This window comes from Thermobia domestica, chromosome 12 (assembly GCF_964235325.1).
Source record: "Thermobia domestica chromosome 12, izTheDome1.hap1.1, whole genome shotgun sequence".
NCBI lineage: Eukaryota > Metazoa > Arthropoda > Insecta > Zygentoma > Lepismatidae > Thermobia > Thermobia domestica.
In genome coordinates this window covers 22152734-22224822 of record NC_137465.1, presented here as the reverse complement: position 1 = coordinate 22224822, position 72089 = coordinate 22152734, and the positions used below count along the sequence as shown (strand labels likewise).

The 72089-nt window shown below is 35.1% G+C and overlaps 1 protein-coding gene across 2 annotated transcripts; it reads left to right on the top strand.

The window, feature by feature from the left end:
- Positions 1-19995: 19995 nt before the first annotated feature.
- On the top strand, positions 19996-63568 carry LOC145666359 (uncharacterized). Of its 2 annotated transcripts, none has more exons than XM_081733512.1 (3): positions 19996-20097; positions 34783-35326; positions 58996-63568. In XM_081733512.1, exons 2-3 carry the CDS (start codon positions 34848-34850, stop codon positions 60260-60262), a joined length of 1746 nt encoding a protein of 581 aa, XP_081589638.1. In that variant the 5' UTR covers positions 19996-20097; positions 34783-34847; the 3' UTR covers positions 60263-63568. The 2 variants fall into 2 exon arrangements, with proteins under 2 accessions (XP_081589638.1, XP_081589639.1); XM_081733513.1 differs by lacking the exon at positions 58996-63568 and adding an exon at positions 43227-44937.
- The last annotated feature ends 8521 nt before the right edge of the window (positions 63569-72089 follow it).

The window sequence follows — 72089 nt, the reverse complement described above, 5'->3', positions numbered from 1 at the left end:
TGCTTTGCACGAGACGAGACGAGACAGCCTGAAGTCTCGTCTCGTCTCGTCTCGTGGCAACAGTACAGATCTGTAAACTACGCGATGCCTATTAGATATTCATATTTGCCTCTACTTTTCCTTATACAACCAACATTTTATTCTATTTGAAAGCATTTAATAATCATTATCTACAAAAAGTCTGGTCGTGTTTGTTCATTATTGCCTCACAAGATTTACGGCTGTTGCAATAGCACTATACTACAAAATTACCACAGATCTTTATACTTAAACAATGTCTCAAAATTACAATTAGACTATTCACTGATTACTAAGAACTTATTATACGTTCAAGCTCGGAGAATGCTATCCTAAGCCTAGCCTTTTGCAGGTATTTCTCAGTTTTTCTATTTGAAACATCTTTCCAAAACATGAATAATATTTCCTGAAAAAGTTTACATCGGATAGAACGCGACCTCAGTCTTAACTCCGAAAAATTAACTGTAATTAGAAATTAATAATATGGGCCAACTGCTTGTCAAGACATCGATGGTTTGAATTTCAACATGGTTGTTTAGTACTAATGTTAATCGATCAGCTCAATTCTTTCTTTCGTATCCCTGCTTTGTTCTTTAATTCTAGTGTAGATTATTTTTTTCAGTTATGCCTACTTAGGTTTGTACGTCACCTTATACATGTCTGTATGTACTTCCCCTTATGCAGTAACTTTCAAAATCCGTTAGATGCTTTTCTACATTTTTGATGCATTAAGTGATATGCGGATTTTTTCCACACATCTTCGGTAATTTGTCTAACAATCCAGGGCAGAATGGAAAAGAAACACGAGAATTAAAATCATTTAATATATTACACTCTCTCAAGTGTATATAAGGTGGAACAAACATATAGATTACGTGTATCAGTGAAAGGATTCATAACTTTAGAACGGAATTTGAAAGCTATTTCATTATAAGGAATTTATGAGGTGGTGATGGGTTGTTATCAAACATGCACAGACATGACTGGCAGGAATATCAACGCTAGAATTAAAGAACAGGACAGGGATATTTTAACACAAATATGTATTAAATATATGTGCATGATTTCTTTGATATGTCAAAGGTTTCCTTTTTTTTGCCAGCCCTTCGAAACAGTCTTGTATTACTAAGAATTGAACTTTCTGAGTATGAGAATATTCTCCAATTTTACTGTAACAGCCATTCGCGCAGAAAGCTACATCCCTGTTTTCTTTTTCATGATTAAAGATTCTAAATAATAGCCTTCTTAAGATGAAAATACAACAATGACATTAAAAAGAAACAAAACTACAAAATCGAAAAAACGGTGTCCCAAAACATTAAAAGGAAGGTAGCACTCCTTTAGTTATACACTGCTGCTGAAATTTACAATAAATTAATGTGATCTATAGACAACGGAAATGGTGGAATACTTATCTTCGCAACGGGTGGAAAAAAAACATACAGCTAATATAACTTCCTTATTTAGTACAATGATAACTGAACTGCTAACACTGATTGCATTTTTGATAGATGTTAAAAATAAAAGTTACATCCAGTGCAATGGCCTTTACCTTGGCGAAACGAGATTTTTTTCTTAATTTATTCCAAAAAAAACATGATTGTAGCACCTGTTAGGAACAGCTTTAATTATTATTATTTATAACAATAGTAATAATAAGTTGCAATCGAGAAGTATTAAACAAAGTTATTTTGCCAATACAATCTATTTTCTTTTTTCTTTTTTAAACTCACGTGAAGAGTTTATTAACCTATGTAATAATAGATAATTAAAATGTGCTATATGAATGATGTGCATCGTAAAATAATATGAATTGATGTTGTGTGTAATGTCCGAGATATTTTAATCTTGGTAAATTCTATTAAGAAATTCCACCTTGGGTCTAAATTCCCTTTATTCAAATTAAGGCTCAATTAAGTGGGATTTACATCTTAAAAAGAAAGGCCCGAAAACCCATCTTTCAGCTGTATTTTTGCTCTGGTAAAGAAACTCGTTGTATTCAATCGAATGGTAAATATTTTGTTTTTTGATAGCCTAGAGAGTCGATGCCGTCTCCCTGGTGTCCCTAACATGTTCTTTTATCCTCCTCCTACATGGTGGTTTTGATCATATCTATGCATAAGTCATGCAGGAGCATTTTACACAGTAAATGCTAGGTGCGGCAAGTATATCAGTGCAAATTATATATATTTTTCTAAATGTGATAAGGCAGACTCAAAACTGGCTTCCCATTTCGGCTGAGAAATTTGTTACTGAATTTTTGCCCACCTTCCTCAGTTTGATACTCCAGGGCAGAAAGATAAGAAAATCCGTAATTTTTTATTGATTTATTTTCGTTTGTTCCTTGCTATTTTTCGGAATTAGAAGTGAATTCCCAAGCCTTCATTTGCATAAAAGAAATTTAGACCCACGATGGAATTTGTTAAAAGAATTTATTACTAATCAAAATATCTCGTAAATTAATCATACCTTTAGTTTATAACATATTATTTTACGATGCACATCATTCATATAGCACATTTTAATTATCTATTCACGTTAATTGTCAAAGAATGTAAGACCATTGGCAAAATAACTTTATTTAATATTTCTTAATTACAACTTTTATCGGATATTTGGTCTTGTCTGAAAAATTTGTGCAGTTCAAACATCCGAATTTTTAGCGTCGCTATCCACTGTTGAAGAGGTCCAAATCCTAAATATCAAAGGCGCAAAATAGAGGTTCACTTTAATCGAGCTGAAAGGATTAAATAAAATTTATCCATTATCAAAGTTCATTTTCCATTTTTTTACTTGCCTATCTTGTATCAAGAAAAAATAATCAAGCTACTGGCAACATTACAATGACTTAGCTACTACAATGATTTTAAATCTGACGCCTCATTTGTTTTACTACAAAACATGTGCTCCAAACTGTGAATTATGAGAATGCAGCAATAAAAATTCTTTTTTGTTTTCACGTTTCGCATAAACAATATGTATGATAGTATGATATATGTATTCATAATGTTCTTACAAAAAGTTCTGATAGTGAGAAAATATTAATTCCAGCAAATTCGACGGAATATTTTCATTTTACAGGAAAAAAAAATCTCAGTGGGACGAAATCTAAAATCAACCTCTTTCCGTCGAACTGGACAGAGGAAACAGAACTATCCGGAAATTTCAAGCATTAAGAAAAATAGAAAGGAATAATACGACGCAAGGTAAGTATGTTTATTACTTAGTTGTGAACATTTCCAAACGTTCGTAGACATATATTTCGTCACAGTAACAAGCCTACTATTAGTGATCCACTTCTGAATAAACATAGCCTAACACCAGGGGCGGATCAAGGGGTGGGACGATTGCCCCCTCCAGAAGAAGAAACTTTCTTATTATATATATATATATATATATATATATATATATATATATATATATATATATATATATATATATATATAACCCATCTCAAAGTTTGGAGCCCTTAAAAGTAGCAGTATGACAACCCATCGCCTCTCCCAGAAGTCGGTCCTGGATCCGCCCCTGCCTAACACCCATAAAAAATAATCCAAAATTTTATTTCAATGCAAATTTAAGCATTTAATTCTTAAATAAAGCACTATGCTTTAAAACCATAAGCAGCTACAAAGACATTTAGCTACTGACGTTGCCGTTAAACTAAAAACAATTTATACAAGCATTTACCTCAGAGCCATAGATATCGTACTCTTCTACCTCAGGCGGTAAGTTGTCCCCTACATCGTCACTCTGCAAACCCTGTGACAAATCTCCTAAAACTGGCTGGCAGTTTGTCACAGCCTCAAAATCGAAGCTCTGGGAATGAGGCTTTAAATTTGAAATGCTCCTCCTGGGAACAATGTGGTCCCGAAGAAAATGTAAATAATCGTAGTACCACAGATTCGGTTGCGGAACCTTAAATAATAAAAGAAATGCATTATAATAGTACTTACTTAAGAAATACTTACAATGAATCCAGAGACTAATTAAGTTTCATAGTGTGTTTCGAAAGTGGAACTTATTAACATGCCTTTGCACACAATCCGTATTTTAGCCTCAATTCTGCTTCAAACAATATTGATAGGTATTGAAAGTTAGATGTAGACACGGAGAAACTGCTTTTGTATTAAAAGAGAGTTAACATTAATATTACCAGTTGGTATCCTTCAGCAGACGCTAAGGTCAAGGGAAACCTTACGCGCACTGCAACGCTCAAGTGACTCTTTCTTATAGATAACCAATCCCACCCCGAGCGGACCTAAGGGTCGAATAACTTCGCCATACTCTTATGAAGGAAAAGATGCAAAGTTAGTTTGTAGTGAGCAGCTAGCACACATTTGAACAAAGGCTTTTCGTACTTAACATAAAAGTTTGAGGCACTATATAAATCAGAACGCAGTTAATCGGTATACATTAAGAAAATGAACACTGTAGAACAAATGAGAGTATTACTTTTATTTACACTATCACACCTTATCTATCTATCTATCTATCTATCTATCTATATCTATATATATATAGGGTTGGCAAAAACCACGTTTTTTATTGAAAAAACAAAAAAACGAGTTTTTTGGTTTAAACCAGGTTTTTTTTCTTTAAACCAGGTTCTTTTGGTTTAAATAATTTGCTCTACATATTCATATCATATATGGACAGAAATAAGTTTTTTTCGTCTTGATGTTATTATGCAACAACCCGGTCATGCTGGAAGGGGTCACATAAGCTTAAAGCGGAATAAAAACTGCTTTTCGAGTTACATTCGAGAGAAATTGTCCTCCATTTGAACTCGAAACCAGGACTAATTGGCCACTAATTCGTGTCGTAATCAAATATGGCGGCTGCCAGGGAGTAAACAAATTTGTTTTCACTTTCTCTCATCTGGTGTCGCTTAAATCGAAATCTTACGAATTTTCTTGCCGAAATAGAGCGTGCTCTAAACACGAGAAATCTCATAGGATCGTTCAGAACATGGGAAATGACATGCGATCTGACGCCATACACGTTGAGATTTTGACTCTAGGACAAATCGTAAGAGATTTCCTAGGATCTATCGTATAGTGTATAGCACGCCTTACTTGACAATCTCATCGAAGAAAAAAAGGGTACAGACATATCACTTCGAATTGTTTGAACAAGATACTTCAGATATACGAGTACATTTCATATCGGAGTCCGTAAAATTTGTGTTTTGCAACGCAATTACAAATACTATGCCATTTATTTTAAATTAAATGCAATTTTTGAGTTGCGTTGACGGAAACATTTAGGGAATGAAGATCAGGCGATCACAAAGAATACAGTGGAAAGTGAACTAAAACAAGATGATAATCGATAAAAGTGAAAATGGTGAATATGATATATCTGACCTTCACCAAGTATGGTGAAAAAAATTATTTGTTTGTTTATTCGCTAACAGCTGAGAGCATTTATAGATCCATATGTGACTTTGTAAAACGCAATCATTACATTTGAATTCACGAACGACGACGTTCTAAACGGTACGAGGATAAGGTTGCCAGTAACAACTGTAGAAATGATAATATAGTTAAACTAAACAACAGTGAAAATAGTGTGGACATTAGAAATAGTCAAAACTAAACATTTTACGTCACTCACTTCTAAATACAGATTTCAAGTTAACCTTAAAAGGAATTACTGATATTTGTCGTTATACTAATCATAGTTTGGGGGAAAGCAAGCACCCTCGATGGGGATACTTAATTTTTTAGGGGAACAAAGTGATTGGGTAGGATAATCCCCCTTATCATCCGGTAATTCGCACCATGGGCACAAAATAACTGGTATATTTCCTAATCTTTATCATTAGGGCACAATGACAATGTCTTTATATCTATCGTAATAAATAGAAGTGTGTTTTTAATATTTATAGATAACGATTCGAACGAGATATGATCGCATACTCACTCCATTGTTTCTGAATGAGAATGCTCTCCTATATTGTTTAATGAAAGGTTTATGAAAAAGAGTTTCGGACAGCTAATGATATGATAAGTGTTTTATATAGTGTCAATCTTAATTGACACAAACAGTTTACGTGTTTCATTTCTGGTGATCAATAATGAATACTAGTTGTATAATGAACTTTACGAATTTATTTCACCTTATTAAAAAATGTGATTTTTTTGAGTTAATTCTACATTATGTCTAATTCACTATAACATGTAGCATATGTCACAGGAAAGTACAAATGTGTAGTAAATTTTGACTATTGCACTCGCTTTTGGTCAAAGAACATGATTATTTGGTAATGGCAACCATAATTTCGAATACATACAGACATAGTGATTTTGGAAAGGCCCTGAGACTCTTAAAACAGCACAAATGCATAAGAATGCACCGAAAAATGCAAAAAGAAAAAAGTATCTGAGAACAATTCTGCGGAAAGATAATCAAACTTATTTGATAAGAACAATATAATTGACATTTAGACTTAATTTTACAAATTACAAATCAAGCAAAATATAAAATGTTTATTTTAAATTGGTTTAATGTTGATGAATACATTATTAATATTAGTAAAATGAATTCTACTTAAATCATAGGGATAGTTCGAAATGTAGTTTTCATTGATATGTTAACAGAATTGCGATTTGTCCATTAAAAGTGATATTACTCAATTTTAGTGGATATTAACATTAAAAAATCAATATACGATTTACCCTTAAGCCTTTCAGAGTCGTAACTTTTGTTACTATAGCGTAGTATGGTCTTTGACCGCTTATGTAAGTTCTGTAACAGATATTTAAGGCTATTTTATTTCACAAGTCAATGATGGGCTAATGAACAGGTCGATGCGTTTTGAAAACGGATGGTCAACTTGCCGACGCAAGTGGGGGCGGAGGGCCGTGACTTTTTTATTACTGAGAATTGAAAAACTTTTTCAGATATCAGATTGAAGCTATCCATATGGTTGTGTGTTCCTTTGGATATTTCGCAATTTTTATGAGATCCGTAATAGAAAACAGAACCGGGCTCAAGGGGCCTTCGAATTCCGAGGGAGTTACTTTTTAAATACGGTGTTTCCCGACTTTTCCGTTTCAAATTTATGATACGAACATATGAGTGGTACCGTTGGAAGAGTCTAGTTATATTGAAGAAAGTGACGTTCGCAGCATGACTAGGCAAGTTAGTAATAATGCAATAAATTTTTATTGGTATATTATATGTTTATATACATGTATAGAAGGCCTAAATTCACAATTTCAACAATTTATTCGCAATTTGCTTTCAAGATACAAGGATGAAATTTTGCGCACATATTATGTACATAACAAAGTATTCTTTTCTTAAAAAAATCAAATCCCTACGTGAAACCAGGAACCAGCCAGAGGAGCAAAATGTTCTGAAGAAATTTTCTAAAAGTATTCCAGGTTTTCCCCGAATTTTCCGGTTCAAGTGTATGTTACGCAAATGTAAATGTCATCGTTGGAATAGGCTCGTTATACTGAAAAAACGGAATTTGAACCACAACTCTAGGTCAAATAGTAAAGATACAGTATATTCCTGAAATATTTTTATATATTCAAAAAACGGGACAATTTTAGATTTTCAAAAAATTTTCAAAATTTTAATTTTCAAGAGAAAAGATCAAAAATCTGGACACCTATTATGCACACAGCAACGTATTATTATTAAAAAAGGTCCCTACATGAAAACAGGCTCGGGCAAGAGGGAAAAAAACAAAGCTGGGGGAAAATTTCGGAAAAACTTTTTTTAAGACATCTCCCAGTTTTATGCAATTTTCCCGTTTCTAGTGCATAATATGTATATGCGAGTGGTGAAGTTGGAATGTATGTTCAATTCTCCAAAATGAAGATGAATCATGATCCTAAGGAGGCCATAGCTGTTTGAGTGAAAGTCTAAAATTTACCTCAAAAAGTTGAAAGCGTAAAAGGGTTAAATCAATTTTATTCTTTATTTGCCACTTTCACCAGATTATTCAAAAATTTTCATTATTCCAGATAAATTCTTCACAACTTGTCACGAGAAAAGATGTTGAATAACTAAGAATTAATATTTTAATAGTTGCTCCAAGATCCAACTGAAATATTCTTGTATTCATTGTCCTATCTCCATTAGCGATAATATATCATCAAAGTATAAGAAAATTCCCCAAATATCTTATTCCAGTAACCCTCGTTCCACGTAACTAAAGGACAACCTTTACCCTTAAACGCTAATTTAATTTGGAAGTAAGCTTTCCCTAGGTCGAGCTTTGTGTAGATCAAATCTTTTGTACTTTCTATTAATCGTTAATCATTACATATTAACAAACCTAATTATCATCTCCTAAATCATTATATATTTAGAAGTCAGATGCATGCTGTTTTTAGTATTCATTTCTTACTTAATTATTTGCCCTCTTTTCAAGGTACATATCTAACAACACGCCTAATATTACTGCCACAGAAAGTTATCGACGACGAGAAATTCAAGTAATTAGGTACGTTTCTCATTTTAAGGTTTAAGGCTATGCAATATTAAGTAATGTAACCTTACGAAGTGCAAGGAGGGGCTTATTGAACCCAGTTGTTCGTATTTCTTGAAAGAATACCTGTCGTAAGTCTTCATTAAAACAACGGGAATTTTATTTATTGACTATTATTACTATGAAAAATCAACATCATTAATGTGCATTATTATTTAGTAACTTGCAAGTTCGAAATTATTTAAAAAGAGTGGCCTCAACGAACCCCTTCTTGGACTTCCATGTGATATATTTCCTACAAGTATATATCCTGATGTTAGATTTGCTTCGTTTGTATTTAACAAGGATTGTGTTCTTATCTTGGGTAAAAGCAAAGTAAGTTCTGAATGCTTATTGTATATTTATTTCTTTTTAGATGCCTTTATATGAGTATGATATACTGTGGGTTCGAGATGTCCAACATGGACTAGTAGCGACAAAAAAATTCTTGGATTTTCTATTGAAAATACAGAAAAAAGAGGTACACTAAAATACAACCACTAACATAACAAAATATAACATTACGATATAAATAGAAAAGAACAATCTCTTATAAACCACCAGATATTACATTGTAGTGGCAATAATCGAACAATTACCAGGGTAGTTTAAAAATAGTAAAAAATAAAAAATCTAACCTAACCTAACCTAACCCTAACCTAACCCAACCTAACCATAACCTAACCTAACCCTAACCTAACCTAATCTAACAAAACCTGACCTAACGCTAACCTAAACCTAACCCTAACCTAACCTTAACCTTAACCTAACCTAACCTAATCTAGAGAGGCTATTACTTCACGTATTCTGCAATTTCTATTCCCTGTAAATGTGCCTCTTTCATTTACAGTCCTAGCTAGTTCAAATTATGTGTAACCATCGGTTGATAATACGTTGTACCATTCACCTGTGCAGGTACTACTTGCACGAATCTTTGCGGGTTCTGTTCTTGTGAGTTCTGACTTTAATGACAGCACGTATGGTGACAATGATTATCTCTCTGCCAGTTTCCTTGCTGACCTCGACCTCTGTTACCTCGCCAATATCCGTTCCGATTTCCTCAACTATTAGAAAATCCATTGCTGCCTCTATTGCCTCGAAAATTATTTTGGCCTCTTCCGTTGCCATTGTTGTTCCAAAACCTATTGTTATTATTTCGGTAATTGTTCTCTCTATATTGTCTGTTATTTCTAAAATTTTGATTTTTTGTTAGCTTACTGTTCCTATTTTCACGTTTTTCCATTATCCTGGGTTTTCGCTGATAATGCAATTTGGAGTTGATCGATTTTCTTCTGTAATTCGGCAAGCTGCGTCAAACTCTGCGGTTCTTGCTTTATTTTGTTTTCGACTTTACTCTTTCGAACAACTACACGGTCTAATTCTGAATCGCTCTCATCGTCTTCAACTTGCTCACGAATTTTCTTTACTAAGTCTTTTATCGTGACTTTACCCGTTTCACGTTTCACTCCTTTCTCAATTTTACACTTATTACGTTCTATCTTCTGTAAATCGTCAACAAATTTATGTAAGCTTGAGTAGGCCACAGTCCCTAAATTTTCCATATAGTAAGGCTAAAGACCACTCACTATTATACCAATTTTTTTTGTCCGACATATTCGAGTCTAACCTCTCTCATAAGACTAGCATATCATAAACGTAATTTATGATTGCTTCGTCTTGTTGCAACCGTTCTCGTATTCTATCTTCTATATCAAGCGTTACATTTGATCTTGTAAATTCTTCTACTATTTCAGCCTGTAAATCTTCGTACGAAATTTCGGCTACATTTTTACGCTTAAGAAACAGTTTTATCCACTGTCTCCCAACTTCTTTGAATATATTCGGAAGTAATTCTTTTTTCTTGTTTTCGGCGACGCCTGCCATCTGACATGCGTCGTCGAATTCATCGAAAAAAGAAACAATATCCCCATCATTTTTTAAATCAAATTTCGGCAGCTTATTGATATTGGCATAGAATGTAACATTCGAAGCCATGTTTACGTTCTCGGTATTCTTGTCTTTATTAATCAAGTTTTCGTCTATATTTAAAAGTGATGGATAGTCCTCCGAAAAAGACTTCACCACCGGGCTATTCAGGAAATTAAATACTGGGTCTTTACCTATTACTATTTTTGGACTTGCGGGCTCGACGGCTGTTTCCTGACTACTTATCTGTCCTCGTCTTTCAGGTGTCCTCACACTAAACAAATCGTTAAATTCTATTCGAATGCCTTAACTTGCTTTCTGTGCCCTCGTTAACACTGTGCTTTAAGACATCTAACAATATATTTAACACTTATAATAACTTAAACTTAACTTAATAACGTAGTGAGGGGGGGTGGTGAGGGTTAATCTGTTAACTAAAACACTATGTGAGTCGTTTTTAAGCCTGTCGGGATTCGAACCAAAAATTCGCATCGTACCAATGGTGAACGTAGGATTGAACTTGACAGTTCTTTACCATACTACTATTTACTTAAATTTATTTAACCGCGCTGGGACTCGAACCAAGAGTATCGCTAATATAACAAGAATGGGTTATTGTACTTAAATGCCTTAGAAACGCACCGGGGATTGAACCAAAAAGTATCTCCATCATAACAACCTCCTAACGTCTTACCCTAAAAGCAATGGGATGAACAAAGTGTGACGTTCAGAAGTTGCTACTACTCATTATCCAGAGTGAGTAGGTTAACGTTAAGTGAGAGGAAATGATACTAAACTATATGATTCGTTTAATAAATGTATTGGTCTAAATAATGTCATGATGTCTGTGTGTATTTTTGGTGTGAATGTAGCATAACAAATCAGATCACAAATCGTAAACGGCTAGACATTGTATCACGATCAACACGCACATAGCTGAGGCACACATACCTGCTTTATATGATGAGGGTCTGGACGGATGGTTTGTACTCCTCAGCTCTGGATCTCCTGGACAGTATTGTTGGATGTATGTAGTCTCCAACTGAATGCCAACTAAAAGCCAACCATTACTAGTGGACTATGGTTCGACGTTGGAAGAGATTAGATCATCCTTGATCTACTTGTGGTCGTAGTGGATCACAGACCACTGCTCGGCTGCTAATTCTCTTCTAATCTCCTTCTGATTCGTCTCCTCTAATTCTGCTCCAGATCCTCTCCAACAAGAGGGTTTTGTTCTCAATTTCAGACACTGGAATTCGCTACGTCGATCATTTGTGTTTACCTCAGCTATTGCTGAAACATTGGTTTCAACCCGTATTACATCGTAACCAAATTCCCAACAATTCCTAACAATCGCTGCAGATCTTAAAGTTCTGCCACATTCAAATTGTGTCAATGTTAACAGACTAGGTTGCACATTGACATTACAGATTTCATTTACATCTTTACAAAACAAAACAAAACAAACAAACTGACGATCTAGCGTCTCGAAATTATTTCAGTGACAACACAACATAAATACAACCATTTACGTAAACAAACAAATGCACGTGTTCATATGATATAACATTACATTATCACTTCAATTTAATCTCTTTAACTTTAATTCCAATAAATCATAGTTTCCGTCACCAAAATAAAAATCTTAAAACCATACACCGCTACACTATTAAACAAAAATACATGAAAAATCTTCATAAGTAAAATTGCTATTTTCTTATCTCTCATATTCTCGTGATATATCTCCACATAATAAAGTCAGGTCTCATGGTTTTAGTTTCTTTTACCAATTACTTGCAAATATTCCTTATGATTCTCTAAACTTCATGTATGTGGAAAAAAACTTCAGTTCAATAAGGATACAGTGTTCTTCAGTACAAGAAAATTAGTCCATATTGGTAGGAAGTTATCCTTAATGTTATGCTTACTAATATACAAATATAAAATTCACAGTGTGTTTGTTCAACTCTTCATCATCAACTCATAAATCAAACCAATACTTATTCAATATGTAAGGTATAAATATATAATTTCAATTTAACTTTGTTTATGCAATTATATTTATCTTATCAAATTTCTCTAACAAAAGAAATGTCTACAATAACAAGTTAATATAAACAGCAAAATAAATGAAATATAAAGTTATGTAAAAGAAAATATAATGCGTATCCATTAGTAGTTATTGTTTGAATAAATATTCAAAATAATTAGTCTTTTAGTAATACAGCAAAACGTTCTGGTCTGTCATTCAAAAAATCTAGTAATTTAAATACGATGTAGTACATGGTAATGTCGTATACTGAGTCGTATTTAACGTCAATATACCTTGTTACTATGCAGTCATTTTAAAGATATTTATGAATTAATAAAGACATATTTGAAGTAAAACAATACAATCTGCCATTAATGCAATTAATAATTCAAATAAGTCAATATATGTCGCTAGTTGTGCTATCTCCTATCTAACATGAGTAATCTTGGTATTATGCTAATCATATATCAATCCTTAAATGTAAACCCAATATATATTATAATGAAAAGGAAACAAATCAATCAGACATTCACACATTTTAATAATTCAAATAAGTTAGTAGATGTCACTAGTTGTATTGCCTTCTATCTAACATATATAGATTTCAGTATTGTAGTAATCAAAATATCCAACTTTAATGTAAAGCATATACATCTTATGACTAAAACAACAAATCATTCTAACATTCACGTATTTAGTACTTTAAATAAAGCAATAGCTGTCGTTTGTTGCGCTGCCTCATATCTAAAATAAGTGCCTAATGCCGTAAACAAAAAGTGTCTTCATAAATGTAAACCAAATATATATTATAAAAGCAAAACATAGCCAACTGGCAATCGTGTTTAAAAAGCCTTAAACAAAAACAATAGTCGTCACCATTTGTGGTGGCTTGGTTATCTATTAATTAAATGTCGATAGTGTACTCTTCAGTTAGCATTACATATAATTACAATGCATTTATGTTATAAAATAATATGTAGCAATCTGTCAATTATGTGTTTAGTAGTTCAAGAAGACAATACTTATTACTAACTGTGGTGCTTTATATCTAAAATAAATAAATAAATAAATAACAATATTCCAGGAATCATCTGTCAATGCTAATATTCTAAATCAATTAGTTGTTATTATTAAAGCAATACATATCAATATATCTCTCAAAATCATAATAATACATAATCATAGCATTTCTTAGTAAAGACTATAATTCCAAGAATATAATAAGTCTCTACCGTACATTTTCACTAATATCAACTCAAAACATTCTCCAATGGATTATAATATTGATCATAGTTAAGACTGTTACCTAAGTTGATTCCAGTTAATCAAATCTAAATGACAATAATAAACATATCATTTATTGATAATTAAAAGAGTCGGTATAATCAATATTTATAAATAATGTACTTATATCTGCTAATTGCAATACTAATAAATTAAAGTTATATAAATAGAATGTCTCCAATCCAATATAATAGCTGTCACTATTGTACAAACCAATTGTCCTTGTTCTTAAAACATAGTAACCATCTACTTCTTAAAAGACTAGTACTTTCAAATCTGCAAAGTATAGTCTGAACTTGTGTTCCCAGTAAACCGTAGTTAGTATTAGTTATCAATAGTTCATACTTAATATTGTGTCATATTTCAAATACAAATAAATTCTAATCCTACTGTAATATTTACAAATAGTCGTAGAAAACTAATTTATCCTAAAATGTATGCAATATGTAATACACTAAAGTATTAAATCAATGGAGGTACCATAACACATAATTCATGTTCTAATCATTATAATAGGTAAATATTATTCATCGCTAAATTCAAGCATAGTTCTTTGTCTTCAATTTTATTTCAAATATAGTTACCAATTCTGATAAATAGTTTCTAATATGGCCTAATGTGATATAACAAACTGATTTGTAGTTATTTCTGGTAATGTACATGAATATAATACATTAAACAGGATTCAAGTTTGAATAGTGTAATTATAATGCAACAAATTTAAATCAACATCCATAAATAAACCAAATAAAATCAAACAAAGTTCTATCTTGCAATCTGAAATTCCAATATCTTAATGCACATAAGTTTCCGTGAATTATTTTCTTGAAACCATTAACCCATATATTTAATATCCAAACAATAAAGTATTAATCATTTTCACCATCATACAGTAATAGCGTGTCGTTAATCTGTATCTCTATACAAAACTAATTTCATAAAAAAAGGAATTCCGCAAATACAAAGTATAATCAAGCAAACCTTCATATGATGGTTCTGCAGGGTAATCTTTTACCACAATACAACTTATGTGAAATTCTAATATTATCGTGCATTGTAAATTTAAATATATCTACACTATACTAAATATCAATGTGCCGTATATGCTTGACATGTCAATTCGTGAATCTCTGATTCCCAACTCCAATTAAACCTATGTCAAATACTCTGTGATTAACAATATATTCTATTCTTAGATATAATCAAATTCACATATAATCCATAAAAATATTTACAATAAACAACCAAAACACTTAACATAAAATTTTGAAACAAAAACATTTTTTACCTATAATGATTCTGTCAGTAATTTAAATGTATATAAATTGAGTCAAATAAAGCATATACATTAAAATAGTGCTGTGCATCATAGAAAATAAATTATCCGCTAGCACATCCAAGTGTTAACCAAAACGCTTGTAAATCAAGGTCACTTGTGAGTACAAGATTAAATATCCGTAGTATATTTACTTCGAAGTATAATAATACACTCCTCAACAAGGTTAAATTTAAAAAACTCCCTATAAAAGGGATCAACTATAATCTTCGCCTAAATCAATAGTCTCGGTACTGTATTCATTGTAAGTCTTAAGTCCACATAATATATAAATAATTCTGCAACACTATCTATCACATAAACTAAATAACTTTTACCCCTACAATTATCAACAATTTCCAATTAAATTCGCTTCAAACAATAAAATATCCTCTATTCTTACTTATAGTGAACACACGTCATAGTTAGTATCGTCAATACTCTTGGTTCAATTCTGAAACATGTATGTTTGTAATGGACAAACATGGTACATATGAAATTTTCTCGGGATCTCCAGTTTCCTCCTAATTCTCATTTTATCGTTTCATTCATCTTAAAAGGAAAAGTCACCACAAAGTGTTCTGATACAAGTTACCTTAACATGCATAATCGTAGGAAGATAAAATTATTTAGTGTTCAATTGTAACCTCTGGAGCATAAAATTTTTAGTTCAATTCCTGATAAGACTATCAAAATCAAATATTTCTGTAATCATATCTTCATTCAATAAACAGATATTCATTTCACCTACGAAACAATAATCGTATATACCAATCAATATACATGCAATAATCGTATATACCATTCAAAGAGAATTTCTAAGTAAATTCAACTATAAAGTTTCCCGTTATAAAAAATCTAATTTCAAAGCATAATTCAAATAACTCCAATGTAAATCAAACCTCTAATGTTAATTTCATGCAAGCCAAACAGCTTAAAACCATTGCAAGTTCTAGTAAAATTAGTGCTATACGTAGTAAATATAGTTTAATTAGTAAAATTCACGCTTGACTTGACAATCCATAATGTCACCATTACTTTGAATACAAGCTGTATTAAATTAGTAATAAAATTATTAAATTCGGGTCTTATATCTTTAATGTATATGCATTTATATTGTAAATAAAAATGCGGCACCCTAAATAAGAGTATAAGTATCTAACAAAACAAAAATGGGTATTCCTTAAAATCCACCCTCCAAAATATCTAAAATACAATTTCAATTTCAAATATATTCATCCTATGTATGGAATGTCTATTCTTATGCATATATAATATGAAAATCTAAACAGCACAAAATTAGGTTGGTAAACAAGACTTCTACGCATTTTCAAATTGTTTGTTCGATCTTACCGATTACATAATTGGTAGGATACACACACTAAACATAAAATCTGAATATCACAATCCAAAGTAAACTAAAATCATATGGTCTCCGCTGTTAGTAACAAAATAATAAGTGTATTATACATATCAAATAATTGTAACGTGCAATTTCACATTTAAATAATAGGAGCATGCAATAAAAACGATCGCATCTACATGTTATGTACTGTTATTTCTGTATTCAGTTTCATATACAGAAAATACAATTACATACTTATAATAATTTCCTGCAACATACAAAAACTAAGTCTCATCCAGTCATATATATCCTGACATAACGGAGTAATAATTCAAAGAGCCTAAGTTCCAATTCTATTTACGTAAGATAATACTTATTTTCATAATTAAAATAATAATAATAATAATAATAATAATAATAATAATAATAATAATAATAATAATAATAATAATAATAATAATAATAATAATAATAATAATAAATGGAAATTCCAATTCAAACTGTATTAACAATGCATGCAACGTAAGCTTGTAAACATAGTTTCAGATAACATCCATATGTCTGATAATATCCATATCATAAAAATATACGGCTACATATTGCAATAATATAGTTTTTTCGTACTTTTTAAAAATTTCTTCAATACATACGTAAACAATAATTATGTTTTTCATAAAATTACAATATAAAATTTATATATTCACCCAATTAATTATTATTTTATTAAATTCAATAATAACCTGAATCAAATATTCAACCGTGGTTATAAATATATCCTAAAACCGAAACTACAACTGCAGTACCGCAATATTTGTTTGCTTTCGGTTCGCGCAACAAGTTCTTCTACGGCATATAGAAACTTGTCAACATCAATGAACCATCAACCGCAACCACGAAATAAGCAGCAGCGGAGGTGTTATCAAAGTTAAGTAAACTTTCTCTTCTTACTTAAGTTAAAGTATTGGATAAACATACAGGGCGGTATTCAGAGAGAATTCGTTAATCGAAGGTTAGTCACAGACTAATTAGTTAGCATACTAACTCTTTACTAAGGAAGGTACACTTTCTGATATTCAGAGTCTACTTTTAGTACAACTAAAATGATGATTTGGGTATGATTAACTTATAGAACCCCAATGCATCGGTGAGTAAAATAAATGTGGCAACTACGGAAAAGTAGATGAGCGCATGCGTAGTCTGTAAAAATGAAAATACATGAATTACGAAATACGAGTAGTTTTGTCGCACGCTGAATCGTGGGTAAAAGATTAGTCTCTGCTCTAGATTAATTAGTCACATGTGATTAACTTCGTCTTACACTACGTCGTAATCAGAGACTCTGAATACAATTTTGATAACCATCCTTTGGTCATCCCCGTAGAAAGGTTTTAATCAGACTTCAAAACGACTCTGCATAAGGCCCACAAAGTGTGCCGGTATCTATAAAGAAAAACACCATTAGCGTTCGCGGCTGCCAAGCGGCAAATATACAAAGCGGCGGGCGAAAAACTCGCGACAATAATGGCGCCTGCGCAAAGGTTACACAAACGTAATAAAATATACAAAATAAACGGTAAAAGTATAAAGGAAAGTCGCAGCATAACCAAACAGTAAGGGCGCCAGCGGCACAATCTAACACGCGTTATCAATCCAAAATAATTGCAAGGTCATTACTTCAATAATACGTTAAACTCGTTCGTAATTAAATACCACTATAAGGTAATGACGTCAAGTGCATCATCATACGTGATTACATTATTTTTACAAGATCATCTGTGATTGAATAAATTAAAAGGTGTTGGATTAAAGGGGTAATCACATTTGATAGGAGTTTGATATCAAATTAATTAGAGTTTGATATCAAAATTTAATTAATTATATCTTACAATGTTGCCTGATTCACACTATAAATATGCAAAATATAGGAAATTTCAACCCTTTTAGGGCTTAATTTGGCAACATTGCAGCGCTAGAAGCCCGTAATATATCGTGATATCAGTTTGATATCAAATTAATTCCAGTTTGATTGTGACGATGTGGAACCTTTCTACTTCGGGACCGTAATCAGGAGCGTCATTTCAGATTTTGCTTGGGTCTTGATTTTGCAAGACCCCTTGATTTAAGTAAAATTTCTCGTTTTTCACTGATTTACCATTATTCTTTTGATAAAGTCTATTTAAACCTCAGACTCAGGGGGGAGCAATTACCCCTCCCTGCCCCCCTAAATGACGCCCCTGACCGTAATACGGCAAATTGTGGATGCGTTAAAATATTAAATAATACTTTTGATAAAGTGGATACTTTCAAATATTTAGGTTCGATATTAACAGACGAAAATCATATTCACGAAGAAATTAAATGTCAACTAAAAGCAGGGAATTCGTGTTACTATTTGGGTCAATATCTCTTGTCGTCGCAAATTCTGTTAAAGAATTTGAAGCTTAAAATATATAAAACGATAATGATGCCTGTTGTTCTGTATGGTTGCGAAACAGGGTCGCTTACTCTGAGGGAAGAACATAGACTGAAAGTATTTGAGAACAAGATCCTGAGAAGAATATTCGGACCCAAGGGGAACGGGAATGTGGAATGGCGGAAACTTCATAAGGAGGAACTACATAATTTATACAGTTTACCCAACTTTGTTAGGGTCATCAAGTCTAGGAGGCTTAGACGGGCAGGCCATGTAGCTAGAATGGAAGAAAGTAGAAACGCTTTCAAAGACTCATCGGAAAACGACCATTAGGAAGACCTAGAAGCAGATGGGAGGACAATATTAAGATAGATCTCGCAGAGATAGGAATACAAAGTAGAAAGTGGATCCAATTGGCTAAGGAAAGAAGTCAGTGGAGAGCTTTCGTGAACGCGGCATTGAATCTCCGGGTTTCATAGGCCATAGGGTGAGTTAGTTAGTTATTGGTTCTGAAGGTAAAAAGAACCAGAACAGGAAGAGAGGCTTATAAACCGAACCAAATGGAACTAATTGTTAATCACGCCAATATCCTTTTTCTGCGAAAAGAAAGAAGGGAAAGAGGATTTTTTTGCCCCTTGCTTACTTTATTTGTTATGACCAGTCATTCACGGATTTTTAGGGTGAAGTGAGGGAAGGACATAATACTTAGAAGCACATTCACACACACACATTAAACTTTATATTTAGGCCCTAAGAGAGGGAAGGATATACCGGTAATACTTGGAAGTACCTAGCATACTCATACACACACATTCAAATATATATTTAAGTGAGGAAAGGATATAATACTTGAAAATACCTAGCACACTCACATACATGAAATGAAATGAAATACACACTCAAATGTATATTTATCTCTATAGGATACCAAATAAATTACAGATAGAAAATAGGGGTGTTCCTATAATAGATTTCTGCTCCACAGGAAAGGATGTTCTTCTGATTAATTGTTCAGAGCTATTTGATTTTAATTTGAAGTTATTGATATAATGATTAATTAATTAATTAATGACTGATATTCTTTCTTGGCGGAAAAGTTTGCAAGTGATAGGGAAATTCCAGGGCTTTGAGTGGGAAATCTCTTATTCTGAATCTGACAACACTGTGTAAGCGGCGCTCTATGTGAAGGCGGATGGACTATTTGACGAAGAGGTACACTCGTTTTGCTGTACGGAACGGATCCATAGGTTGTAAAATGTACAGAAAAAATTGTGTAAGTCTTTAATTTGCCCATATTATATCGAGAACAGAACCCAAACAACCCCTGCGGTGCTTCTAACACCTTCCTACTAGTACTAGTATTAGCTAGTGGTGTGCAATGGAAATATTTCCGGGAGTTTACCCTGATGTATAAATTCACGGGAAGGAATTTATTTGCATTTTTTTATTTGATTTTCCATATTATCAGAAAATAATTAGTTTTACGTTTTAAATACACCGTGTAATTTGGAGGTTGAAAGAATAAAATTCGTTGGCTGTACTTTATGTAACTAATTATTATGATTTTTTAAATTCCCATTTCAATTTGTACTACAAAGTAGCAAAATAGTAAGGTTAATGTTCCGTTAAGGGCGTCTAGTAATTTCTTCCATACGAAATTTGAAATTTCTTCACTTCTTTCCACTGATTTTCGTTTGATTACATAATATAACGTTAGGTTAGCTTAGTTTTGGGCCCCTTAACTGGACATGGACCAATACTAATTTATAAACGATGAAAACGAACCAGTTTGTAGAGTTACCTAGAAATGCTGTAGACATAGAGTTGAAGTACTATCAATCTACACCGAACAACCCTTAGTAATACATGTTGTCGTCTTTGACTTGAATTTCGCTCTCTGAGGAAGGATGAGATATGGAATAAGGAAATCTCTGTAGCTGTAATTACATACACATTTAAAATATAATGTTATCAAAATTAGGATTGCATCTCAGGATGTTTCGTTAGTTCTGGCGTTTCCGGACCTGTGTTAATTAGGTCTCTTCTTAATTAGGTCTAATTAGGTTTTCTTCTTCATTACCTGTGTATATATGTGCCAAGCGTTGTTACAGAATTTTTGTAACAGTAAATATTGTAAATAATCTTAGGTAATAGTATACATGAGAACCCCCTGATCTGTGTTCTATCACCACTTCTACATGAAATACCATAAATTTTCTACGTAGTGCAATAGTAAGAAATATCCAGGTGCACAAGACATTCGATATGCGTTAAATTCTCTCCCCCCCCACACACACAGTCATAGATAAAGTACAAGAGCACTACACATGCAGTATCTTATCAGTCGATAAGTAAATAAAAGTCGCTTTGTTACCCCCTTTGTAAGTTCGTACATACTCAATGAATAATCCCTAAAAGTATGAGCGTCCTGCTCCTTTGGGAACTGATGCAGCTTCATGTATACTATATCCTAATCTTAAATTAGTGATTTCATAGTACACGGTAACAAAGCACAGTGTACTTCAATCAATATTCTGTATATATGCTATTATTTACACTGGGCAACCTTAGGAATTTTTCGACAGACTAAGTATCTTGTGGCAGTTACATAATCTAATTTCTTTATAACATAAGTAATTAATGTGTTTAAAATATCAGTAGTAGGATCAAGTTTAGAAAATTCACTAAAATGTAAATTTAAACTGTTCAGCGGTGTAAAAGTTTGTGGACTTTCTATACCAAATCTTTTTAACATATTTACTGGCATAAGACATATTTCTAATAAATATACATTTATGCATACTCTCTAAATATAATAAAACAACATAATACCATTTAGAATATACGTTTTAAAGAATCTTCTGGAGACCGTTCAGAATATACGTTTTAAAGAATCTTCTGGAGATAACAGTGACAAATATACTCTGATTTAAAAAAACGAATTTTATTTAGTAATCATAATATAGCAATAGAATGCAATTTTCTTTTTGTTTGTACATAAATTCCCGGAATACTCCAATTTTTGAAAATTTTCCTGGGAAGATTCCCAGGGAATATTCCCGGGAATTTGCGGATCACTACTATACCCCTACTCGTACTACTACTACTACTACTTAAACTGTTTATCCGTATAGTAAAACTGCATGGCTAATAACGTAATGTAACGTAACTTAATGCATTCCAACCAAATGTAACTGAATGCAGTACAATTTGGTCCATTTTTACGATTTTGAAGTTGGTCCGGCGATACAGCAATAATGTCCAATGTGTCATATCTGAGCCATTATTTTTTAACCGTTAGTGTGTTTGTAGAAGTAAATATACCAACGTGAGGGTATAAAATTCACAATGTAGCGACGTGAATTTATTCCATGTTTACAAATCAAGTTAGAGTTTAACTTTACAATGCATGCACCAGCTTGTATAGTCACTCAGAAAAAATAAGCAAACTGAAAATGGGTCAAAACTACCCTAAGGTTAAGCTAACCCGTTCATACCTCTATGCTACTGATCTCTATCTTACACTACTATACTGAAGCGGTTCTGCTTGTCGATGCGTAGGTGGCTCGAGTATACAAGTGAAATTTTTAGTGTTTCACGTAAAAATTTCGTACTTCATAATCCTCCAGAATTTTTTCCTCTCATCAAAAAATTTTACTTAGCATAGATGGAATTCACGGGATCCACCAGAAATAATTTTGGTGCAATTTTACTATATCAATCTAGAGATTTTAAATGTACGGAAACATTTGGCCAATTTTTAAATTTGCTCATTTTATGTCGAGAACAGAAAGTTCCCTGTAGGGCTTCTAGCCCGTTCCTACTACTATAACTACTTATACTATGGATTTGTATAGTAAAACTGCACGAATAATTGTTTAAAACATAACCTTTTTCATGATTTGTGTGTAAATACTTGGTACGACAAAATACCTACAATAAAAAACAAAACCAATTTGTGCTAAGGTGCCACCAAACAACACGAATGCCTTGTAACTGGTTTAGACACTGCGAATCTCGTGCTATGGTGTGGGTTCTAGTAATGGCCTGTCTTGGGAAAGATTCCTCCTAAGGTTCCCTCATTCCTACAATCAATCACTCGCAAATAAATTTCGTAAGTCCAAAGGAAATAATTTACTGCTGCTAGTTCTGTCATACAGTATGCAAAATTTGATCAAGTCCATTGATACGTGTGAAATGCCTCTGTAGCAAAAAGATTACCGGCCCGCACGTTCACTAAATTCCTTTTCCAAATTTGTGGGAATGACATTGTCAGATATATTTTCTCGCCGTTTTTGTGCTAAGACGAGATACAATCGCTTTCAGACAAGAAATCCAACAGAATAGTACGGACGATTTCCGCTTCATCTAGTAACTAAATTAAGATCTATGAAATCCAGGGTATAATTTAAGATTACTAACTTTGTACAATTACGAAGGGAAACAAAATAAATCTGAATTGCAAACATGTTATGTGAGCACAGTCTCAGTATGTTCGGCCACTCCGCACGCATACGTCTTTAATACTTAGTGGTAATATGTCATTGGAAAATAAATTGTAGTAGTGATGAGTAGAGAAAATTTCTGCCTAAGATTGAAAGAAATACTGCGAAAGCACCTGTAACTATACTTCATTCCGATTGGAGAAACCTCCGGGGGGAGTTTTGTATCTCCGGGAGGAAACATTCACTGGCGTAGAAAAAGAAACTTGAAATGAAGCTTATCAGGCAATTGTGATGTAAAGTACTAACAGTCATATCTGAGTGAAACCAATATTTGTAAGAGGAGGAAATAATATACGATTGTTTGCCTGGAAGGTAGAGAAAATCGTGCAGATTTACTTTAAGCCCTCTACTGGAAATAATTGGGGAAACAATATATCAGTTTTACTAATTTCCTTCTTATTGTCCCCTGAAGGATTTGCGATTGTCAACATGAAAATATGTCGCTTGAACTAGATAAAGTTCTATAGGACCATCAGAAGTAATTGTTGAAAAATTACAATTCTTTTACGATTTGCGTATAAATACAGCTTCTGAATGTATAATGTAACAACTACAGTGCAAAAGATCACCGATCTGTGCTAGGCAGCCACTAAAAAGCACAAATGCACTTTACCCGAGTCGTAGCAGGACGTGTGCGGGGCTGTGTGAAATGGGAGCTGACGTGTCAGAGTAGATGGTTATAAGAGTGAACGAACTCGGAGACAAGTGGTTTGATACATGTTTCAATAGCACTTGCAGTTGTTTCATATTAGTAACGCTACACTTGCAAAGATACAATACAGCGTCTGTACACTATATAGAAATACACCGCTCGTGGAAAGTAGCATCTAATAGAGCTGTTTAGCATATGCATTTACTTATTTAATGCGTCGTATAGCAGTTGTGATGTTTACGGTACTACCGGAACATTTGTAAACCTAAAATACAACTCTATTGTTTTATATTTCATTTTGTTGCTTGCAGTTATTTGTTCCTTAAAGATATCTGTTTTCATGTCTTTCTATGCAAAGTGTTCTATTTTACCTGTAAATCTTCGAAACTGTGCGCCAAAACTACACCAGCTCCGAGGTAATTATTTTTTATTCGTCATACGAAGAAAGAAACTTTTAAGTTGTAAAAAGGTTATTAATATGAACAGGGATTTATTTTATTAAAGTAAGTTTATTTGAAAAATTTGTTAAAAAGAAAGGTAACATATTTCTGTTGCCTTTTTGTTTTACTTAAGTTTTAAATGTTATCAAATTAGTTGTTGATATATATGTCCATTGGGTAGTTCCGTATTAAGATTTGATTGGGATTGATTTTGGTGTTTGAAATATGAAAAAACATCATTACTTAGCCAAAAAAAAAAAAAAAAAAAAAAATGCGAGCCGGAGTCTATTTTTTAAATGTTTCAGTTCAGTAAAATATACCATTTACGCATGCTCATAATACGTTTGTTCTTTCGTTATTGTAATTTAGGTAGCGCTGGATTGTAAAAGGATTAGGAGGGAGCCCCATTGTATATCTTACAAGATCTCTATAGATAGTCTAAGGTTATTCTTTGCGTCATGTTCATTTCTGGTAAGAAGTCATGTTAGGATCCAACCTTAACCAGTATGTCTATGTTTCATATATCATTGCTACAAAATTTGACGCTAAACGCAAATAGAACCAATAAACCAAAAAATACAATAAGTTATTAGAAGAAATGTAAAGAATTAAATATTGGAGAAGCAAATTAAAACAGGCGACAACGATAAATTTAAGTAGAAACTGCTCATGCTGCATGCATGTGAGTAAAGGTAAATGGCTGGATAGAACAAGCAAATCTCCATAACATATTACGACACATCTTGAAAATGTTATCTATTTTAAGTGGAAAATTTGTATAGCATTGCTGTCACGTTTTATTTAAATAATATAAGCTAGTAATATAGTAGAAGATATTTTAGTTTTGGCGTTTCCTGTGCTCATTCAACACTGATCGTACGTTGAGTATTGGTAAATTTATTTAAAAAAAAAAAAAGCAAGAATTGTACCTCGATAAAATGTAATAATGTATAAGAAAATTATAATGATAATGAAGAAAAAACATATAGGCCTATGATATTTCATATGTAAGTAGAAGAAAGTAATAGGTTTTTCTTTCACAAGGGATAAGATTTTAAAAAATCGTATATTGGAGAGTATTTCGATATTTCTGTTAAGTTCTGTATTTTTAGCATTTAGGCATATCGTTATAAGTAGTAGCAAATTTTCGGATATTTTAAAATACTGCTTCCAGTACTTTTTATATCCCTAGTTTGATCACAAACAATTCGAAGCACTTACTCAATTTCACCTGAAGTGGTAACTACCGTTGTCTTCTTCCTTCATTGTCCACTGCCCTCACCTGTTCTTGTTACGCCACTGTCATAAGGACCACAGTTTCTAAAGTTTAACATGCAAAAAAATAAATAAATATGATACTAATCTCGTGAAGTAAACTGCAAGGAGATTGTTTATGATGCAGTTTCTTCTAAGACGGAAATCGATATTCTTCGATCGAAAAATTAGCAAGCAGACGCCACCGGCTACACGCACATTCTTTTCGAACAGCAGACAGACCGACGTCTATGACTAAACTTGGTTCGTGGTACTTCATTTCTATTTCTACAGAGTTTCTACGTTACTTTACAAACTGGTTCCTTTCAACCATCTGTTCATGGTCAGTACTTTGCTTCTTTCTAGTGCAAATGGAAACGGAACTTAAAGAATCATATTATTAATTTGTTATATAAAGTACAGTTAACGAAGTTTAATTTTTAACCCCCAAATAATTTATAATCTAGAAGTAAATAATAATAAATCAAAGTAATTAGTTATATGGTTCTTATAATTTAGAAAACAAAGCATAGAAAGGGAAATAAATTTCCTCCCAGGTCCCAGCAATGCACCTGGGTATATGCTAGGGGAAAAAAGCTGGAATATCCTCATTTTTTTATTTTCCGTCCCACGAAATAGTCCTACTGGCCACCGGTGCTAGTGCCGCTTCGCGTAACCTAACCTAACCATATTCAGTCTAACCAAATATCTCAAGGGCATTCCGTACTTTTCTTAAAGAAAATTGTGTGCATAGTTTCTTAACGGAACGCAGTTATGCGAAGTGACGTAATAACTACTACAGCGGACTCTTTTTAATTCGAACTTGGATAATTCGAACAAAAGCTTATTCCCCTTGAGAACTGTATTAAAAACAATGGTAAAAAATCGTGGGTAAATCGAACATTTGAACCTCCTGTTTGGATAATTCGAAGTATTTACAGTGCAAAAATTTGCAGTGTTCGACAAATTGCAAATAGAACAATTTAATTTCATCTGGTTTTTATTTATCTGTTATCTTATCCAGAAGCGACTATGGGAAAGAGAAATTTTGTTGATACCACCTCAGCTGGACTCCCTCCCGTTATAGTGAATCCGGCAGAAGATGGTTCGTACGCATCTTTCTACCTCATCAATAACCTGGAAGTGTCCATCTCTTCTGTAGAAATGTCAATGACCTTGAACCCTGTCCTCCACTAGCAAATGACTAGCAAGAACGAGATATTTGTGCAATTATTTATAACTGAACTAAAACAGTGACAAAAAGGTGAGTAGATTCGTCTGTTATCTATTGGCGTGCATTATGCACAATGTCGAATCGCGGCGCCTATTCTAATTCCTTACGAAAATGTGGTGCTTTATAGGTAAGGTGCATTGCAAGTTAATTAGTTTTTCATATACAATACAGTTATTTTGTTCTCTTGATTTTACTTTAAAATGAGAGTTTTTGGATAATTCGAATTTTTTCTTGTCCCCTTGGACTTCGAATTAAAGAGAGTTCACTGTATTTCGATTATCTCTGTTTTCCAGATAGGGCCGCGGTGGCTCCGTGGTAGAGTGTTCACCTCTGGATCATGTTGTTGCGGGTTCAAACCCTGCTCCCGCCAAGTGAAATTTGTCGTGGACAAACACCGTGTGCGTGGGTTTCCTCGGGGTTCTCCCGTTTCCTCCCACTTTCTTCATTTCATTCATTTCTGATCATCTCCGTCTCCTTTAGCCTAGCCGGCATAATCGTGGGACGTAAAACTCAAAATTTTAATTTCATTTCATTTTCAATTTTCCAGATACGCTAAAATTTGTATAGCATTGCTGTCATGTTTTATTAAAAAAAAAATATAAGGTAGTAATATAGTAGAAAATATTTTAGTTTGGCGTTTTCTGTGTTCATGCAACAGTGATCTACGTTGAGTATTGGTAAGGGTATTTAAAGAAAATAGAAAAAAGCAAGAAGCGTATCTCGATAAAATGTAATAATGTATAAGAAAATTATAATGATTTGGAAGAAACAAGATATAGGCCTATGATATCTCGTATGAAGTAGAAGAAATTAATAGATTAGGTTTTTCTTTGACATGGGGTAAAATTTAAAAAATCGTGTATGGATGAGTATTTCCATATTTCTGTATAGTTCTGTATTTTCGGCTTTTAGGTTGGGGAGAGTATTCCACAGTGAGACAAAATTTCTTTTCTGGCGTGTATTTATTATAATATTAAAAGAGTGAAAAAAAGTGAAGTAGCCATTTTTTGAGGGTATATCTCAGCTAGAATTGTAGATACATTTTATCAAAAAATGGTTTCGTAGTATATGTGGGAGGAAGCGAAAAGTAACCTAGGCCCTAATGTTTCACTGTGTACCAATAGTAGTGCACAGTGAGACCCAAATTAGTAAATACATTTGTGCTTCTAAATATTGTTTTTAGACTAATTATAACAACAAATAGAAGTTTATGTACACAAGCGAACACTTCCACTTTCAGGTTTTTGAAATTTTCTCCATGTTTTCCTGCATTTTACAAACGCGTAACAATGCATTCATTAATTTCCTTTGAAAAAGGTTTACGTTTTCAAAGCAAACTAATGCATGCATTGATATTCTCTTGTGAAAGAGCCTCAAAACACGAAAGATTTTAATTAAGCAGACTAACAGTGGAAATGTTTCCTTGTGCACAAAGCCTATACTACTCAAGTAAAAGAAAAATGTGACATCGATATTGTAAACAATACAAACAAACATGTGCAAAATGTCTTAACGGAAATCTATGCTTCCAAAACCTAAAAGAAAACTATGAAATCTTTCAGTCTCTTAGTTTGTATTTAAATCTGTTAAGGCACAACAGGGAAAACTAATCTACTCTACTGAAAAAACTATAGCATAGGCTTAAGAATAATATGATATCGACAACGTCAACAATTCGCAAACATGTGCAAAAAATGTCTTAACGCAAATTTATGCTTCCAAAACTAAAAGGGAACTTGATGAAACCTTCGAATCTCTTAGTTTGCATTGGAAGCGGTTTAGGCAGACCCGTAGCAATATCAGATGGACCAACGACTGCTATACCTTGTACGATAGGCTTCACAAACGCACCACTTTAGCACTTTTCCTTAAATAGGAAACTACATTCACCTTCTTTTCTTGAGGGATTGAATATTTTAGCGACATAGAACACATCCTTTGGGAAACGCACGAGAGCAAAATCACCTGCAACTGGCACACGATCTAAATCGGCGAATTCACTTAGGTAGTCTTCTGAAAGGAGATCTGACGCATCATTATCATCATCCGAACCACTCAGGATGGTGTCAATGTTGTCATTAATCGAAGGTTCGTCACTTTCGGTATCGTCAAATAAGTTACAAGCAATGTGCTTTTTTTTTGTTCCCGTTGATTTTGTTTTCTGAATTTGGCTTGCGAGTAGAGCTCACTCCGAAGTGTCTGTCTTTTTCCAGTTCGGCGTTTTCCAGTATTGTTTCTCTTACTTTCTGCTATTGGAAAACCACGAAACTCAGCTGGCGAAAGAAATGTTTTTCCAGAGGTACCCTCCTTTGAAGTTTGGGAGAATTTGCACTGCTCGTAATCCTTATCACATTGAGTCGTTGTTGAACTGTTGGGGGGTGTTGATTTTGCTTATGTGTCACTTAGAGTGCTGAATATGGAGGATGTTGATGCTTCCGGTGTCGTCGTTACTGTTCAAGGTAAAAAAATCTGAGGGGTCAAAGATGTCCTGATCAAAGGGATAAATTTTATTGGCTTTGAAGCCTGCAACGATGTTAGTTGGTGTAAGTGCTTCGCCAACTCATGCTGCAATTTGGTAAATAGGCAAGGGAACACCTGGATTTCTCAACAACCAAGAATCAACTGCAGCGTTGTAGTACACTTTTAAAGGTCCAAACACGGAGACATCTAGAGGCTATAACTTGTTACTGCACTGTGGAGGTATCGTAAGGATGGTAACACCAGCGCTCTTTGCCATATCGTTTACGCGGAGAGAAACGTGGCTTTTGTGATTATCGAAAATTAACAAAGACGGATTTTCCTTTGAATTGTGTGAATATTGAATAAAGTGTTAAAGAACTTCTGGAAATATGTCTGCTGTCATCCATCCTAAGGAATTTGCTAATCCTAAGGTTCCTGGAGGAGCTCCACTTAGCATGTGCGGTTTAAAGTTTTTCCTCGGAAAGAGCGTTACAGGAGGAAAAAACGTTCCAATTACTGAGACTATTGCTGTCAGTGTCACTAATTCTCCCTTCTCTCCAATAGTACATTTGTTGACTTGTTTTGTCCCTTCCTGTGCTATGACTTTTTTTCTTTTTGGACTGTTGTTACGCCTGTTTCATCCAAATTGAAAACACGCGATCCATTAGCAAACTGAGGAAAACGACTATACACCCCATTTAAGTTTTCAAAAAACGCATTGGCATTTCCCTCACTGAAAGCTGTTAATCTAAATACACTACAGCGCTCTGTTTGTCTTACGCTAAGGTTTGGGTTTCGGTACAAAAGCCCTCGCATCCACTCTATACCTACCCATTTGTGTTCTTTCCATGTTTCCGGTATTTTGACTTCATTTCTAACTGCCATTTCGTATGCCAACTCACGTAGTGCTCTTGTTGTCAATCCATAGCTTAACTTGCTGCACGGAACGGCGTACTCTGCTAGACTCTTTTCTTCCAATTCAGATAATGTCTTGCGAACACTATAGTTCGGTTGCATCTTGATTGGGACGTCAGGATTATTTCTCTTCTTCTTGACGTAGTGAAATAGTGTTTGAAAGGACAGCTTCTTCTCCTTTGCTGCTTTTCGTAATGAGTACTTCTGTTCCAGTACCAATTTCACTGCTTCTTCCATTTGTTGCAAATCAATATTTCCTATCTTTCTTGGAATACCTCGCCGCCTCACCATAATGAACCTAAAAATAAAGAAAGCATGTTAAAGACGAGGAAGTAAGTTCCCTACATTAGTATACTAAGCATACAAAAAAGGCTACACAGGATGGGAAAAGTTAGGCCTATATGTAAGATTTGTTTTCATATCACAGAGGAACTCGAGTAGTTCTTTAACGCACCTGCGCTGTTCCTAGTAGGTAGGCCTCTCATGGAAAGGAAAAACTTCAACACTAAGTAGTTGCTAGTGCAATGTAGATACAGATAGGAATTCAGCTATGCTGTGAAATAAATGTTTTGTCGAAGATATTTTATTGCAATTTTCGGAATGGCCTATGTGCTTGTACGGCTTTGATTTTGTTTTCTTCTCCAAAGTTAAGAAACCACGAGAACAGTTAAAAAACTACGAGAAGCATTTTATCACCAGACCACCAAACCTAGGGAAAATTATAGTTGCATGTGACGGTGGCGCCTTGTTGGGAGGGCTTCAAATAAATAGTTTTCAAACGTTACATCTAATGTTTTTGACTCAATCCATATTAATGTTGGCCTGGAAACAATGCTTGCCCCGAGCGCCACGTATCCTGATTACGGCCTTGCACCCACTATCCCGTAAAGTAACACAGAGCTTGTGCGTACACGTTTGAAACAGACGTGACAATGACGCCGTGAGCGAAAATATTGCTTTGGATTACATTCGAACAAGTATAAAACACTTGGTTGTCCAGCCACTTGTTTGCATACGTTGCCATTTTTTAAAATTCTCTTGTTTTAATAAATTGATCAAGATTATGTAGACAAACTTCATGAACCTGAACGACTGGTAGTAGCGCATCTAGAAAATAGAGAGAAAAGGGGATGGACTCAAGAATAGGAAAGAAAGATATGTCCAAAGTCCAATAATGTACTAAAAAACGCTTCTTTCTTAACGCATTTACTAGAATTTCGATCACAATATTAGTAATGTGTTGTAGCCAGTGTGAGAATTATTGAGGATGAGGCGAAACCACCTGTAAAACTAGACATGGATTGCATATCCATAATAAATTTGTTTTTCCTTATATTAATTTCTGAAATATATGTACACTTCATCCCCCTATAAAGTTCCCGTTAATTCGCATACTGCTTGTAGCTATAGGCTAGGCTTTATTCCTTTAATAGGCACACTTCTGGAGGCCTGCTCTCAAATATATTTAGTGACATGTTTCGTACTTATGCATGGTACTCACTGAGACGCCATCTGACTGTGTACTACATGTCTGTGTCTCAGTGTGTACTTTTCAGAAGTTTAACAAAACAAGTCGACTCAATTAACAAGAGCGAGTGACTACTTTCACCCGCTGTGAACCGAAACAAACCATGCCTCTTTTGAATTGTGCCATCACAATAATATAATATGACGTGACGGCATTTTGTAACAATTGCCTTAAATCAACAATAGTCGTAACTTTAGAAGTGGAAAAATAAAAACCTGTATTTCCTCACTCGTCCACACCATGCACAAACCGACTAAGCAACTGACTGCGAACTGATAGGGTTCCAACTGAGGGAGACACCTGGCGTCAAACTCGAAAAGCTACAGGGAAAACTTAATTTTCTCAATGTATACAATGTCACACTGTGGACTACCCTCCCCTATATCATTATTTTGGTATAAGTAGTAGCAAAATTTCGGATACGAGGCCAATGTAAAAAGTATCAGACCTTAATTTTTTCCACGCAATGTAGTGATTCTCAGGCGGCGCCACCGTGCACGGTGGAAGGAGGAACCTTAATGCGCATGCTTGAATTTTTTCACCGCGTTCGCGTGTGCCAGTCGTGAGCTGGTGGTCGCGAAGTGAGGTGCTGTTGGTAGTGTTCGTCGGATTTAATATTTCTCGCAAGATAACTGAACGAATTGAGCAAAGATACTGCATCAAATTCTGTCAAAGGCTGGGTGATTCTCAAAGCCAAACAATTCGTAAGATTCAGCAGGTGTTTGGAGAAGATGCGATGGGTGTAACACAAATTAAACAATGGTTCAACCGATTCAAAGATGGCCGCACATCAGTCGAGAGTGAGCAGCGTAGCGGCAGGCCCCAATCTGCTCGGAATGCAGCTATTGTTGAGCGGGTGCGAAATTTGGTGATGGCAGATCGCCGTTTGACAGTGTGGGAGATTGCAGATGATGTTGGAGTGAGTAAAGATTCTGCACATGGAATTTTGCGTGACGATTTGAACATGAAACGAGTGGCTGCTAAATTTGTACCCAAGTTGTTCTCTGGAACAAAAAGACACCCGTTTTGACGTTGCACAGGACATTCTGGACACTACCAACACTGATCCTGGGTATCTGAATTCCGTGATAACTGGAGATGATTCATGGGTGTACGGGTACGACCCAGAAACAAAACAACAATCGTCTCAATGGAAGCATCCCGATTCTCCAAGGCCGAAGAAAGCGCGGCAGGTGCGAAGCAAAATCAAGGTGTTGCTGACTATTTTCTTCGATGCCCGTGGAATTGTGCATCACGAGTACGCACCGGAAGGACAAACAGTGACAAAGGAGTACTATCAAGATGTTCTCAGGCGACTCCGTGACGCAGTCCGGCGCAAAAGACCAGACATGTGGACAGCGAAGAACTGGCACGTCCATCATGGCAACGCCCCAGCACATTCATCCCAATTGATCCACACGTTCTTAGCCAAACATGGAATTACATCCGTTCGCCAACCTCCCTACTCTCCAGACCTGGCTCCTTGTGACTTCTGGTTGTTTCCAAAATTGAAGACGCCTCTGAAGGGATCCCGTTTTGAGAGTAGAGAAGACATAATGCGGAACACCAGGACGGAGCTGAACAACATTCCAAAAGAAGACTTCCAGCGGTGTTTCCAGCAGTGGAAGGATCGGTGGGCTAAGTGTGTGGAAGCACAAGGGGCCTACTTTGAAGGGGATTAATGTCCCATATCTGTCAGGTATTTGCAACTATTTTTCTGGCCAAAGGTCGGATACTTTTTAGACAGCCCTCGTAACACAGAGCTTGTGCGTAAACGTTTGAAACAGACGTGACAATGACGCCGTGAGCGAAAATATTGTTTTGGATTACATTCGAACAAATATAAAACACTTGGTTGTTCAGCCACTTGTTTGCATACGTTGCCATTTTTTTAATTCTCTTGTTTTAATAAATTGATCAAGATTATGTAGACAAACTTCATGAACCTGAACGACTGGTAGTAGCGCATCTAGAAAATTGAGAGAAAAGGGGATGGACTCAAGAATAGGAAAGAAAGATAGGTCCAAAGTCCAATAATCTACTAAAAAACGCATCTTTCTTAACGCACTTGCTAGAATTTCGATCACAATATTAGTAATGTGTTGTAGCCAGTGTGAGAATTATTGAGGATGAGGCGAAACCACCTGTAAAACTAGACATGGATTGGATATTCATAATAATTTTTTTTTCCTTATATTAATTTCTGAAATATATGTACACTTCATCCCCCTATAAAGTTCCCGTTAATTCGCATACTGCTTGTAGCTATAGGCTAGGCTTTATTCCTTTAATAGGCACACTTCTGGAGGCCTGCTCTCAAATATATTTAGTGACATGTTTCGTATTTATGCATGGTACTCACTGAGACGCCATCTGACTGTGTACTACATGTCTGTGTCTCAGTGTGTACTTTTCAGAAGGTTAACAAAACAAGTCGACTCAATTAACAAGAGCGAGTGACTACTTTCACCCGCTGTGAACCGAAACAAATCATGCCTCTTTTGAATTGTGCCATCACAATAATATAATATGACGTGACGGCATTTTGTAACAATTGCCTTAAATCAACAATAGTCGTAACTTTAGAAGTGAAAAAATAAAAACCTGTATTTCCTCACTCGTCCACACCATGCACAAACCGACTAAGCAACTGACTGCGAACTGATAGGGTTGCAACTGAGGGAGACACCTGGCGTCAAACTCGAAAAGCTACAGAGGAAACTTAATTGTCTCAATGTATACAATGTCACACTGTGGACTACCCTCCCCTATATCATTATTTTGGTATAAGTAGTAGCAAAATTTCGGATATTTTAAAGTACTGCTTTCAGTACTTTTTACATCCCTAGTGTGATTACAAACAGTTCTACCCACTACTAAATTTCACCTGATGCGGCAATTACCGTTGTTTTCTTCTGTCCCGCTCATAAATTTTGTTAAAGCGAATAATATTTTTCTTATTGGTTTCAGATCTATTGGTTTTTCTCGAACATTGACTTCTGAAGGTTTCAAATCTCTGACGTGAACAGTTTTATATGACCGAAATGGCTTCACGTTATTTCAACTTTGACTGTAATAAAATTGAAATAAAAACAGAAAACAATCGTATTAAAGGTGAAATAAAAACAGAAAATGAGTCATTTAAAGAATGTAATTATAAGCTATGTACTAGTAACACTAATGACCATAAAGACCCTCTTGCAGTACATAAGCAACGAGAAACTGCAACGGAAGGAGAGAATATCGCTTTAGGAAGGAGTGAAGGTGAAACTATATCAGATTGGAAACTAACTTCGAAAGCAATATGTTTGGTGAAGCGTTTACCAACGGCTGATGTATTTGGAAGTGGCGAATGTTTTCGCAGTAATATCATGCCAACATCTTCGGATCTTACAAACATCACAGAAAGATCAAGCAGTCACATGTATGCCACTATTGGAAACAAGAACGATGACGAAGAGGATGTTCAAGAAAACAATAATCGAGAAGCTGGTAGCAATGCACAGGCCCTAAGGTACGTTTAAATGCGTTTATTTCACCTCAGATATGTTTTGTATAAATATTTCTTTTCAACATTTGCAATACTTCGCTAAGTATTCATTTCTCCTTTACCTTAAACTGTGTTATTGGAATCGCAAACATCTGAACACATAAATAATTCAACCTAATGCATTCCGTTGTAAAAGGTAAGACAGTTCGGCACTGAGATAATTATGCAAAGGTAATGGTAAATTGCTATAAACCACCTTGCACCAGGGCTTAAATATCAGGATTGAATACTTACACGCTTCTGAGTAATGTCAGTATTCGGTAATTCTTTTCCTATTACAGGGAACAGTACCTCGCCGAATTATTTATATCTTTCCCCTCTACACAAAAAGTGTTCATGATATAAAAAGCATATTTTAATATTCATTTATATATCGGTTTTGAAACTGTAAGACTGTAAGATTAGTTTATATACAAAACACCTGGGTAATTAAAACAACCAAACGTGGATCACACGACGGAATTATCAAGTTTTTTTTTTTTTTTTTTTTTATAAGATTGTTAACGCTACAGAATCCTTTCACTTATTGTGATATCATTAATATTGATGTATCACAAACGAACTCTTACTAGACCAACCATAAATTCACCTTTTCCTCTTTTACAAGTAGTTTATTTTATTATATGGCTCATTAACTTAACTGGTAAAAGTTCTTTTCTCAGAATGCTATATCTTTAGATGGAGTGTCTCATAACATGCACTTGTACCGTTTGTAAAGCTTTTTTTCTTGTTGATAAAAGGTTTTTTCTTGTTACTTTTGTATGACATTAGCAGGCAAAATAATGTGATCTGCTAAAAAAACGCTTTCATTTGTTCTTTGAAAACTGACCATGTTATTGGGTCAAGTTTGCTCACTGGAAGTGTGATCACTTCCGGCATTGAGACTACGGTTTCTGTCCCAAATCGCGATAGATTCCTTCGATTTCTTGGAGTTCTGATTTGGTTCTCACTTTCCTTATTGCACTATTGTTATGCGTTTCATCTTTTTCTTTAGCCTGGGTTCATAAACATAGGATGTTTAAACTTAAAATAACCATTCTACAAATAAATGTTGACAGTTAAGAAGCCCAAGGTAAGAGAATCTAAGAGGATTAAAATTCAATTGATATCGATAGGATTTGATAACATTACAAAGAGAAGGAAGTTATGAAAACTTAACTAGTCTCTTTCGACTTTTTCAAGCGAATAGATTACTTCCATACTTCATTTTGCTTAGGTATAGACAGCAATACCTATTCTATAACGAAATGTTTTCAAGTTATAACTTTAGGGTTTTTCTTTGTGTTTTAATAATAATTAATCACATAACCGTTTAATGAGAAATATCGAAACTGGTACTTTGTAATTGTTTAATGAAATTGGGGCAAACACTATTAATATAATGTGTGCTGTTGTACGTTTATTTAATAAGTAAGCATTAAATTATTTCAATGATTGACTTTAAGAAATTTATTAACGCAAAATTTTAAGATTTTCAAGTAGAATACTTTTAATAGAAAGTGCGAGACAAAAGAGAGAATGAAGAACGAAAATAGTTAAGACTTTCAGCTACAGTAACTGACTTGTGTAGGAAATGACTTCATTTTACCCTCACTGAAACTTTGTTTTATGCAGTTTTGACTCTTGCCTTTAGGCAAGCTATAACCAGTATTCAACCTGCATATATCATTATGGCGTGATGTGCTGTTACTGTAGAGGAAATATAGGTTTTGGAATTAGCCATATAGATTCACACTCAGATTAGAAACGAAATGTGAAAGTTCTTTGTGTTTTCTTCCGTCTCAACAACGTAAAATTTAATTCAATCATGTATTACATTTAAATAAATACACATAAGAAATGTAAATATATAATGGTCATTTTCATCAAGTGTTTCTTAGACGTCGAACATAATAGGTGACGGTTGACCACAGTGGTGGCTAAGAGTGGAAGATCAGAGTAATTTACTAAGGCTAAGGTACATAGTGGGCTTAGTGGATCGTGGTGTGAAGTAGTGAGTGTTTAATGGATGAAGTTTTTATTGATTCAAGCTTTTCGGATAGACACATCACCTTTTTAAATCTGAAATATGTTTGACAATTTTCTAAAATTTTCTTTGTCTTTATTAAAATTTTCAATAGAGGTATAATATTAATATTACACGTTACAGTAGTGATGAGTAATGTTTAATGTTTCGGATGGAATTCTCGAACTCATTACATTGGGATGTTTTAAGCTATGTGTTGGTTATTAGCATTGTATTGATGTCATTTTGGTGGATTCAGTAATAACTAATTGAACGTGTAATCTACCTATATTTAACACAATATTACCCTATGCGTTCCAGCCCTGATGATTCATAACTACTAAGAATAGATAGAAAACTTGTCGACTGGAACGCTTACGATTAGATATTAAGTATTCCATCTAATAGTCCTACGGGAAATGAAATGTTTTTCTTTATTTTTCTTTTATGTTTCTCGCTTTTCTGCTTCCTCTTTTAACTCCCAATATTATAATTTTAATTTCATCGACTCGTGTTCTTCCTGTTTCTACTTCTTTCTTCCCTTCCGTTTCGACTTATATGATGATATGAAGAGGAAAATTTTTTGTTCGTGTCCAAATCAGTTCTTCCTACGTGGGATGCCGGCTAATTGTGCCAAATTTAGAATATGTCTTATACGTTCAAGTGGTTATTATTTTATTCACGGCAGAAATTGATTAGAATTTGAAATTTTACTTTTTTGCAATTTTGCATTCAAGACACACATTACGCAGAAATGCAATAAATTATAGAGATGTTCTAGGGATATCAACCAGGTGAAGTGCGACGATAGAGTCGACGTTTCAAGAACTGACACCGTTCTTGTCTTCAGGGTGATTATACTGACACCAGTTCGTGTGTATTATATATAGGAAAGGTAAGGGGGTTGGACTTAAGAATCAGTGTCTCTGATTGCATGGCCTATAGCTTGACGCTGATTGGTCGTATTCATATATGCTTTCTTTATGAATGGTGCCGATGTCTGGGTAAGGTTAAATCCTGTACCCCTGTTGATATTGTTGGGTTCTTGTATTATAGTAAGAGATTGTTTAATTATCCTATCCCAGTGGTTTGAGCTCTTTAAAATAATTTTCGTGTCTGAAAATAAAATTTTGTCCCGTTGTACTTTGTTCCTCCAGGGCTGATTTCTCCGGATGAAACAGCTTGATGTGTCTCTCACGCTCCTTGCATCGATATTCTGTTGTTCGTCCTGTTTGTACTATGTAAGTTTTCCCGTATTCGCAGGGAATGCATTATACTCCTGGTGTTTTAAGACCCAAATCGTCTTTAACTGGACGGAGTAGGTTATGTTAGGTTAGGCGGTCTGTGTATGATTTTGATGTGTCTCTTCATGTTCCTAGGAATTTTTCCAGATAGCTTCCCAGTGTATTGCAGGACTGCAATGTTGACTGGATCCTCAGATTCTGTAGTGGTCTCTTTACTGAAAAAGGTCCTTTTAAGGACCAATCGAATGTCATCTTCATTGTATCCATTCTCCAGTATGGTCTTCGTGAGATGTGCAAGTTAACTGCAGAAGCTTTCTTGGTCCCAGATGATTTTGCTCTAAGCGCAAGCGTGCTAGTGACTGTATTGCCTTTTGGTGTATTGTGAAAGCTGCTTCCATTAAGATAATGTTCAGTGTTGGTATTTTTTTTTTTTTTTTTTTTTGTAAACACTGTGGCCCAGACTTCCATCAGGTTTGCGACGAATGAGGATGTTTAGAAATTGTATGCAGCCTTTGATGTTGCTGCGTTGATTCTTGAGAAATTCAAGGAACGATCGCAGTGCATTTCTCCCACGAGGCCAGATAACAAAGGTATCTTTAACATATCTATAGAAACACGATGTCTTTAATGGTGCTGATTCTCGCACTTTCTATTCGAAGCTTTCTAGGAAAAGGTTGACACTGGTGATCCCATGGCAACGTCGTCCGTTTGTTCATAGTACTGTCCGTCGAAGAGGAAATATGTGGAAGTTATTGTGATCTTGAATAAATCAACAGTCCCCGGCGAAAGTGCTCACTGATTAAATGTTACGTGTCTTATACTGGGACTCCAGTAAACAGAGAGACCACATTAAAAATGACTAGGATGTCGTCTGGAGAAATGCGTATCGTGTTCAATATTTCCAGGAATTCACATGAGTTCTTGACGTGCTTTGCAGACTGTCCTATTAGCGGTTAAAGAAGGGTAGTCAGGTACTTAGCCGCACAGTAAGTTGGGTTTCCAATCGCCCAAAGAATATGTCTAATTGGAATGTCAATCTTGCGTACTTTCGGAAGCCCATACAGTCTCGGCGGTTGGCAATTATGTGGCGTAATTTTTGTGCGTGTTTCTTCTAGTATGTTGGTTTTCTTCAGAAGGTTGATAATACTACGTTCATTAATGGAGGTGGGCTCTTTCTTGAGTTGTCTATAATTCGAGTCGTTGAGTAAATCCGAGATCTTCTTGTAGACTTCAGTGAGTATGAGTAATGTCGCGTTGCCTTTGTCCGCTGGCAGTACAGTATTGCTAGCGTCTTGACGAAGTTTCTTAATTAATTTTGTTCTCTTTTTGATGACTGGTCTTTGCGATATATTTTTCTGTACTGTGTGCCTCTAGTACTGACTCTGAATTCTAAAAATATATTTATAACTCAAGAAATATGGATTTTCAAATGTTTAGTTTCTTCAATATTAATTCTAATGATACAAAGTTCCTCCCCCCATTAATCTAGCTCTTTTCTCCTTCATTTGATTATTTTCACTCCTGTGTCATACATTTTAACTTAGTCAACTTCTCTGTATTATTATTAATATTAAAAGTAGTAGTACTATTACTTAAATCAATATTTATGATGATGGTGATCTCAAGTTGTTACGGTGTACTTATTTTACACGTCTGTTATGAAATCGGTTTCTTTACTTAACTCCAGAAAAATGTTTGACGTTTGTTGTGGTCACACTCTTATCCCCGGATTTAGCACCACGTCGTAAGTACTTACTTGTTCACTAATAAGATAAAAGTCTAAATAACACAAATATTATATCACTTCTAATAGAATTCAGTAGTACTGACAGTCAATAAAGAATATAAAGGTAAGATCATTACAGCATATTGTGTTCATCTTATTAAATGCATAATTAGTTATTTGTTCACGGATATAATCTTTACTTCAGTAGTACATACATTGTCTTATAAACAATTGGTCACATATAGATATATAAATAAAGGTTATGAGGCGCATACTGTAAATAACTCATGAACACAAGATGAGGTATTTAAAGTAGCAGGATACCAAGTACGGAAGTACATTCGAGAAAATATTTGAAAATGCTTACAGATAATAGCGAGTGTAGGAGTACGAGTGGAGAACGAGGTGTCTTGGTTACAACATGCTGTATTTTAAGTGCATCGGGAAATACATTGTCATAAGCAATGATCTCCCCTCGAAAAACCTTCAAGCCACACATGATTCGCAGTGCCCCTCCCTGAACCCTGGGGTTAGTTACTAGCTCTGGATGGATGACAGGTGAAGTTTTTCCTGAAGTGATGAGACATTTCATTAAACACAGTGGCTCTTCAAAGGACAATCCAACCATTTTTATATATGATAATCATGAGAGTCATTTGAGTATTGAGGCGTTGAATGTTGCTAAAGAAAAAGGCATGATTGTAGTCACTTTACCACCACACTGTAACAGCAAACTACAGGCGTTGGATGTGTGTGTTTTATTCATTTAAAGATCATTATAATGCAGCTGTCGATTCGTGGTTGCTGCATCATCCTGGAACGCCAATGGCAATTTACGATATTGCTGCCTGTGTTGGGGTAGCTCACGAACGCTCTATGACACCATCAAACAACAAATCTGGCTTTAAGACAACGGGAATTCTTCCATTCGATAGTGAAATATTCACTGCTGATGACTTTCTAACCAGTTATGTTACTGATCGTGATCCTTGTGATAACTCAAATGATACAACAGCTCCAGCAATCAGTGATAGTCCCCCAATGGTAGTTTGTGCTGAAAGTGTTGAGGACTCTTCAGGTCCTAGTGTATTCGGAGCAAGTATAGAAATAGGCATATAAACCAATAGCCCTATTGAAAGTAACACTTCCAAATTTATCAGTCCAGTCCTTTTCAAAGGATTCCCTAAAGCTGGTAAAAGCAAACGAGCTGCGACTGGTCGCACGAAAGCGTCAAGCATAATCCCAACTGATACGCCTGAGAAACAGAAAATTGAAAAGAACCTAGAAGAAAGACAATTGCGCAAACGGAAATCATCAGGTGTGTGTAAAGGTTTATTTCCTTGCAACAAGAAAAGAAACGAATATGATTTCATTTCCTCTGATAGCGACGATGAATGTGACCATAACATTTCATCAAGCAGTGGTGACATAGAATTTCCTGATACGAGCCCTACATTTCCGCACGTTGATCCTAGTGGTTTTCAAGAGCTTGAACGTGATCCAGAAGTTGATGATTTTGTGTTGGTTGACTTCACGTGATCTAGAAACATTTTTTACATCGCAAAGGTTATTATGTCAAAAGACAATAATAATGATTTACAAGTTAGTTTTTTAGAAAGTGCGTAAAATATGAACCATTAGTTCATCTGTCCGATGTGAAAATGATATTCCCAAATCCGAAACGTTTAGAATCCACAAAGAGATTGCAATCTTTTGTGACATTCGACAATAACTTCGATTTGCTTAACATCCGTTAACTATGTAAGCGCATATCGAGCCGTAACAGTTTAAAATTATATTGTTTCGCAAGAGAAACCATAAGTTGCTTTGTTTTTATTAGTAAGACCATGTTACTTTTGGTTTTTGTTTTTATTCCTTACTATGTCTCACTGTGGTCCATGGCATGTCTCATTGCGGCCCTATGATGGGCCACAATGAGATAAACGGAGACTATTTTTCGATTTATCGTCACTTCCTTACTTTAACCGATATTTGTTTGGAAATACATGCTTTATGTGCACAATGAACCAAATTCTCATTATAACTTAGGTTCTTAATTTTATAGACACGATTAAACAAAATATTACTGATTTACTACTTTTTGTCTCATTCTGGCCCACCCTCCCCTATATATATTTTATTTGATGGGCTCTTTCTTAACCTACAGTCGATATTCTTGTATATTAAGTTCTCAAATTAATATTTTTATACTTATCACTTAATAAAAATTTAACAATAGTTATAAGCATGCAAGCACTGTAACTACCCACATTAAATCATTTATATTATCACAATAATACTAACAATATCTTTCAGTGCGGATTTTTGCTTTTTATTATTATTATAATGCATACCTTCAATATCAGATAATTGTGAAAAAGAGTAATAATAATATATTTATTGAACTGCTGCTCTGTCTCACGACGCCATCATAGTTGTTTTGTATTTTCCTGCAATCAACTCGGGTGCTGATTGGCTCCTGAATGCTCTTGAATTGCATTGTTTCGAACAGGACCGAAACGAAATTTCTTGAATGAAACTATTGAATTCAAGAGAAAAATGACGTCAGTGCTGGCCTCTTTTTCATCAAATACTCTTGAATGGTCTTGAACAAGAGTCTTGTTCAAGCTTTCTTGGATCGTCTACAAGGAGTATTAGACATATACAAATTCTCTATATAATGCAACCATACTAATATAATAGCCACAAAAACCTACCTTCTTCCTCATTGGTCGGAAGAAATAGCCAGTCAACGACGTCTGTTGAAGACAGCCTAAGCCAATCATAGAAACCCAAAAATATGACTACTCAACCAATAAGAGAACATTTCAAAATAACGGGAGAAACATCATGAATGAGCATTAACATATAATTCTCTTTATTTGTCAGGGGTGGTGGTATAATGACAAGGTTAAGGAATTAATAGATGGTCAGTATGAATTAGTGAATAAGAAGAAAGAAGAGATCATACAAGAAATAAAGAAAAAGGGATCAAAAAGTGTGTAAATGAAAAACGGAGAATATCAGTGTTAAAAGGTTTTCCAAAGTTTCACAAGAAAAAAGTGAAATTAAGAATAGTGATGGATTGTAAGAATAATTAATTTAAACCATTGGAGAGTGAATTGATACCAGTTTTAAAGTGGATAAGAGACAGGACTCATTGGTAGTTAAGGAATATAGTGAGGTAATAGACTACATAACTAATGCTGTAATTGAAAACAATTGTATTTTGTTTAGTCTGGATGTCAAAGCTGTGCTCCTTAGTTTAGGTTCCATATTGCATGATATTAAGGGGCCATGGGGGAAGAAAGTATGAAAAATTTTAAACGGGAGAACGTAAGAAAAGCTCTCAACCTGTGGGATCTTATTTTTTGTACACTGAAAAGTGACATATATAGAATTAAGGTAGGTTTGATTATAGGGTCTAAGATAAGCCCTATGTTATCAGATATCATTATGAATGTATGCTAGAAGAAGGTAATGAAGAAGGAATGATTAGGTATTAGTGTAGGTGTGTTGAGACTGTTTTGGAATTTGGGAAGAGTCTAAGTAAGGGTTATTGGATTTTGTAAAAATCATTTAGGATAAGGAAAAAGGCATAGAGTTAGAGCTCGAGTTAGAGAAGGAATGTATTTTTTGTTATTTGGATATTTTGATGAGTAAAGAAGGGAGGAGAATTAGAAAATAAGGGTACCAGAAAGAATGCAATGCGGGTATTTATTGTAATTAGAAAAGTAGTGTGGACATAGCACAGAATCTAATTTTATAAGAAATATGATGACACGAATTACCAACATTAGTAACAAAAATGTAGAGGACAACATTGAAGAGTTTGAAAAGCAGTTATATGAGAATGGGTATAGCAGAAGAGATATTTTTAAAGCTTCTGTGGGTTTCGGGAATGATGAAAATGGAGAGGAAGGTAAAGAGGTAATTTGGAAAGGTATTATTGGGTTAGGGGAGAAGATAGAAGTTCTTAAAAAGATGTTAAGAAAGCAGGATATGAGAGCGTAAAGAAAAGGCAGTAGGTAGTTTTTAGTGGTAGTAAGAAGTAAAAAAGAAGAAAGAAAGAAAAAGGAGAAGAAAGGTGTTATATATCAAAATGTCTAGATTGTGATATGAAATATATTGGAGAAACAGATAAATTTTTGATTGAATGAATTAAACAACATAAGAGTGATGTAAATATAGTACAGAAATTAATGCTACATACGAACATGTCAAGGAAAAAGGACAGAAGGTAGACTGGGAAAAAGTTATGATGTTAGAATATGAAGAAAGTATGTTTCCGAGGAAGTGGAAGGAGGCACGGCGGGTAGAAAAAGAAGATAAGTACTTAATGAACTGGAGTAAAGGCTTGAGTATAAAGAATAGAGAACGCTTATTGACAAATACAGGGGTTATATGTTAATATTGATTCATGATGTTCGTGTTCGTTTGATAGGTTCTCTTATTGGACGCCATATTTGGGCGTCTATGATTGGCTCAAGCTATCTTCACATGGTGTCGTTATTGGCTATTTATCCTGAACAATGAGGGAGCAGGAAGGCTTTTCTGGCTTGTATAGTAATTTAGTTACATTGTATACAGATTTAGTGTATGTGTGATGAGGATCTTGGTTAGAAGACCTAACATGTAAATTATTTATTTTTATGAATAATACAGTGTTGTTTAGGAGTTCTGTGTTTTATTTCTGTTCTTATTTGCAAAATGTAGCACTATGGTGTGCTGTCAAATGGCTGTAGATTAAGTCTGAAACATTAGCAGTTACTCTACGAATTCTTCACGTACATACATCGATTATCGCCAGATAGAGTTGTAAGTGACAGGTGCAGAGTAATAGAAATTACGTGATATATTTTATAGCAGTAATATTGAGAGTATCTGGGAATTATGCTAAATGGCTGATCGTCCGTTTCAGCGTTCTTCATCGGTAAGCCCGTTCTCGATGGCAGAATAGGTTGTAATTGCTTGTACTTTTCTTTAGTCCAATGTACGTTGATACTAACTCCATCTCTTAGTATCGGTGGCACTAAATCATGGTCTAAGAAAACGCACAACTGTAGTAATTTATGTGTGCACCCGTGTGTGTTGCACAACTTACGCAGCGGATTGATACAAAAGGAAGTCTCTTTTTGATAGCTTGTTTAACATCATAACAGTGAAATGTATTTTTAAACATTTGTACTAGTGAAATACTTGCCTTGTTAAGTATAATTGTAGAAATTGAAGAAAACATTTTTTTAATAATTTCTACATTACAAGTATTCCGAGTATAGTACTTTGTGTGAAAGAGAACCAAAAAATGCCAAACCTTTGAAATATATCGATGCAGAGGCTGCGGGTTTGTAAATCACTAGAGGTCCTTTAATTTAACATTCAGGACCAAGAATCTCGGCTTGGGGTGTAAATAACACTCAGGCTTATAGGAGAATCCTTTCAGGGATAATTCTGGAAATTGGTCCTCCTAAAATTGTAATTTTAAGTAATTTTGAATGAATAGATTTTTTCGTGTTTCTTCTTTTTTGTCATAGTGGAAAATATGTATTCTTCGATGAGAGTATAGCGGCTTAACTAATGATATTCTAAGATTCTAACCCCCGACTTTAGAAGAAACAGACATCAATGTGTCATCCGGACATCCAAATGAAACGTAATCCATTCGATACGGGGGGGTGATGCAATGAAAATTATAAATAAACTCTATCAAAGAATTGAATGTTCATAGCTTCAATACACATTCGTTTACACACTTCAGTTAATAAGGTAATCATTTTGTAAAGGATACATATACTTGATATAGTAAGTGATGATATAGCAACAAGCATTAATGTAAGTTATAGTAAATTTCCTTCCGACGAAAAGCGTGCATAGAAAAAAAGCCCCTTTTTCCTGTCGTTTCAAAATTTTTATAAAGTAGCTAAGTTTTATAGGTTTAACTTCAGTATATGTCCAATTGTCTCGAGATGCTGGGTTAATGGCAAAAATTTTGTGGCTCATACAAGATTTTTAACACTTCCGGCTTTAGTAGAGAGGTTAGTGCTTTTAAGTTATAAGTAGGTACTGTAGTTTCCAAACATATTCGTTATTCGTTTATGCTTGTGCCCAGCATCGCTTCGCGCCTGCTCCCTACGGGACCAGCCCCCCAAGTTTCGTCCAGCCTTAAGAGGAATATATACTAATTATTATTGAGTTGTTGCATGTTTTACGCATCAATAATATTTTCAGTGTATATCAGTTTTCAAGCATATTGATCTGTACGATTATTTGGACATGCACCAAAATAATAATACTCTAGATTAGATTAAGATATTATTTTAAGAAAGGAAAGTGAAATGTAATAATATCATAAAGTAGAACCACAGCTCGTAAAACAGGGTGGATTGATTTAAATAAGTCTGATTTAAATTACTTGATTTTTTTACAACAAAATCTTTGCTTTAAATCAAATTCCGAAATAAATTAATAGAAAGTGAAAATAAGTAAAATCTCGTTTGTGTTCTGTTATTTCGATTATGGAAGTTAATGAAAATGCGATGAAACTCAAATATAAAGTATGTACACTATAGTATGAAAACAAGTATCATGCAGTGAATGATGAGGGAAAATCCCGTTTTGAATTTGGAACGGAGCAATCCCCCTTTCTTCTCGTAGTAAGATTGGGTTTGGGTTTTTAAATTGTTAACTATTCCAACGGGAAAATAACCATGGATATTTAAGACGAAAATTCATTTGTGTGCGTGCCTGTTTGTTTAATCCCAGATAATACGGTGTATTTAGAGTGTTCCTATCCCCTCTCCGAATTTTTTTTTAAATCGTATAACTTTAGGCTAAATTTATGTATTTTATGCCGCAAGCTAGTTCCGATTTTTAAAAAATACGCCCCTGCCAAATATCAGAAACTTTTGTGAAGAAAAGTGTCATTTTGATAAATGTTGCTGTACTTTTTCCTTTCTTCCTGCTAATTAACAAAATGAAAGATTGTCATAATTTTTGGATATGTTATAGGATTGCACTATGTAGCTTTAGGGTCCCTTTCTCAAAAACCTAATATATTTTTATTAGATATATGATGAAAGTCACGGTAATCAATATACAATAAAAGTTTAGAAAAAAACGATATTTGGAATTTTAACGGTTGTTCTCCCTAAGTCACTATTTTTTAATTTAGGAGTTGTTTCAGACGTATCGTAATATACGTTAAAACATATATTAAACGTAAGAAAGCGTCATTTATGAACTATTATGCATTGATAAATTCGACATTTGAATACTTTTTCTAAGTAGACGTAATGCTCGCTTCAACTGGTAGGTGTCACTACATGCATTTTCCCTTCCTCCCCTTTCTTTTTGGCAATAGCTGAAGTTGAGAAAGGGTGGATGCGTGGGGACTTCTGTTGAAAGATAAACGAGAAGGAATGTATGTGAGGAGAAATTCCAGCTTCATTTTCGGAAACCCAAAATTCTGACCGCCAGACCAAACCAGAGTTTTTAAGTTTTTCCTTTTTTATACGTAAACGGCAAAGGATGTTACGCAATCACCGTAAGGAATGTCGTATTTTATAAAACTAAAGATTGATATTTTTCACACTTTTTCATTTTATATTATTTATTTATTTTCTAAAAATTTCCAATGTAATAGGAAAGTAATTAGCATGTTAGCTGTAAAATTCAGTATGCCGAAATATCAATTATTTTCATGCATTTGTGTCGGAGAGAGTAAGGCAACCTATTTTGCCCTATACTTTATAATGGCTTTAGTAACCCTTAGTGCAGGTTTTTAGACCTGATTCCGTTTCGTCTTATTTCACCTAGCTTCGTAATTGTTTTTAATATGCGGGGTCAACACCAAATTTTTTTATTATTCTTGTTAGAGTCGAATTCGGAACCACGCTCACATCACGTAGGATAATATCCGGATGAAGGAAATGGTTTTAAGTAGCCCATATAGGAGGGAGACATGTCAGTCTATTCTTCTTATAGAGATGATCATCCGCGCAGTGACTTTACCTTTGAAAGTTCCTTCTTAAAATGTTTCCAGAGAACCCTCTAATTTTCTTACGTTGTTTCGGGGGGCACAGTGGTTCAGAAGTAAAGCGCTTACTTTGGTGGATGGGATTCTTGGTCCCGGTCAAATAAATTTGTGGTGGACAACATGTTGTCCATTTTTTTTCGGAGTACTTCCGTTTCCTCCCAATTTTCATCCCACCAATTTCATCATTATTCACTTGCTTTAATCCTCGTTTCCCTTAACCTAACGGGCATAATCATGGGCATAAAAAAAGAAAAAAGAAAGAAAGAAAGAGTAGTGGTTTCCATAACCTAGTTTGATCTACTAATCCTCATAAGCATGATTTAGATTTTTTTAAAGTAGTAGCTTCCAGAAAAATTAAACTGCACAATTGTGCATGTTCGGCCGGTATTGTATATATTTTTTTCTATCTATCTGCACAATTGTGTAGGTCAGTGCTGAAAGGATTAAAGATGGCTATTAACAAGCAGGAAAAAGACGTTAAATTTTGAATAACTTATTTAGCGTGAGATGAACGAAAAGAAAGTTTACGTTCTATATATATATATGGTTAACATTTACAATAGGAAGACATCACATATTTTTGCACAAATAACGAAATTGATACGTCTACGATAGGCGGGTCACGTCGTTTGCGTCAGTGCATGTGAACTGTAAAACTTTTGTGAAAAGTTGGTATGTCAAAATGGATAAGATAATATTATACAATACGATATCCTAAGAATGGCTGATATTAATCCAAATTGGCATTGTTTAACGCAGGATGGTATCCAGTTGAGAAGTTAAATATATGAGGTGTGGCACTTCGGGTTTGGCTTATCACTGAGTGAATGAGTTTCGTATATTTTTAAATGTATACTAAAGTTTAAAGTGAAGTAAATATTTTACTTTTTGAGCCTTTAATATTTGCTGCTAAAATTACTCAGTGAAAATTACTATGAAAACTTCAAATGATGGTCACGTTTTTTTGCAAATATTTGAATCTTTCTCATTCACAATTCCTCGAACGTGTGCTCTCTATCTTGTACCGGCTTGTAACGAGCGGAACAAACACCTGATCACGAGGGTGCTACCTCTGCATCAGAATGTGCAGAAAACCAATGCTTAACTTCAACTTCGAAATGTTTACAGATCGTTCAGTAAATTCAACCGGGAGCAAGCTTATGCTTATTGTCCCTGGTTCAGAATTTGTGCAGGATTTTGATCTTAACTCGTACTTTAATGAGATGTGGACTAGTTTCAAGACGAATTTATGCGAAGAAAATATACCTTGACATAGATAGTATAAACAAAATGTATACTTTCATCGAAATGCGATGGTAAAATCGGGAAATTTTTTTTCAGAATTTAATTTAAATGTTAATTATTATTATTATTTTGTAATTTCTACGTTGTAAGGGTTTATAAATGTGCAGTTTTCATGACAACATTAGACATATAGTATTATGTAAATTTTATTCCTCCTAGTTTGTGTTTAAAGAAGGTGTATTATGTTTAACGCCGTTAAAAGTACGTAGATATACGACGTGAAGAATGTCCCTAAGTGTTCTTCCGTGAGTACTGTATTGTAGTGACGCGAGAATGAAACAAGTAATATTTATGTGAATTACGGAGGAAGAAATAGTGATTCTTCAATATTTTTTCCCAAAATGTACGAGCATATACTTTTCCATATAAGTAAAGATGCACGTTCGGAAAGAATAAAGTCGTTGCTTGAAAGAGAAATGATGGAATTACTTTGTTTCCCAGTAAGTGGTATTTAAGTCATATACTACAAGCTTTTTTGCTGTTTTTGACGTTGCTCTTGTTAAAACATCTAAAGAAGTGTATAAGTTGATTTGAAGTTTACAGCTTAATTTCTCAATATCTACTTGAAAGTTTAGGTTTCCTAAAATTTCTTGTATGCTAGCAAAATTGTGATCACTTGAGTTCTGTACATGCGTGGTGGAGTTCTGTACATTGCATATTAATTTTATATCATATGGTAAATTTATGTATTAAGAAATTTGCGGAAGTTGCCCGTTTTCATCTCGTAAGGCGTAGATCACTTACTCACTGGTATTGAGTAAAGTTATTTTTTATGACAAATTTCACCTCCTAAACATGAGCCACTCATCAGATATGTAAAATTTAAATCTGTTCTGTTACTCGTAGGATCTTCATTCTAGTGACAGCAACGTAAGAAAGGAAAAAAAAGTTTTCTAAATGAGATACATGTCTGGCTAACTGCAGTATAAAATTTAATTTCAATCGATTCAGCCATTTCTTTAGCTAATGCTAGATTAGGTTGATGTCATATTTGTGTACTGAGGTGTAATATGCAGGTTGTTCGTCTTCTCTCTCTTGACTGTTGTATTTCCGAAAACACTGCTGCACGCGACAATTTTTTAAAAGTAACAAAGCTAGTGTGCCAACTGTCCTTTTTCTATCAAGAGAGACCAGACAGATTATAATTTTTCACGTACAAATTTAATCCTTTTCCCGTCTTTATGATACCCATTTGAATGAACGTAACGTAATAAAATGCCACATGCATGTAGGCGCTCAACATATCAAATAATTTATTTCAAACAGTCCAGCTTCCTGTCTTTTATAATTGATGCATAACAAATTTCTTCAATTTTTCGGAATTCAAAATGTAGCATTTATCTTCACACGCCCTTTCTACTTTTAACGTAGAAACAATAATTACTAGAGTTTCACGATGCTAATATCACTCCAGGGATATTGCAAACACCCTGTAATAGCAGGATTCCAAACCCACTATATATTTCGATTTCTGCGAATGGCATTACACCAGGTTATGAGAAATTTAAATTCTATGTTTTGAGCACAAACGTACAAGCACTAGTAATAATCTAAGGGTGACGAGGGTGCTAATGTTTGGCCACATTACCTTAACGTGGAATTCTGGAATCCTAATATCATGTATTTCAAAAAAATAGAGCTCACTAAATTATGGTCTCTATATACATTTTTGTAGCAAAGCTTTTATAGTTACATATTCTACATTTTATAGTTACATCTGCATATTCTACAAATTAGTTAATTATATGCCTTACTGTTCAATGATATTCAGTTATTTTTATTGCAGTTATTTTCCTTGAAACGTACAGTAGAATACTTTCTACATTAAACTTTAGTTGAAAGCTTTCGTTTAAATTTGGGTAGTTGCACAGGTGTCTCTTAAAGGAACTGAGTCCCTTCCCCGAAATCCCCACGTTTAAGTAAGTTTTGCCAAATTTATGGCAACTTTAAAACTTTTAATACCATTATTACTATTACTATTATTATTATTATTACTGAAGTGTTGTTAATTTAATGGTTCACCCTGTTCCACCCACCTCCCGCTTTGTAGACATTGTGCTGAACAAACAACGTGCGTGTAGGTTTTCTCTGGGTTCCACTTCCTCCCACTTTCTTTATTCCAATATTTCTTTCATTCTCGTTATCGAAGTCTTGTGTAGGTTAGGCGGCATAACCATTACTTAAAAACAAATTTTCTTACGGGTCTTCTGAGTCCATTATCCCTACTTTCTACATGAAATTTGCGTCGAAACTTTCCGTTATAACGTTTAGCTAGTTGTAGGGACGTATGCAGAGGGTATGTCCTGATGATCCAGACACTTCTGTCCAATCCCGACTATTTTGTAAATTTGGCCTTTTGCTAGGTCGATTTTACAGATTTTAATATGTGCTCTCTCATGAAATTTGCCTTCTATATTATTATTATTATTACTGAATATTTGAGACCTCAATATTACGTCCTATTCCAATGCAAATAACCATACTCAAGTTAAGAAAAATGAAAACAATTTTTTGGATCCTCTATAAGGATGGATTACCTTATAAGAGATACTTTGGAAGGAAAAGAGGGGGAAAGAAGGTGTCAGCTACTGGCAATATCAAAATCGAACCTTCGGAAGTGTTAACAGAAACTAAGTAGGATTTGTCTTCATCACCATACATAGTAACACCCTTTCTTTGGGTAAAAGACATTGGATTATGTGTACGTTATATTGATATTTTATCAAAATATGCAACCAAATATAAAAAAGAATAGTTCCCATTTACCAATTTTTGTTGAACGAATATATGGAACGTGTTGAAAATGGGGAACAAAAATATTATTATTATTTGTAGTAAGAGGGGAAGAATTTAGAATCAATTCCACAATGACGTTTTAGACAAATTTATGACTTATACTTGCCCTGAAGGTGACCCGTTTGTATTCATTAATTGTTTCTGAAACACGCAAAGTTTCCAGAAAGTAGGAATCGAGATTGTAGACTGTGACGTCATATAATTAGTTTTTTCTCTGTGAAGGAAGTCGTTTGAATTCTAACTTGTAAGAACGTGAGAAATTAACTTTATTCATGTTATTATACACCAGAAATATCATAATTTTAAATTATAAATTTTTTCTTAATATCCTCGCAGGGAATCGAATCGCGGTCCCCTAACTCACGAAACGAATGCTCAGGCCACTACCCTAAGAATTCTCATTTAAGTAAGAGTCAAGAAACACTCGTCTATGTAGCAAATTGCAAACGTTTACGAATCCAATATTTTATTAACTGAAACACTGATTTCGGTCATGATAAAATACTGTAGTTTAGAGAATTCAAGTTTAAATTTTTAAAAAAAGACCGAAAGTATATCCGTAACTTATCTCATTTATATTCGGTTGTTCTCGTTTCACTGATATTTCCAGTAACCTTGAACGACAGGGACACGAACACAGATACAACGAGCTCATTTAATATTTCAAAGCCTCTCCCACCGGGTATCAAAACTGGGACTCCGCCTATTAAACTATATGATGGTTGGGGTATCTGGTTCGTTCCCAAGGCAAGTAAGCTTGAGACGGACAACATTGTGCTCGTGGGTTTTCTCAGGACACTCCCACTTTCTCATTCCACCAATTCGTCCATCATGATTCACTTGCTTTAATCCTACTCTTCCTCAACCTAACAGGCATAATCGTTGGACATTAAACGTAAAGATTATATTTTCAAGCAGTTAACCCAAAAAAATCCGAACCGAAAAACAGTTGTACTTTCTATTGCTCACTAACGTGTTTTCACAATATATATATATGTGAAGAAAAACTTTGAGGAATCGTAATTCCATTCAAAAGTGAAACAGCAGACTCAAAATACCTTAACCTAAAACGAAACCATTATATATCGTTTGGAACTTTGAAAGTATATGCTGATATTCTTAAAAGTGGCAATATAGTGTCTCTTTTCAAACAAAACTGAACCAAATTACTGTTCGTTTTCTGAAATAAAAATACACATTCTGTTTCAAGTTTAAACCGAACCCAAACCAGTTAACCTAAAGATGATCTTAGTGAATGAAACCTTGACCCATGACCCCGACCCACCACTCACCGTGAACCTCTGACCCACTCCGACCCACCAATCACCATGAAGCACTCACATATCAAAACGCATCATCATCAACTCTGACACATGATGCACTGCCTCTTTACCGACTAAAGGGTTTACACTTGTGAAAACAAGTTGTGAAATTCTAACTAATCGGAGTTTGAATTTCTACCATCAATCACTCAAACACCATTCTGTTACAATAACGATGGATCTGACCTTTACGATATAAAATGGTAAAGTGTTTGTCGTGGGTAAAATTACGATGAATTTCAATTAAATTGTCATGGTCTAATTATTTCCTTGTTGAATATTCGATACTTTTCCGTGAAAAAATGGATTAAATTTTTAAAGTCCCAAATCAAGGGCGGTAGACCAACGCACAGAAGCTTATATTACAAATTTTATCTCGTTTTTTCTCACAACTTTATCGATTGATTGCCTTGCTGTAAGCGCTCCATATAAAAAAACAAGCTTCAGCAATTAATGTAGTAGAAACCGCTTGGTAACCAGGGGTGGATCCTGGGGGAAGTACGCCCCACACAAGAGGAAAAGAGAACAAGAAATTTCCTTATTTTTTATATAAAAATAAATCCCAGAGTTTAAAGCTCTTAAATGTAGCTCTATGTGTCAGTATTACAACCCACCGCCCCAGCAGAAGTTCGTCCTGGATCCGCCCCTGATGGTAAGCATATATCGATATATGATGCAAAGCTCGATTGTTTGTGTCTCAACTAATATCGATCGTTTTCGATTATTTTTACAAACTAACCCGGTATCAATTTATCATATTTACAAAGTGGCGACCCTTGCAATAAAGGAGAAGTTTAGAAAATGGTAGGATATGTCCTGTTAATTTTCAATAAAGAGTTAATATAGTGAATTTCAGCTCCGTAAGTTCAACGGCTTGTAAGTTTTTTTTTTTTTCGAAAAAATTCGGATTTCCACTATACTTTAGGATATTATTATAATGAAAGCAATATGATAACATCTAAGTTTGAATCAAGGCCTAACTATATACCGAAGTTCATTTCATTTGACTTCAATTTGGCCGTAAAGATTAGGCACACTAGTTACTCCTTTCCTTATATATTAATTTATATATCGCAGTGATTCAAAAATGTATTTTTTGCTGTAGTTAGTTCCTCTAAAAACTCATAGTTTCGAAAGCCGAGTAGTAGTATAAGTTATATTGCTATTATTACAATTACAAATATCAATATCCAAAAATACCTCAAGCTGTTTTTTTCATGTAGAGATACTCATCTCAGGTAAGTAAACAGAAACATGTGGAAAAGGGAAATGAAAGCCTTGAAAGTAAAACCTAGACAAATTCTCCCGTGTTCAGAAGCATAATTTTAAATCACGCTCAACCCTAGTCATAGGAGGTGGTTAGTTGCAGTTATCAGTTTCTCGCCACGTAGGATATATAAATACAGCAGAAATAAAATAACTGTTACTTTCGGTCTTCGTAGTTGTGCGTATTGGCGCAATGCGCTAAAAATTATAATTTCTTTTGGCGGGGGTTCAAGCTTGGGCCAAGATTTTTTTCTATTTTTATAAAAAAAAATTACTCAAATTGTGATTTACTTACGTGTGCAGTTCTGCTATACGATTCTACTGTATAAGTAGAAGAAGAAGAAGGCGAAGAAGTGGTAGTAGTAGTAGGAACGGATTAGAAGCCCCGCATGGCTCATTTTGTTCCGCCTTGGCTGCCATGATATAAATATTACCTCAACTGCTTCTTCAATTTTCTTCAACCCCAACAAAGTGGCAATTTTCTTCTGTTACCACTATAATACATAATACATACACCAGAAGGTTTGGACCAGGCCCGCAACCAACCACAGAGATTTAGGGGGTCCATGAATATTTTAAGAGGGGAACAAGTGATTAAAATTATCTTACACATATCTAAATTGTGTTTCCTGTGTTGAGGTCTGCAGGTGCCACGGAAAGTTTAGGGGCCCACGCCCCCCATCTGGTTTGGAGAATCACAAACTGCAACGAATGAGAAACGTGTTTTTAGTTTCTATGGTTAAAATCGAGTGTTAAAAGAAACATGCTGTTCAGACGGTGCTGTCTACAATACAGTGAGCAGAGTGGGTCTGTGCGTGGTGGGCCGCAGTGGGCCATGGTGAGTGATGGGTCGCAGTGGATCACATCCAACCATCAGATAATTTAGTAGGCGGGGTCTCAGTTTCGATTCCCGATGGGAAAGTCTGAAATATTACAAGTCTTCGATGTATCCCTGTTCAGGTTAACTGGAAATACCTTTAAAACGAGAATAACCGAATATAAATACATACATTACGGAGCTAATTTCGGTCCTTGTTTTAAAATTTAAACGTGAATTCTCTGGACTACAATGTTTTATCATCAATAAAATATTGGAATCTTAAACGCTTGCAATTTGCTACATAGGCGAGTGTTTCTTGACTCTTACATAAAAAGAGCAGTCTTAGGATAATGGCTTGAGCATTCGCTTCGTGAGTTAGGGGTCCGCGGTTCGATTCTCTCCGAGGATATTCAGAAAAATAATATAATTTAGAATGTTGATATTTTTGATGTATAATGAAATGAATAATAGTCAATTTTACTCGTTCTTAAAAGTTAAAATTCAAACGACTTCCTTCACAAGGAAAAACTAACAACATCACGTCACAGTCTACAGCCTCGATTGCTACTGTCTGAAAACTTCACGTGTTTCATAAACAATTCGTGGATACAAACGGCTCATCAATCAGGCGTAGTATGAGTCATGAATTTAACTGAAACGTCATTGTGGAATTGTTTCTAAATTCTTCCCCTCTTACTACAAATAATATTTTCGTTCGCCATTTTCTACACGTTCCATATATTCGTTCAACGAAAATTGGTAAATGGGAACTATTCTTTTTTATATTTGTTTGCATATTATGTTAAAATATCAATATAAATCATACATAATCTAATGTCTTTTACCCAAAGAATGTGTGTTACATCGAAAGGGTATCGTGATAACGACATATTCTACTGAGTTTCTGTTAAGGCTTCCGAAGGTTCGATTTTCATATTGTCCAGTAGCTGACACCTTCTTTCCCCTCTGTTTTCTTTCCACAGTATCTCTTATAAGACAATTCATCCTTATAGATTGTCCAAAAACTTTATTTTCATTTCCTTATCTTCCGTAAGCTTATTTGCACTGGAACAGGACTTAATATTGAGGTCTCAAATATTCAGTAATAATAGTAATAATATAGATGACAAATTAGGTATGAAAACACATTATATTAAAATCTGTAAAATCGCCGTATCGTTAGGTAGAAGTTACTAAATAGTCGGGATTGGAGAGACGTGTCAGGACATATCATCTGCATACGTCCCTACAACTATCTAAATATTAAAACAAAAGTTTAGAGGCAAATTTCGTGTAGAAGTCAGGGGTCCTGAACTCCGAAGAGCTGTAAGAAAATTTGTTTTTAAGTTATAGTTACGCCGGCTAAGCTAAAGAAGACGTCGATGATGAGAATGAAAGAAATATTGAAATAAAGAAAGTGGGAGGAAACGGAACCCGGAGAAAACCTATACACACGTTGTTTGTTCAGCACAATACACACTACCCGGGGAGGGGCCGCGGTGGCTCCGTGGTAGAGCGTTCACCTCTGGTGCTAGGGGTCTCGGGTTCAAACCCTCGATCAAACCTCGCGCTAAGTGAACTTTGTGGTAAACACCGTGTGCTTGGGTTTTCTCGGGGTTCTACCGTTTCCTCCCACTTTTTTATTCCACCATTTCATTCATTACTCATCATCACCGTCTCCTTTAGCCTAACCGGCATAACCGTGGGACGTAAAACTCAAAAATTTCATTTCCACTACTTGGGAGCTGGGTGAAAGAGGGTGAACCAACACTTCAGTAAGAATAATAATAATAATAATAATAATAATAAGGGTAATAAAAGTTTTAAAGTTACAAAACTTACTCAAGTGTAGGGATTTCGGGGAACGGGTTCCATACCTTCATGAGATACCTCTGCAGCTACTCAAATTTAAACGAAAGCTTTTCACTAGAGTTTCGTGTAGAGAATATTCCACTGTACGTTATAAGGGAAATAACTATAAAAAAAACTGAATATCTTTGAACATACACGGACCATAATTCAGTGAGCTCTGAAATACAAAGTAACAAAATAACGTATAAGATTAAGTCAAGAGAGCATTTGTTACTTAAAAAGGGGCATACATTATTTCGAGAAATGAGATAAAACGATAAATGTTTACGATAATTTTTTCTCGTCTCGATTCTCATCTCCAAAGCGAGACGATGATTTGAGTTAACCTTCTCCCGTGTCGAATGTTAAGTCTCATCCCGATATTGTTTGGTTTTAGTATCGAGTTATGAAATTCCTCTTGTCATGATCAACATTAAACAAAACCGAAATGCATTTTTTTGCTTAATATGACAGTTCTGCTTGTAATGGTATGACATGAGCGCTCATAAGTTTCTAAGTTTTAATCTTCTACGAGATAATTCTTATTAATAGTATTATTATTCTTGTAGATTTGATAGTTCAAGTATTGTAACATTCGAGTATTCAAATTTCTGAAGATAAAACGTGTGTCATCGCCGATCAATCGCCATCAAAATTCCTGAAGGAAAAAAAATGCTCGACCTGGATTCGATCCAGGAACATCCAGATCAAGCGCCTTGACCACTGAACCACGATCACTATGCGGCAAGTGATTCGTCCTTAGTCGATTACGTTATAATTCTGTGCCTCCGCTTGGAAAGTTTTGTTACTTTTCTTCGTTTTAAAAAGTCTTTCGTGTTTCTTTTATAATAATATAAGTGAGTAATCTTCGGCAGAGTTTACATTTATAGCTTGGGTTATTCTTAAACCTTCGGTTCACACTGTGTTTCTTCAGCACACGAAACTACAGATATCACAGATTTAATTATCATACTGTGCACATGTTTCGAAGCAGTCGCCATTACCTGGCCAAAGATTTATGTCCGCTAGTATACAAATGATTGTTCAATTTGACACATTAAGACAAATTACATCCTCTTCCTTGAGAGTAAAGATATATGAATACTTCTCAATGGTACTCCCTGTCATATTTCTAACGTATTTCATTTAATAGAACAAAAATTAACTTAATTTTATCATGAAATATAGCGAATGATTTCATTTTTTGTTGGTACTTAATTATTGTCTCCATTCACATTTCGTTGTTCGTTGGAATTGTTGCAGGCGCGATGGCGTATTTGCTTTTCAAGGAGAAGAGAATACGTTTCTTACATTAAAAGAAGCCATTTCTTATTCAGATGAGGAATCTTATACTTCGAAGCAGTTTGGCAAAGGATTTAATCGATCACGTTTGGCAAGACATACGTTAAGGCAGGCAAGTGAAAAGCGTCAAACGTACCAAAAGAGTGATAAACGCTTTAGTCAAAGTTCATCTTTTTCGAACAGTAATTTGGTGCAAACAGGTGAGAAATCCCACACCTCCGGAGTGTGCGGAAAGGAATTTAGTGTGTGTTCATGTTTGGGAAAGCACATGTTAATCCACACAATTGACAAGCTACACACATGCAAAGAGTGTGGTGAGGCATTTAATCAACGTTCACGGTTGGTTAGACACATCTTTAGCCACACAGGAGAAAAACTTTACAAATGCGAAGAGTGTGGTAAGGCTTTTAATCGACGTTCAAATTTGGCTACACACATGTTAATCCACACAAATGAAAAAAATCACATTTGTGAACAGTGTGGTAAGGCATTTAGTCAACGTTCACGGTTGGTTAGACACATCTTAAGCCACACAGGAGAAAAACCTTACAAATGCGAAGAGTGTGGTAAGGCTTTTAATCGACGTTCAAATTTGGCTACACACATGTTAATCCACACAAATGAAAAAAATCACATTTGTGAACAGTGTGGTAAGGCATTTAGTCAACGTTCAAGTTTGGCTACACACATGTTAATTCACACAGGAGAAAAACCTTACAAATGCGAAGAGTGTGGTAAGGCTTTTAATCGACGTTCAAATTTGGCTACACACATGTTAATCCACACTAAAGAAAAGCGTTATACATGCCAAGAGTGTGGAAAGACATTCAGTCTACGTTCAGCAATAAAATTGCACTTGTTAAACCACACAGGAGAAAAACATCACAAATGCGAAGAGTGTGGTAGGGCTTTTAGTCAACGTTCATATTTGGTTACACACATGTTAGTCCACACGGGAGAAAAACATCACAAATGCGAAGAGTGTGGTAAGGCATTTAATCGACGTTATGATTTGGCTAAACACGTGTTAATCCACACAGGAGAAAAACCTCACAAATGCGAAGAGTGTGGTAAGGCTTTTAATCAACGTTCAAGTTTGGCTACGCACACGTTAATTCACACAGGAGAAAAACCTCACAAATGCGAAGAGTGTGCTAAGGCTTTTAATCAACGTTCAAATTTGGCTAAACACACGTTAATCCACATAGGAGAAAAACCTCACAAATGAGAAAAGTGTGGTAAGGCATTTAATACACGTTCAATTTTGGCTACACACATGTTAATCCACACGGGAGAAAAACAGCACAAATGTGAAGTGTGGTAAGGGTTTTAATCGACGTTTCAGATTTGCTACACACATGTTAATCCACACAAAAGAAAAACATTACAATTGCGAAAACTGTGGTAAGGCATTTAATCAACGTTCAAATTTGGCTACACACATGGTAATTCACACAAGATTAAAACCTCATAAATGCGAAGAGTGTGGTTAGGATTTTATCACCGTTCAAGTTTGGTTACACACATGGTAATTCACACAGGAGAAAAACATCATAAATGCGAAGAGTGTGGTAAGCCATTTTATCACCGTTCAAGTTTGGCTACACAGATGTTAATCCACCAAAGAGAAATGAGTTTCACATGCTAAGAGTGTGGAAAGACAGTCTACGTTCAAAAATAATATCGCACTTGTTAAACCACACAGGAGAATAAGATCACAAATGCAAAAAGTGTGGTAAGGCATTTAATCAACGTTGAAATTTGGCTACACACATGCTAATCCATACCAGAAAAAAAGGTTACAAATGCCAAGAGTGTGGAAAAGGATTTAGTGTACGTTCAAATGAAAAATCGCACATGTTAACCCACAGTAGAAAAACATTGCGCACGCGAAGAGTGTGGTCAAGAAATTTATTTACCTAAGTTTACCTAAACACATGATAATTCTCACAGTAGAAAAACATCATAAATGCGAAGAGTGTGGTACGGCATTTAATCACCGGTCAAATTTAGTTACATTTTAATCCACACAAGAGAAAAGCGTTACTTATGCCATGTGTGTGGTTAGGCTTTTAATCGGCGTTCAACTTTGGGTACACACATGTAAATGCACACAGGAGAAAAACATTACACTTGCTAAGAGTGTAAGAATGTATTTGACCGACGCTCAAATTTGGCTACACCCACTATTATCCACACTTGAGAAAATCGTTACACGTGCTAAGTCTGGTAAATGATGTAGTTCACGTTCGTAGGTCACAACACACATGTTACCCATAAAGGAGCAAAGCTACACACATGCCAAACGTGTGATAAGACGTTTAATCATCGGTCAAGTTTGGCTAATTACATGTTTATTTGCACAAAAGCAAAATATTACGCACGCCAAGAGTGTGATGGGGGATTTAATCAACATCCAAATTTGGCTACACACATGTTAATCCACACAGGACTAAAGTACTAAACATACCAAAAGTATCGAAAGGCATTTAATGGACGTTCAGTTTTGGCTACAGAAATGTTAATCCAAATAGAAAGAATATCTCACACGAACAAAAGATGTGGAAAAATATATAATTTATGCTGAACCCTTGCAAGACATTTCAATACACATAAATGGAAAAACATGCAAAGAGCGTAGCATGGCATTTACTTAATGTTCACACATATCAAAGCACATGTTAATCCAGATAGGACAGAAATCTGAAACGGGCGGGGAGTGTAGAAAGATATTTGCTAGCAGTTCACATTTGGCAAATCTCATGTTAAAGCACACAGCTGAATAACCAGGCACATGTGGTAGGTGTCCAAAAGGATACAGTTTGTATTCTGCTTTAGCAAGACATGTTACTAGACATAACAAAAGGATTTGTTGCACTCAGAAGTTGTTGTTTTGGGAGAAATGTTAAGTGCACGAAATATATATATACTGCAATAGAGATCTACAATAGTATTACATAATAAACGGATCAGACGTCGTTAATTCTTTCAAATGACGTATCTGTCCTTGGTAACGGAATATAGGTCTAGAAGAGAAGTTGGTTAAGTCCGTATTTGGATGGAGATGTTACGGCAAATTCTACCCTGCGAGCGGCGCTTCTGCTTTGCCGCCACAGGGATTGCTGCATCGTGAAAAGATGGCTGACGCCGAGAAAGGTTTCAGTGACGATTCCACAAGTGAATACTTATCTCAAGATATAGGCTTCGAATTAAACGCGAAACAAAAAGAAATCACATTTTGGCTCGCTCTGACTGCAGATCGGCCGTCCACCCTCCACTACAAAATTTGGGATTGTACTAAACCGGAAATAATTAATGTCTTTGATAATTTTCTAGCAGAAGATTGATATGTTTGAGACGCGAAGTATTGCTTTAGGATGACACCTAATTTCGTAATCCAGATTTATAAATGGAGACACGGGCTGTTTTCCTAAAACTGGGAAAACAGGTTTCCTTGGAACATCTATCAAAAATGAGCGAAAGTGGAAAAGAAAAAAAAGATGATGTCGAACGCAGAAGGTCTGGCTTATGTGGTTTTGGCCAAAAACTCTTATGCCGGAGAGAAAATAAGAGTAACTCATCCTCCAGAGGAGTGAAAGATAAATGAGATAAAGTAGACGAGCAAACGGATTGAACAGGGAAGTACGTTGGTTATGCATTTGAGAATTTGTTATAAAAGTATTCATGAAAATTTTCTCTTCTTTCTTCATATTCTGCACCTGATACATCATTGTATGTCAAAAGAGGTACACTAGAAGTTTTAGACCTAGATCATATAAGAGAACAAAGTTGTTTAGTGTTGTTGATGCTGGTGTCTGATTTTTTTTAAATATAGTCTAGGTATTTACTGCATCTCAATAGCTTTTTTATACAAAGTCCTACATCAGAAATCTCTTTTAAGATATATATTCATTTGGAAGTGAACGCCACAGTTCCCAAGCCTTTTTTCGGAATGTGTGGCGACTCTGTTTGCCATGCCATGTTGGGAATTTCCTTCTATTTGCTATTTTGAACAGTACGAAATCTTTATTGTTGCACTAGAAACATCGGCGAAAGAATCCAGTGCCTCGTCTATTGTTCCATCTAGTAAAAGTGTCCATTGTAAAATAGGGATGGCCAAAAATTTTCGGATCCAGTGAGATCCGGATCCGGACCTAGATCCAGATCTCGGATTTAAAACTCAGATCTGGGTCTGGATCCGAAATTCGGGTCTCAGATCTTGATTCGTATCCAAACCTACATCTGAAATTGTGATGATAAAATTGAATACTAAAATTCGTGAAAACTTTTTTCGGATTCCTTAATATAGTAGGTTGGTGTACTTTTAAATGTTTCCATAACACGTTTGTGCTACCTTTGTTCTTTAATTTATTTTAACCTTGCAATATTTACATGTTGCACTTTCTTTTGAAGTCTCTTTAGTAAAATGTTTTCAAGTTTGACTTCTTCCCATTTCAGAGTATATTCAGATGTCTGAGAACAAATGTAAATTATAACAACTTCTTTTGTTTAGCTCCTCTTCGAAACTTAATGTTAGCTTCACATTGAAAATATTTATTTTATTCTTTAGAAAATAAACTTTCGTATTTTCTCATATACAAATGAAATATCTTTTAGATAAGGCCCTTCTAATTGCAGGAATACTAGACAAAACAATCTCTCTATTAATAGTAGTTTCTGACTCATTAGAGTCCAACTATCAACAAATGTAATAATGAATATCTTTCACTTCGAAGGTATACAACATTAAATATAGACTGATTGGCGTGGAACAACAGTAGACTTTTAAACATACACACGAGAATTTCAGGAAAGTGATATAGTTGTGTTCGTTGTATGACTTTATTACCTAACTTATGTTTGCCCTTCTGAGGTCGGGAGTTTGTTGGAGCAAATATAAAAGAGATTTCTTTTAATTTTTCTTCACCCTCCAGGTTTCTTTAATCATACATTGCAGGACGCAACCAAAACATCCATGTATCGTATCATTGAAGCGTTTTGTTTTTTGTATGTTAAAAGTGTTAAAAAATATTTAACATATTGTTCGTGTGATCTCAGGTTCGATTTTCGGTGGGAACATACAAAAGAAAATTGAAAGCTGTAACAATATGAAAATAGTATTTAAAAGCCAGGAAATTTATGTTAAAACTTTATCTATCTATTGTGACTGTAAGGCTGTAGTTAAATTAACCTACATGTTTCGCGAAGATATATTACGTCGTCATTGTTTATTTAGTATAAGCTACCAGATACATCCAAAGAGACCACTTTACACTGTAGTAATCAACCGATGAAGACAACATTGGAAAAGAAATGGAAGGTCTCCAGAGCTTTAGATCAAGGTACTAACCTAGCATTTCCCCAGTATAACTGAGGAACAACCCTGGAAAATTCTAAGTCAGGATGTCTGGTCTCCGAATTCGAACCCGGTATTAACCAATTGCGAAGCAAGAATCCTAACAAGTAGCCTGAACTCGCTCCGTATTATTATTATTATTATTATTATTATTATTATTATTATTATTATTATTATTATTATTATTTAATTAACGTGATGTTTTAAAATTAGAGCAAATTAAACCCTACTTTCTTTATTGCTGATGTTATAGTTAATAAGACTACATGAGACATCAGTCCCCCACCAAGAATACTACAACTGGAATTCAGGAAGCGGGGGTGAATAGATTAATGAGGATGAGGAAACTATGTACGATGCAAAAACTGAGTAATTATGACTTCATCACAGATATATTCACTTACATACGCCAATTAACATTTCTGTGATACAGGGCACTCTTACTTTCTATAGTGGCAGGAAAATGGCCCGCTCTTGTAAACGAACACATTAAGCACGTGCGTATAGGTGCAATGTGCGTGCAAAGAAACATAGGTAAAACCTGAAAAAAAAATAGGGTAATCTAGGGGAAAATGATAAACCGCCCTTCGACATAAAAAAAGCTAAAAATAACTAAACTTAGGGCTACGAAAGACGCCGAGCGAATTTTATTGAAAAGATAGTTTTTCCTTAGTGATTAGTTGTGCTTACATGAATATGAATTAAAAAGAAAACAAGTAACAGCTAGCTCTGAGTTTCACAAACTAGTTGAAAAGAAAATATTGGATAAAATTTAATAATAAATAAGGCATTTATGATAATTAAAAGAACTAAATTCTTGGCACGACAGTCGTTTGGTTCCTACTAGCGGGCTTACGTTCAAACTGGGGATGTGTAGTCAGCGCATCGACACCAGAAATCCCTAATGCCGACTTCCTAGACTGGAGTCCGTTATCTCTTACTTAAGATAAGTCCCCAATTGTCCTCACAATGCTGGGTCAACATCGAAATTGTTGAGTGCCTCCGGAAATTGAACCCATGACCACGGGCACCGAAGGCACGCGCTTACCACTGTTTTTTATATATAAAAAGGTAACAGCTTTTTATCAGATTATTTAACCTGTTGAACGCTTTGCACGGATTACACTGTAATCATTATGACACCACACAGACATAGAGGTAAACGAGGACAGTTAAAAACACCTTTGCCCGAAGCGGGATTTGAATCCAAGACATTCACATAAAATGATCCACAGCCTAATGCCACAGACCACTCGACTATGGCTGTCGGATTTTCTCGGCTAATCCCTAGCACATTTAAAGTAACATTATTTTAAAAGTTTCTCCTAAATACTGACAATTTAAATCTTATGTATCAAATATTTCCTGCGATAATACCATACACTCTCCGTCTTCTATAGATGAAAAGCTATAGTTACCCACATTATCTAATACAGAAATAAGTTCTGTTTCTCTACTAGCTGCTGATGGCGGTAGTCAAGGTTCAACGAAGCATGATCCCAAACCCAAACTGAGATATTGATGTCACTGAAACACCTAAAAAGTCATTGTGACTAAGTGAATTGCCCACTTGTCAGGATGAAGGGCGATGGTGATGTAAAATGCGGGGCTGTCAGAGGTACTACATATGATAATTGGATTTATAATATTCTATGGTGCCATAAACCCTCTTATAGAACATAAATCTTAGCTTTGAAAATGTTACATAACGAGTTTTATTGCTATCATTATGTTGCATTAGGAATTATCGGATTTATTCTAACCCTTAACTTTTACATCTCTTCTGATTTACGAATATTTAAATCGCGATTATCCCCTTAAGGTAAATTAGTGCTATTTTAAATCATTTCGAACGAACTTTATATATCGTTAGTCTTGTTATATGGGAATAATTGAGACCAGAAGCTGTCTACAGGCTAAGTCCAAAAGAATCTTGGCCAAATGGGGAAATCTTCGGTTCAGTGTAAAAGCTTCCATAAGAACCAGCACTCTAATTAGTGGAATGTGCTTTGCTGGTTTTTCCTCGATGTGAAAGTACCTAACTTTATTGCTAAAAAAGAAAAGGCATTTATTTCAATCAAGTCGCCATTACAGATTTCGTATTTGAACATAACACTCATGAAAAGTCATGTTAAAGCGCGACTTGCCCCTGAAAAAGAACATTTATCTGTTTTTATTTTCTTGTGTTCCCCAAAGTACATGCGGAATTAGTGCAAGTGCCTTCCGCTCGCATTACCTAGGCACAAACGCCTACGATCTTGGTACTAGCACATGTTTCGGTGTCCAGATCTCAAATATTTATCTTCCAGCCTGATTCTATGTATGAATCGGAAATTTCAAATCTAGATAAGGGGCACCAAAATTCGTAGTTTATTCTCGGTGCTCATATTGTGATTTACTAAATAATTATTAAATCTAATTGTAAGGTATACACTTGATATTTTGAGCAGACTGAGCAAGATAAATATACGTAAAAACTAGTCAATAATTCTCTTAACTGTTTATGTTTCCTTAACTGTCAATGAAATAGCTGTATTGAAGAATTTTAAATATTCGAGTTTTGTTTTCCGGTTTCAAATATAAATAGGTGTGTATTTCATCTTGGCCCTGCAACCGGGTGGACCTAGATTCGACATTCGAACTCTCATCCGGATCAAATCAGATTTTTTTTTTAGTAAAGCAAACATTTGATCTTTAGTGTAGAATGAAGGAGACAAATAGACTTGTCAATATTCGTCTTAATTTTCTGTTTTCTTCTTCACTGTCAGGACTTCGTGAAATTAATTGCGACGAATTTTAGATATTCAAGTTTATCACAATTTGGCTGGGATTTGGGTTTGGATAAGAATCAAGATCTGAGATCTGGATTTCGAACCCAAATCCGAGATCCGGACCCAGATGCGAAATCCGGATCCGGCCATACCTAATGTAACACCTGTAGTACTTTACAAATTTTACCCAAAGGAGCCTTCCTCCAGTCAGATACAAGCTTTCTTTTTGAGCTGGATTACTGGTTGCTGGGGTTGAGAGTAAGATAGGGAACGGGGAACTCATGGTCTGAGAGATCCAACGTTTTATGTGAGATGTCAAATTCTGTCAGAAAAATAGAGATGACATAATCTAAGCTGTTACTTTTATGTGCGTTATAAATATTGTACTCTCCCAAATCGAGCCCTTGAATAGAATAGTCGACAGAGGGGTGTCATTTGTGTCTGATGTTATCCCATGTTTACTGTCGATCCATATCTAAGCCCAAGTTATAGCCATTTCCAGATCCTGGGTTTTTGGGATATTTTTTAAACTTTCAGTCAAGCAGCTACTGCATCGTCACTATTTAACCTAGGATGATGGTTCATACCTCATTCTCTTCAGAATAAATCTGGCTTTCAAGTGGTATCACTTGCATGCTCATACCGTATATCAGGAGAGGGATAAATGATGTCAAATGGAAAATTTCGGAGGAATTTTTTTTTACATTTTCGGCCACTCTGGAGCGGCCCTGTGTGAACGTATAGATCTCAAAAAATCTGATGAATAGTACTTGGTAGACTGAATGTGTGTGCCAAATTTCAAGCTTTTATCTTGAATAGTAAGGGCGGGAGAAATTTTATCAATAATTCCCACAATGCCCCAAATTACCCCAAAAGACCATTATCTCAGGTAAAAAATTTCCTGAGACATCTCTAACTACCCCAGGGTGATGTTTCGCCCATCATTCCCTTCAGACGGCATGATTCATGTGTCTCCATCATGTATCTAAGGCGAGAAAATGACGAAATACGGGATTTTTGTCTAAAAATATCCCTTTTTTCAAATTTTAGCCCCTGTGGACCCCCCCCCCCTGTTTTAACGCAGAAATTTGAAAAAATTGGTAAATACTACTCGGTGGACTGAATGTTTGTGCACAGTTTCAATCTTCTACGTGAAAAAATAAGCCCGCAAAAAATATACCGACCATGTCCCATTTTTCCCTATACAGAAGTATATTTTGACAAAAATTCCCTCAGACATCTCTAATTACCCTAGAATAATAATTCGACCGTCATTCTCTTCAGAATAGAACTGACTTTCAGACGGTATGATTCACGTGTCTCCATCATGTATGTAAGGCGGAAAAATGACAAAATACTGGATCTATGGGTAAAAATATCCCTTTTTCACCTTTTAGCCCCTCTGGACACCCCCTGTTTTAACGCAGAAATTTGAAAAAATTGGTAAACACTACTCGGTGGACTGAATGTTTGTGCACAATTTCAATCTTCTACATGAAAAAATAAGCCCGCAAAAAATATACCGAACATGTCCCATTTTTCCCTATACAGAAGTATATTTTGACAAAAATTCCCTCAGACATCTCTAATTACCCTAGAATAATAATTCGACCGTCATTCTCTTCAGAATAGAAGTGACTTTCAGACGGTATGATTCACGTGTGTCCATCATGTATGTAAGGCGGGAAAATGACGAAATACTAGATTTTTTGGGTAAAAATATTCCTTTTTTCACCTTTTAGCCCCTGTGGACACCCCCTGTTTTAACGCAGAAATCTGAAAAAAATCTGGTAAATACTACTCGGTGGACTGAATGTTTGTGCAAAATTGCAATCTTTTACGAGCAAAAATAAGCCAGCCAAAAAATCATGAACATAGGCTTTATAAGAGAAAAATATATTTTAAAATTATGACGTCATCCCCTCCTCTCTGGACGCAGGAAGGTGTGAAACCATATGTAATTTCTTCTACAATGCCTCTGGACTTGAAAAACAGAAAAAAAACGGACGAAAAAGCTCAAATAGGAGAGTTATAACGCAATGTACCATAAAACACCCGTGTGGTACAAATTGTACCATGGGATCCGCCAAGGGGATAGTCACCAAAATTAGCAAATTTTGTCACCTTGTGACGTCATCTGGAAGTAATTCGTGGCATGTTTCAAGTTTGTGTTTGCTTACCTCGGCTCAAATAATTTCACACTGTCGTAAGAGATCATTCTCGACTCTGCTGTCCCATTTATTTTAATACATACTCCGCCCCTATGGTCTTGTGGTCTTTTCTCTATATAGAGAATTGGAAGAGAAACGGCATTCCACTGTTCCTTCCCGATTCCTTCAGCCATTTTTCACTCACCACTGAAGACCCATATTCCAGCAACTAACTAATATTAATAGCATAGTCCGTAAAATTGTTTTTAATGCTTTGTATATTTTGGAAGTATACTTTAAACAATGTTTTGTGTTCACTGCACTTTTGACCAGCATTCTTCTGTACATCACCACATTAAACACAGAATATGGAGAACCTGATTTGGCACACTTCTCCAACGTGAGATCACGTTGTCGAAGTCACTCTCACTCTTTTCTTCCGATCTGTGTTTAACATTGTAAAATATATTAATGGAGTGTCCTGTTGCAACAAAGATAACGGTATTTCACTGCTTTCCAGCTGGAGGTATTGTGCGATACATTGTCAAACGCAGACTAGGCGTAACCTTACTACTGGGTTCACAATGGAAATGATAAAGCACAGATATATCACAAATATTCTTCCCGAAACAGGAGCACGAACTTCCACATTTCTACGGTTTGATGCCACCTTTTTTAACTTTATGGATAGACGATCTTAAATACATACAAAATTTTGTTACGGCCTGTTGGCAGAGCACGCTTTTCTGTAAGAAGCAAATGCAGGATTTGAAAGTAAACTAATATCTGAACTGTATGTAAATATATTTTGCAGGCACTTGAAGATTACTTAAAACATGATGTTGAACATAACACTCCTTTTATATTACTAACATAAGTATTTCAGAGTTAACAACACGAAAAAGAGCAGAGACAACTTCTCCTATCTAGCACTACCGCCAGTTCACGTACCCAGAGTACATTGCGGTTCGTAGATACCTTCACCCTCAATACATATTAAAAAAAAGAACTAACAAATGACAGTCAAAATTTGCACTGAGACAGTCTGCTTATTATCTTTTTTAACACTTCCTCCCAAGCACACTGTCCTGCCATATTACTGGAGCAAACTCCGATATTTTTACGCAAACTTTGAAAACCTTGCCTTTTCTAATGCTTTGGTAAATATATCAGCTACCTGATTTTGACCCGCAATATACTTTACATCAATTTTGTTATTTTGATAGCACTCCCGTACGAAGTAGTATCTTACTTCGATGTGCTTTGACCTTCTTTTAAATTCTTTTTTTTTTTTTGGTCAATTTCACAGCACTAGCATTATCTACTCACCAATTTTCATGCCCAAATCTCTGAACAATCGCTTTAGCCACATTAGTTCCATCGCACCTTCACTCGCCGCAATGAATTCAGCTTCCGTTGTTGACAAAGCCACTGAGTTCTGAAGGCGACTTGACCACGTTACTGCACTTCCTGCGAATACTGTAACTACGCCACTAGTAGACCGTCTTGTTTAGATGTATCCGGCATAATCATCATCACTAAAGGTTTTTAAACCCGTGGTGTTGTGTGATGAATACATTAGGCCATAGTCGAATGTACCTTTCAAGTACTTGAAGATTCTCTTAATCTTGATCCAATCCTCTTCTGTTGGCTGTTCAGCGGCTCGAGCTGCTTGAGAAACTGCGAAAGCAATGTCAGGACGTGTTGCCATTGCGAAGTAAATTAAGCATCCTACAGCTTCACGATATGGAGTTCCCTCTTTTATCAGCTTTGTACTACCGCCACTACTCCTATCGGATGGTGTTGCAACTGAATTTGCTTCACTCATGTTAAATCTTTTGAGAATGTTTTCGGTATATGCTCGCTGACTTATAAAAATCCCCTTTTCACTACGCTGGATCTGCATACCCAAGAAGCTATTAGGTTCATCAGTAGTAATTTCAAATGTATTACTCAACTGCTTTAAGAAATGGTCGATTTCATTAGAATCACTTCCTACCACTAATCCATCATCAACATACACCAAGCCAATTAACTTTTTTTCATTTCGTTGTCGAACGAACAAACAAGGATTAGCAGCACTCACTTTCATTCCTTGTTCGTTCATAAACTTTGCGAGTCTTTCGTTCCAACATCTCGCTGCCTGCTTCAGGCCATACAGGCTCTTCTTCACTTGCACACTCTACCACTTTTATCGTCGAATCCTTCCGGTTGCTTCATGTACACTTCTACATCAAGTACCCCATTCAAAAATGCAGTTTTCACATCAAACTGTTTTATATGTAGTCTTTCCGTTGCTGCGACTGCAAATACAGTTCTTATTGTATCATACCTTGCTACAGGGCTAAATGTCTCTTCATAGTCTATCCCTTCCTTTTGCGCGCAACCTTTAGCTACGAGCCCCGCTTTGTATTTTTGCAAAGAACCATTAGTGTTCAGTTTTCTTTTGTATACCCATCTGTTTGTTATCACTTTAGCACCATCTGGAGACATCACTAAGTCCCACGTATGGTTCTTCTTTAATGCCTCCATTTCTTCTTTCATAGCCTGAGCCCACTGTTCCTTGTCGGCTGACTGCATGGCTTCTTTATGTGATATTGGGTCCCCTATTTCACTTGTTGCCATATACGCTGAACCCATAGCGAACTCACCAGAAGTCATCCAGGCCGGTTTCTTTACTTCTCTTCTTAGTTGTTTGGTGGGTTGACCTTCCGCGTCTTCTTCCTCGCTTTCAAAGTTGGAGTCAGTACACGGTATCTCTTCCTTCAGAATTGGATC

Coding starts and splice junctions, on each gene's coding strand:
- LOC145666359 (XM_081733512.1), top strand. CDS start 34,848: ATGACCGAAATGGCTTCACGTTATTTCAACTTTGACTGTAATAAAATT. Junction 35,327..58,995: donor AGCAATGCACAGGCCCTAAG/GTACGTTTAAAT, acceptor GAATTGTTGCAG/GCGCGATGGCGTATTTGCTT.